The sequence below is a fragment of the Girardinichthys multiradiatus genome, chromosome 10, assembly GCF_021462225.1.
Source record: "Girardinichthys multiradiatus isolate DD_20200921_A chromosome 10, DD_fGirMul_XY1, whole genome shotgun sequence".
Taxonomy (NCBI): Eukaryota; Metazoa; Chordata; class Actinopteri; order Cyprinodontiformes; family Goodeidae; genus Girardinichthys; species Girardinichthys multiradiatus.
The window spans coordinates 35,615,665-35,679,475 of record NC_061803.1 but is presented as its reverse complement, the minus strand read 5'-3'; the positions used below and the strand labels follow the sequence as shown (position 1 = coordinate 35,679,475).

At 40.4% G+C, this 63,811-nt stretch overlaps 1 protein-coding gene across 1 annotated transcript; it reads right to left on the bottom strand.

Moving 5' to 3' along the window:
* Positions 1-3,371: 3,371 nt before the first annotated feature.
* Positions 3,372-53,785, bottom strand: itga3b (integrin, alpha 3b). Its single transcript, XM_047377726.1, has 26 exons — positions 53,486-53,785; positions 24,166-24,293; positions 21,489-21,571; positions 20,391-20,631; positions 20,177-20,275; positions 19,851-20,055; positions 18,664-18,857; positions 18,451-18,539; positions 18,224-18,360; positions 17,557-17,643; positions 17,401-17,468; positions 17,162-17,301; positions 15,868-16,014; positions 15,694-15,791; positions 15,436-15,610; positions 15,156-15,230; positions 13,646-13,725; positions 13,407-13,484; positions 12,814-12,916; positions 12,367-12,543; positions 11,355-11,501; positions 10,219-10,332; positions 10,023-10,121; positions 9,813-9,938; positions 9,461-9,617; positions 3,372-4,503 (listed from the first exon to the last, which is right to left on the bottom strand). The coding sequence occupies exons 1-25, from the start codon at positions 53,683-53,685 to the stop codon at positions 9,507-9,509; spliced, it is 3,201 nt and encodes a 1,066-aa protein (XP_047233682.1). The 5' UTR covers positions 53,686-53,785; the 3' UTR covers positions 3,372-4,503; positions 9,461-9,506.
* Between the last annotated feature and the right edge of the window lie 10,026 nt (positions 53,786-63,811).

Genomic DNA, 63,811 nt, shown 5'->3' with positions numbered 1-63,811 from the left:
CACTGGTTTATTGGTGCTTCTCGGTGTCCAGGGCTGGGTGATTTGTGTGCCAGGCTCACTCCCAGTGGCTGCTGGCTTGGGCCCCTGGCTCTGTCGTGGGGAGCGATGTGCCCTGGGGTCTCGGGTCTTTGGGTCCATGGCTGGATCTGCTCTGGCATAGGCGGCTGCCAGCTGGGCCTGTGGGGTTGTCGCTGCGGCTCTCTGGGGCTGCTGGGTGGCTCCCCTGGAGCAACCTCTGCTCTTCTCTGGGGGAGTTGCGGTAGTCCCTGTGGTGGTCCTCCCGAGGTTCCTGTGCTCTGGGGCCCTTTGGATATCTGTGGCTCAGATCTCCTGCTTGTCTATCCTGGGTCCAGGGGCCAGGACTGTGGCTCCTCACACTCGCTATTACATATTTTTATAGAGAAACCTTATATATACACAAGTGTGCTCACACTTACACTCAGAGGTGTTAAGATTCAGGTGTTAACAGATACACAGATGTTCTATATTGAGCTGCAGTTACCACTAAATACATCTCATATTCATTAGTACCGTGTACTTTTCAGGAACAAGGCAGTTATGTGTCTGCAGGTCTAGAAGCAGTCTTTTAAGGCAGTGACTCCCAACCGCACTTGCACCCTTAGTGGTACGTGAGCACATTGCAGGGGGTACGTGGAAATATTTAATATCTTTTTCCACGATGACGGGCAATCACAATTCTTGGATGTGTGATGCTTTATTAGGATCCAAGTGCAAAACACACAAAGCTTTTATCAACCATAAGAGCAAAAAAGGCACAGTAAAACAACTACAGGTGGGAAAGACTATAGTCTTTCCCAATATTTCCTTCGTACAGAGATGGGGCCTATATGGGCCCCATATGAATTGCCCAGATAGGCCCCATGTAAAGCCCAGGTAGACCCCACTTTAGACCCATATGGGCAATACAGATGGGGCCTCCATGGAACCTGTGGACAAACCCATCTGGGACCTATATATATATAACCCATATGGGGCCCATCTGAACATGCTGGCTGGGCAGGGGTGTTATTGCTATTCACCTGTATGATGCTTAAAACTCATTTAAATGATGAAAACAAAGTAAAACTGAGCCTGAATATTTTTTTAAGTGTGCTGTTGCTGATTTTTTAGGTTTAAATGTCTGTTTATTGGAGACTTATTTAAAAGAGCTCCAGATTTTGTTATAAGAAAATCAAGTTTATTATTTATGTTGATTTTGTATTTATTTAAATTACTTATTCATTTTCACGGCAGCATTTATCTTTGTTTAATTCGAGCTTAAAATAATAAAATGCCTAAGAACAAAAATGTTAGAGACTAAATAAAACAATTGTCATTTAATAATCATTTTTTATACATTCTATTTCTGCCAACACGTTTGATTGAGGGCGGCGTTTCCCCCACCATTATCCAAGGGGGCGCGCCGCCAACAAGGTAGTAAAATAGCCTATATTTTCACAGTTGATTTCATTCATTTTATGAGATCACGTGGTGTGAGATTTCTTTCCCTGCGTCGTTGCTACTCTATTTTCTATGGCCAAACTTGACAAAAGCTGGACAACACATTCCTTCCTCATGTTCTGTGCCAACAACGCCAACTCACGTGACGCTTGTGAACAGACGCTCCCCACAGCGGACAGAAAAACATGCCGCTAAAACCTGGAAAGCGTCAAGAATATTTGCGGTTTTTAAAAGCGCCGAATTTCCTTTTAATGGCAGCACTTCCTCTCCTGCGAGCGGCAGCAGGGCTAACTCCTATAATTAGACTGATCTTAATAATTAAATACATACAGGATAAATAGAGAAAGAAAGACAGTATATGAAGATTGAAAGATGGAAAGAGATAGAAACAGACAAAAGATGTGATAAAGAGAGAGACAGAAATTATACAGAAACACAGTAGGTCAAAGATGAACAAAGAACATTTTCCACATTTTTTCTTTTGAATGTTCTGTCGATGATATGTAGACAGCTTAAACTCCCTGCAGCCTGCATTACGGCGTTAGCTTCACTTGTGAAGGTAAATCTTTTGGACTTCTTGGCACTCGGACAACAATTCTGAGCGCTACTCTGCCGGACAAGACAGGGTAAAAAAAAAAAAAAAGCCAAGTTTCTGGAATATAAAAAAATTAGATCATGATAAATTATTTCAACAATTTTACCTCCTGGTTATATAAGTGTGCACAACCGTAGACTGATAAACTTTTATGCATCGTTTCAACCAATTTCACCTTCAATTTTACAGTGAGTTTACTTTACAAAATCAATTCAATCGAATCATACAGATTGCAAGTTGGGTTCATACATTCCAATTAATCCTTACTATCAAACAGTGCAGTAGGATTCAGTTTATTATACAAATTGGTTCAAAGGTTTTCTAAGGAAACTCAGCAGATTGCATCGAGTTAGTGACTTGCAGCATTCACTCTTCCTGGATGAGCATGTAGAGACTTTAACAGGAAGAAACGTCCAGCAGAATCAGAGCCAGGCTCAGAGTGAGAGACCATGACCCACTGGGGATTTGTGAGTGAATAAATGTATGAATAAAATTGCATCTCTCCTATAGTATGCTTACTTGTTTGGCTCTTTTTAGATAGATCTAAGGATGCAAAGAATCAAAATGATTTCATTGTCCAAAGGAAGCAGCCAAAAAGGGTGCAAAAAATTATTCTGAACAAAACATCCAGAACCTCTCAAAACCTTGTGGGACAATATGTCATAGCTTTATGAACCAAAAGGTTGAACCTCTGACCACAATTCATTTCCCACAGTTTGACACAAAAACAGTACCTCACAGAAAGAACACCATACCCACAGTGAAGCATGGTGGTGGTAGTGCCATGTCCTTGGTCAGCTTTTCTTCAGACGTAACAAGAGTTTCTATCAAGGTGAGAAAATTATCTAATCACAATACCAGCCAGGATTGACCCAAAACCTTTAGTTGCTTGAAAGATGAAGATGGAATATTTTTTTCTGCATCTTTGGTGGTCAGAGTGTGTCAACATCAACAAGATGGCTTCACCAGAACAAAATTACAGTTTTAGAACTAAATCTTACAGAAAATCTGTAGGGACACCTAAAGGGAACTGCGGACAACAGACGGTCCTCACGATCTGAGATCTTTGGAGAACTTTTTCCAAATAGTTCTAAGTCCACATGTTTCTAAAAGACTCCTACTGAGAAGATTCTGAAACTGAACCAAAAGGTTCTTCAACAAAGTATTAATTTAAGGATGTGCACGGTTACCCTAACCATATATTATAAATTACATTTTAAATTTTCTTCAAAAATTTGTAAATCCACATAAAATGTGTTTTTAAGTTGAATTGTACAGGATTTGGGTCATATTAAAGGTGAGAAAACTACTGAAATTATTTATCATGGTCTAATTTTATTTCAGCAACATAGATTGGCATTTTAACAGGGGTGTGTACACTTTTTATATCCACTGTACTTCCTTGTAAATCAGGTATTTGAGGATGAAGTGGTAAAACATCACTTGGTCCCAGTTAATGGCTGTCTTTGCTAAGTCCAGTTAGTCTTCAGTGCAGCAGCAGGAATTCACTGGTTTCAGTCTCTGTCAACTGTTTCATATCACCATATGAGCAAAGGCCAGAAGCGGATGCATTCATTCAAACAGTTCAACTTGTCATTATGTACAATTTCATCCATACAATCAGATAACATTTCCAGTGTTTAGATTCCCTGTATCAGATGCTTAAAAATCCACATAGCATCTATTTATTGTGTTAGCTCAACATGGTGTAATAAATAACAATCAAGAGTAATCTGCCGATATGGAAATTATGAGGGACTATTAAAATGTGAGAGTGATATAAGCAATACAAAACCAGGAATATACAACTAAAAATAACCTTGCGTCTACAGATTATCAGTCTTTCCAAATACTTGTCCAACACTGACATTCATGTAAAGAGGGACGACATCTCATAATGGAGTGGATGCTGGTCAAAATGAAAAATGTATATCTCCAAGGCATACCTGAAGACTATTTAAAACCAAAATTCACAGAGAGCAAAGTGATGCTGAGAGACTGAGCAGAAAGACAATTATTTAACACATGCAGATTCAACCCATTAATACCTAAAACACAAACAATTTGCCTCTGGATGCAACATTGGTCTAAATCCAACAAAAATACTTAACAAATTACAATCTCTCAAATGTTCAGCATATTGCACAGAAAGACTTATTTATAAAAAAAAAAATGAACCATCCACAGTGGGTCCATGCACTGTAGAAGTCCATGCAGCCCAGTCAGGCCCAGTGTTCTCTTTGTTTTTAGCCTCTGTGGCAGAGAGTGATCCGAAGGCATCAATAGTAGCAATTCTGCATCTCTGTCCAGCTGGTGATCCAGAACTTTTTCTGTGGCTCTTTAGGCTGAAATCCCAGATTGAACTGATAGCGTTCAGTTCTGCGAATTCTCACCCCACGGTGCTTTGGCATTACCCGGTAGTAGATGGCTCGCTTGAAGAACCCAAGCTAGCAAGACGGAAGAAAAACAACAAAGACATGAATAAACACAAGATGAGGACTGGAGAAATTAGCAGAAATGGTAGGAGGGATGGGATTAATGACCAAGAAGATTTGGGATTACAGGCCTGTGGAAAAACAAGTTAGTAGTGGAGACACTTTACTGAAGAAGGAAAAGAAAGTGAAGAACAGGACTCGAATAGTGAAGAGAGAAGCATATTTCATCTGCCTAAAAGAAAGTTGGAAGAATCACAGAATAGTTGGAAGAAGCTGAGGGGACAGACAACACAGTGGGAAGTAAGCCACACCAGAACTACAGTGTCTTGCAAAAGTATTGACACCCCAATAACATTTTCACATTTTGTCCTGTTAAAACCACAAACTACAATGTATGTTATTGGGATTTTATATGACAGACCATTTTAGTGTGAGATAATGGAAACGTGGAAGGAAAAAGTTAATGGTGTTCAGTTTTTTTTTACAAATTACAAATCTGGTATAACTTTATATTCAGTCCCCTTTACTCTGATATCCCTAAATAAAATCCAGTCCACCAGCACAGATATTATGAATGTACTTCACTAAGACTGAAACCAGTAGCAGAAATGCTCTCTCTGTGTCTATCTATCTATCTATCTATCTATCTATCTATCTATCTATCTATCTATCTATCTATCTATCTATCTATCTATCTATCTATCTATCTATCTATCTATCTATCTATCTATCTATCTATCTATCTATCTATCTATCTATCTATCTATCTATCTATCTATCTATCTATCTATCTATCTATCTATCTGTCTGTCTGTCTGTCTGTCTGTCTGTCTGTCTGTCTGTCTGTCTGTCTGTCTGTCTGTGTATAGAATATATATGTGTACATATACACACACATATATATATATATATATATATATATATATATATATATATATAATTGAGTGTCTGAGATGCTGTGGCCAAATGTTGGAGTTGGGAGAAATATGATCTAAACCAATCTAATGACTACAAAAATGGATCAAAAAAATAAAATCGGTAGTTTTAGTGTAATTCTTTCGTGGAAATTTAATGCAAATATTCCATGAAAAAAATTAAGAACTGCTAAAACCTGCAATGTTTTTATATCTATATTTAATTCAATTCAGTTTTATTTATACACTCACCAGCCACTTTATTAGGTACACCTTGCTAGTACAGGGTTGGACCTCCTTTTGCCTTCAGAACTGCCTTAATTCAGTCAGTCATTTTCTACCGCTTATTCCATAGTGGGTCGCGGGGGAGCTGGTGCCTATCTCCAACAGTCTATGGGCGAGAGGCGGGGTACACCCTGGACAGGTCGCCAGTCCATCGCAGGCCTTAATTAAATTCGATTCAAAAATACTTTATTAATCCCAAAGGGAAATTAAATGTTGTTGTAGCTCATTATGAGGGTTTCCTCAAAGAGCCGTTGTAGATGCGTCTGTCTTACAGAAGAGCTGAAGAAGCCTCTGACTGAAGACACTCTGTTGTTGTAGGACAGTCTCATGAAGAGGATGCTCAGGGTTCTCCATAATGTTCTTCATTTTATGAAGAATCCGTCTTTCCACAATGATCTCCAGAGGTTCCAGAGGAGTCCCCAGAACAGAGCCAGCCTTTTTTATCAGCTTGTTGAGCTTTTTTAAGTCCCTGGCTCTGATGCTGCTTCCCCAGCAGATGATGGCAGAAGAGATCACACTTTCCACAACAGACTTATAGAAGACTTATAGAAGCGGCTGAAATGAGCTTCCTCCGTAGGGTGGCCGGGCACTCCCTTAGAGATAGGGTGAGGAGCTCGGCCATCCGGGAGGGGCTCGGAGTAGAGCCGCTGCTCCTCCACATCGAGAGGAGCCAGTTGAGGTGGCTCGGGCATCTATACCGGATGCCTCCTGGAAGCCTTCCTTGGGAGGTGTTCCAGGCACGTCCCACCGGGAGGAGGCCCAGGGGACGGCTCAGGACACGCTGGAGGGACTATGTCTCTCGGCTGGCCTGGGAACGCCTTGGGCTCCCCCTGGAGGAACTGGAGGAGGTGTCTGGAGAGAGGGACGTCTGGGCGTCTCTGCTGAGTCTGCTGCCCCCGCGACCCGGTCCTGGATAAGCGGAAGACGACGAACGAACGAACTTATAGAAGATATGCAGCATCTTACTGCAAACACCAAAGGATCTAAGCTTCCTCAAGAAGTACAGTCTGCTCTGTCCCTTCTTGTAGATGGCTTCACAATTGCATCTCCACTCTAGTCTGTTAAAATCACCAGAAATTGCCACAAAAGCATTGGGGTTTTGTGTCTGTAGCTTAGCAACAACTGAGCTGATGGCATCACATGCAGTGTCGGCAACAGCAGAAGGTGGAACGTAAACTGTTGCCAAAATAACACTGGTGAACTCTCTGGATAAATAATATGGATGAAAACCTACTGCCAACAATTCAATATCTGGACTGCAGAGATGACACTTCACAGTTACATGTCCTGGATTACACCATCTGTTGTTCACAAGTACTGACAGTCCACCTCCTTTATATCTTTATTCTTTAAATCTCTGTCTGCTCGTATGGTTAAAAAGCCCGGCAGAGAGACGCTGGAGTCAGGGATATGATCCTGCAGCCATGTCTCAGTAAAACACATAATACTGCATTCCCGGTACTCTGGCTGGATCCTTTGTAGGGCTTGGAGTTCATCCAACTTGTTTCCCAACGATCTCACATTGCCCATCATAATCGACGGAAGAGATGGTTTGAACTTCCTCCTTCTCTCTCTTCTCTTAGCTCCTGCTCTGCATCCACAACATCTCCTTGTCAACTCATCAGGGATTTGGGGTTGTAGTTGAAGTATTATTTGAGCTTTTGAGATATTAATCAGATGCATCAGAAACAACCCCGTTGCCATGGCAATGCATCATAACAAATGTCCAAAAATTGAAAGTATTAAGAAAAATCCTCCAAGCTGCACAGCATCCGCCACCGGAGTGGACATTCGTCCAAAAAAAAATCATCTGTATCCACCACAAGAGGAATAGTTCCCAAAAATGAATAAATCAGAATCAAAAGTAACAGAGCTACTCCAACCTGCTGCCACCTTGAGCGGTGCAATTCTAGAATTCTTCTAATCCTTCGTGTCATAGATTCAACAAGGTACTGGAAACATTCCTCAGAGAGTTTGGTCCATATTGACATGATAGCATCACACAGATGCTGCAGATTTGTCGACTGCACATCCATGATGCGAATCTCCCGTTCCACCACATCCCAAAGCTGCTCTATTGGATTGAGATCTGGTTACTGTGGAGGCCATTTGAGTACAGTGAACTCATTGTCATGTTCAAGAAACCAGTCTGAGATGATTCGTGCTTTATAACATGGAACGTTATCCTGCTGGAAGTAGCCATCAGAAGATGGGTACACTGTGGTCATAAAGGGATGGACATGGTCAGCAACAATACTCAGGTAGGCTGTGGCGTTAACATTATGCTCAATTGGTACAAAGGGGCCCAAAGTGTGCCAAGAAAATATCCCCCACACCATTACACCACCACCAGCCTGAACCGTTGATACAAGGCAGGATGGATCCATGGTTTCATGTTGTTGACACCAAATTCTGACCCTACCATCCGAATGTCGCAGCAGAAATCGAGACTCATCAGACCAGGCAACGTTTTTCCAATCGTCTATTGTCCAATTTTGGTTAGCCTGTGTGAATTGTAGCCTCAGTTTCCTGTTGTTAGCTGACAGGAGTGGCACCCGGTGTGGTCTTCTGCTGCTGTAGCCCATCCGCCTTAAGGTTCGACGTGTTGTGCGTTCAGAGATGATCTTCTGCATGCCTTGGTTGTAACAAGTGGTTATTTGAGTTACTGTTGCCTTTCTATCAGCTCGAACCAGTCTAGCCATTCTCCTCTGACCTCTGGCATCAACAAGGCATTTCCGCACACAGAACTGCCGCTCAATGGATATATTCTCTTTTTTGGACCATTCTCTGTAAACCCTAGAAATGGTGGCGCGTGAAAATCCCAGTAGATTAGCAGTTTCTGAAACACTCAGACCAGCCCGTCTGGCACCAACAACCATCCCACGTTCAAAGTCACTTAAATCACCTTTCTTCCCCATCCTGATGCTCTGTTTGAACTGCAGCAGATCGTCTTGACCATGTCTTCATGCCTAAATGCATTGAGTTGCTGCCATGTGATTGGCTGATTAGAAATTTCTATTAACGAGGACAGGTGTACCTAATAAAGTGGTCGGTGAGTGTATAGTGCCAATTCACAACACATGTCGTCTCAAGCCACTTTACAAATTCAATTTAGTCGTACAGATCATACAGATTTGAAGTACAAAGATTCCAATTAATCCTAACTACCAAACATTGCAGTCAGATTCAGTTTATTATTCAAATTGGTTAAAAAGTTTTTCTATCTAAGGAAACCCAGCAGATTGCATCCAGTCAGTGACTTGCAGCATTCACTCCTCCCGGATGAGCAAGTAGAGACAGTGGACAGTTGCTTGCATTGACTTTGCAGCAATCCCTCATACTAAGCGTGCATGTAGCGACATTGGAGAGGAAAACTCCCTTTTAACAGGAAGAAATCTATGTATAAAACATTAGTTGTTTTTTTATCATTTTTAACCAGAGTTATTAAAAGCCACTGTGGAAGGTCCAATGAGCCACTTGCAGCTCCGGAGCCGCAGGTTGATAACCCTGGATTAGATCAAAGCATATTCATGTGTTAGAATGGCCCAGTCAAAGTCCAGACCTAAATCTAATTGAGAATCTGCAAGAATTTATCATATTTGTCCTTCTACTTTACAATTATACACAACTTTATGTTGGTACATTATATAAAAGTCCAAAAGAATACAGTGAAGTTTGGGGTTTTAATACCAAAAAGAGAAAAAAGAGCACATACTTCTGCCAGGCACTGACTGTAACAAAGAAAGATTCTTTTTGAGGGGTGTCTTTACCCAAAGGCCCCATTGGTGTGTGCTGTTGGAAAAACACATGGGGGCCTTAGTAGTCCTCAATCATCTTTTCTGTCTCAGAGGGCTGGATCTTCATCTCAGCCTTCTGGGCCTTGGCCTCATACATCTCCCTCCTGCTAGCCCGCTGGAAGAAGCCACACTGTTGGGGAAGGGGGATGTAGCAGTTGTAGGAGGGTGAACGAAGATAATAAGGTTATAATAATGGTTTAATATGGGAATTATTTATCAGTCAAATCAGTCTGCTACATGATCCATGCCTTATGTTTAGTATGAAACCATGTGGAAAGATGTGGAACTTCTCACAGCTTGTGTTATTTTACCAGTGAGACCTCACCTTCCACAGGATAACAATGATGATTCCAAGGAGCACAAGTCCTGCTACAGCTGCAGAAATGATGATCCACAAGGGAAGTCGATAGGGTGTCTCCACACTTGCCTCTGGTTCTATGTCTACTGTAAACTACAAGTAATTATTTAAAAGTTAATCATCATTATAACTTCTGCAATCAATAGTGTCATTATCATCATCATCATGAACACGTACAATCAGAGTCTGAGGCTCCATCTTGATGGTCGGTTTATCCGTAATGAGCTTCAGTGTGGCGTTACCTTTCACTGTAACTCTCAGAGCATTGGAAAAGTCCTGTAATTGCAAACACCAAAAACAACTAAACATCTTCAGAAGAACAGATAGGTTAGAGACAATACCTAATATGTGTGAATTCAGTTGGTGAGCGGACCTCCAACATTGTACTGTTCCACAAGCGGGAGCGGACATAAATCTCAGCTGAATCCGACACGTTGAGCAGAAGACAGGTGAACCTCACGCATTTAGCTGTCTCCTTAGAGCAGTCCTTCAAGACAGAGTGAAAAGCCTTTACACAAAAGAGAACTAATGTTGACATATTTTATACAGAATTTAGCATAAGAGACATTTTCAAAATGGGAAAACAAACAGATTTCCTGCTGAAGCATTAAGGAAGCCCATTCACCTCAGACACGTCGGTCCGTTCAGATCACAGGCCCTGTGTGCTTTCAGATCATACGACTGAGATTATGGAACAAAAGGGGTGGCACTTAAAACTCACAGCATTAAGCTGAGCAAAGCGTAAGATGTGTGGGGGACAGCTGAGCTCTAGGTCTCTGTCCTCAAGAAGGCTTTTTCCAATCCATTAAGTGCTTTAAATACAAGAAAAGATGAGTGCACCATCCTGGACATGTCTGTATCACTAAGGTACTAACAGAGCAGAGGCGGATCACACTGTGGATTCCTGTTGTCTTTACTTTGTGTAATATCACCATATCACACTCTTGCTTTATTCCCATACAGTTTATACTGGTTACAGGCTTCTGACTTACTTCCAAAGTGGATCTGTGCTGTAGTATTGGTGGGATGACATCAACGGTCCCATTCTGTGCGGGCACCTTTCAGTTGATAGCCAGGCATAAAAACACATGTAGATCATGGAAGGAAAAGATGATCTGAAAGTGGCTATTGCTATTCATGGGGGTTAACTCAGTTTGCTGGCCAATGAAGCACAGAAAGACGTGTCTCACAATGAATCTGTTAACTAATCGAGACAAAAAATAGCTGAAAGAACCCAATGTGTGCTCATACCATAACTTGAAAGATCACCATCTGTTTTGTTAACGTCTGGCTGAGATGCATTTTTTTGCCTTTGTCATTTAAAGACCCGTTCTAAAAGTCCAAGCTACCCATATGCCAATAAAACAATGGCCTGCCACAGAGATGTTTCCGTTATTTCTGCAGGGAATACTAAATGAGTTGTGTTTATTGAACTTTTTATATTTTCTCTATTTTTCTGAATAGATGAGGGTAAAGGGGAAGACCTCCTGCTGATACTCCCTAACTTACCAACAGGTAGGATTTCCGAGGTGTGTGCAGCATGACTGCTGCCTGTTGTTCCACAGTAAGCAGTTGAATTGTTTCTTCCCTGTCATCTTCTGCAGCCTGGCGTTTACGTCTGGCAGGCTTAGATCTGCTCTCCGACGACTGGGAGTACTTTAAAGGAGAAGGTTGGATAAAAGAGAGGAGGAAGGCAGAGACATTACATCAGAAAACTGCTGGTAATTACTGGTGTTGATAAAGACATGACCAAATTTGTCTCAAAATAGCAGTGTCATTTCCACTGTCTATATGTAGGTTGCACACATTGTTAGTTTCTAGTTGAGGATTTCTGAGGTCAGCATGTGGTGACACAGTTGTTGTTTTTCCCTCTAAGTGTATTTCAGAACAGTGGTCAGGTCTGAGACCATTTTAACACCACTTACCACTAACATTTATTCATTTTGCTGTGACTGGTTCAGTTCACTGTAGTTCTAAAAACATTATTGTGAATGTGAGTGGGCAAGGTGAATCAGGTTCATGTAAGCTAAATTTAACTGCAACTTTTAAGCTACTTCATCTATAGTTTTAGCTATCTAAAAGAAATAAATATCAAACTGCAGCAACATCAAAACTGTTTGAATTTAAAAATAAACTTTATTTTTTTCTATCACACCATCTCATTTGCCTAAGCACATTCTGTTTGAGAATGTTGACTAAAAGTTAGCATGCTAACAGGGAAAGCCATGCTTAACATGAGCCTGGTATTTAGCAAGGTGGTGTTTGCATAGAGGACATCTAGGGCTAGCTAGGCTACATCAAATCATCCAGGGGAAGAATTTGAATAATATTATAGTGTGCTCAGTGCAGGTGGAAAAGACACTATATTGCCAAATGTATTGGGTCACAGCACCAAATCAATGAATTCTCATGAAACTCATGTACATGTAGAAGTAGACAGACAAATACTTTTGGCAATATAGTGTATCAACAGACTAAGTGACTTAAAAAAATCTAAACCAACGCCCAAACAGAACCTTACAGTTAGGTTACGCTGATTGATAATGTCTCCAGCAGGGTTGCATTCCATTTCTGATTCTCCTTTAACAACAATCTTTGTCAGATACAGCAGCCACTTGCCATTGGCCACTTCATGGGGCCAATCAAACTCCACAGCAAGGGTCCCCATGTCTCTCAAAGGCGGGCCATTCATGTCCACCTGGTGGCAAAATTATTCAGGATTACAAAAAACTAAATTTAAGTCCTCAATCAGATTTAATTTGGCTTAGAAATGGAGTTAAAAGCTGCAGCATCTAACAATGGACATGCATACACCATAAGACAAAGCTACATTAAAATAGTCTTTCCCACATGATATTAAAGCTTTTTTTACTTCATAAACAGGGTGTGGATGAGGAAACTTTGGGTGAGGAGTAAACATTATTATATGTTATTATACATTAAATATACAGTTGAGGAGGTGACTCACATTCAAGGTGAACTCCACCAGACTGCCCACGTCATTGGTGTATTCCATAGCATACTCTCCCTTCACTGTCCCACCAAATTTAGTTGGCTTTGGTGGATTCCTCCTGAACCAGACAAGGGTTAGATGTTTAGACTCCAAACAGAAATATTAATGTCTAGTGTGTGTGTCTTTGTACTGTTTCGTTGCTAAGCTCCATGCAGTACAGTACCTCGCAGAAGTATTCACATCCCCTGAACCTTTTCACAATACAACCAGAAACTTCACAATATTTAACTGGGATTTTATGAAGACAAGGCTGGATGATTTATCACTAATTATTTGACTGCTGATGTGTTCCACTGGATTTTCATAAGCAGTATCAGAATAAAAAGTAGCTGAACAAAAATGCATGCCAGAGTTTTTAGATTTTTCTTTGCACAAAACCATTTACCACTTTCCTTCCACTTGACAATTACGTACCCATTTTGTTTCTCTGTAATTAAAAAACCTCAACAAAATAACTAGAGGTTTGTGGTGTGACGTGATAAAACACTTTAAAAAGTTATCAACAGCTTTAAAATGCACTGTTTACATTGTTAGGAGATCACACTCACATGGAGAGGGAGGGTTTAATGGTGTTTTCGATCAGCATGGCCACTGGCACCGGCTTCAGGTCACTCTGCTCACTAAGACTGAAGAGATCAATCAATTAATTACAATAGTGCGGCAACATAATATGCCAAAAACTCTGAATTAAAAGTAGCTACTAAAAAGACACAAACGTCTTCCAGATTACTGTTAACCTTCAGTAAAAACTAAATAGCATTTAGATGCTTCTGTATGAAGTCCTTACGTTGATAGAATCATTTCAGTCTCTATATCTTTTGTGTACAGATCAATGCCTGAAGTCTCAAACAGAAGCTGCAGCGACACCTGAAATGACAACAAATAAATTTAGATGTGCCACTACAAGAAAAAGGATTTGTCTCCTAAAACAATTCTTCTGTTTTTGCTCTTTGCCTCACTTTAATTCAGACATGTTAGAGGCTTTTCAAGGATGGATTCAATCAAATTAAAGATCGGACTTTGAGTAGGCTACTTCAAAACCTTTATTTTGTTTTTCTATTTTTATGCCTTTCAGATGTGATGTTGCTGATGTGTTTTAGGTCATTGTCCTGCATAACTCAGACATGTATGAGCTGAATTCATTCAGTTTCTAAACCAGTAAAGTACTGTAGCCCAGGAACATCACATCATCACCACCATGGCTGAGTTCTAGCATGCTTATTTCTTAAATGTTGTGTTAGTTTACACCAACGGTAACTGGACACACATCTTCCCAAAAAGTTCCACCTTTGTGTTTTAGGGTGTTTTTAAACCATTTTTCTGAGATTTGGGACAGGATTTTGGGTTATGTTTGGTCTTGTGACTCTACTATGGAGGCCACGTTTCCCCAGTCTCTCTTTCTTACTGTTAAACCATGAACTCTGACCTTAATAACTGAGGCAAGTGAGGCCTGCAGTGCTTTTTATGCTGTTCTGTGGCATTTTGTGACTGGATAAGTTGTTGATGAACTCTTGGAGTAATTTTGATAGTCAGGCCACTCCTGGGAAGGTTCACCACTGTTCTATGTTTTCTCCATTTGTGGATAACAGCTCTTGCAGTGGTTTGCTGGGGTCCCAGAATCTTATCAGTGGTTTTGCAACCCTTCTGAGAGTGACAGATATTAGTGATTTTGCTTTTTATCATCCATTTTCTATAACCGCTTCTTTCATACAGGGTTGCGGGGGAGCTGGTGCCTATCTCCAGCAGCCTACGGGTGAGAGGTGGGGTACACCCTGGACAGATTTCCAGTCCATCACAGGGCAACACAGAGACACACAGGACAAACAACCATGCACACACCCATTCGTAGTAAGGACAATTGAGAGAGACCAATTTACCTAACAGTCATGTTTTTGGACTGTGGGAGGAAGCCAGAGCACCTGGAGAGAACCCACGCATGTATGGGGAGAACATGCAAACTCCACGCAGAAAGACCCCCGGCCAGGAATGGAACCCAGGACCTTCTTGCTGCAAGGCAGCATTGCTACCAACCACCGTGCAGCTTCATTTGTTTTTCATCTCTCCTTAAATGTCTTTAAATCTGGGCATAATGTGTCAAAAAGGTTTTACAGTATTTAGGTAATTTCTTGCTTCTAGCTTGTGAAGGACGCGTTGGACTCTGCTAGGTTTTGGCATTTTTCCTTAACGAATTATCTCTTTTGTTTCATGATCTTAAATATTTAAATGTGACAAAAAAGCAAAAACTGAAGACATTTGTAAGGCAGCTGGTAATATAAAAATAAGGATTAAAAATTTACCTGTTGTCCACCTTTTAGAGGATTCCCCAGCTCACAAGTGATTGAATTATCAAAGCTGCATTCTACGTCTTTGCTCTGCGGAGATGGTGATCATAAAATGCAGATATGTTTCAGTAAACGTTTAGATGACTCAAGGTGCATACAGTTTGACACAGTCTTTATTTATGTGGTGCTATTTTTACATCCTTATAGTTCAAAGGAAAATAAAACACTTTTCAACTGTAATTATGAATCACTCATGCCAGTTTCCAAGAGATCTACTGCCCCCTAGTGGACCTACCTCAGATCTGAAACCAGAGTATTTCAGTGCACTGGGCATGATAACATTGAGCATTGCCTGGTGGGCATCCTCTGCCAGCTTTCCAGGAGCAGGAGAGTTAGTAACCAACACCAATAGCTTTATTCTTTTTATATTCCTGTCAAACTGAAGCACTTGAGCGTTTATGTTCTCCCTCCTGTACACAAATAACATAAAATGTAGCCCACTTATCAGATTTATGATGATGAGTTCAAATCTGCTTTGCAGTTCAAGTCTCACCTGGGAAAAGGGCTTCCACTATCATCAGCAAACTCAGCAGACAGCTGCAGGTTACTTGTGCATTTGTTGTCTGTGCCACACTCCTTCTGAAAGTTTATCTGCAGGACAGGAGAACATTTCAGACCTCAAAGGACAAATCCACCCCAACTCAGTGATGTTTCCACCCCTCTATACCTCGGTTCTTTGGGTGAGTTTCTGGTCTTGGCTTAGAATGGGGAAGGAATCCAAGTTCTGCAGGGAGCGCCTGGATTTAGTTTTCTGTTCCTGTAGCGACATGTTGAGGGAAAAGACCACCGGTTGCAGTTTGTCCCGCACAGGTTCCTGTCAATTAATCCATGAGTGTCATTCAGTTCTTAATGATGACATGACTAACTGACAACAGTTTGATAAAAACCAGTTTTAATTACAGCACCATGTTACAACCATAACTTTCTGTGCATTTTATTGGGATTTTATGTAACGAGCCAGAACAAAGTAGGGCAAACCTGTGACGTGGAAGAAAAATTGACATGATTTTCAAGATATTTTAAAGATAAAAATCAGCATTGTGCATCTGAAGACAGACGTCTTTGCCCATTCTTCTTAGAAATATAACCTAACCCCTCTGGCCTCCTGGTCGGGATCTGGGCTGGGGTTGTGGTTTGGGTCTTGGGGGTTGTCCGGCATGCTGGGGCACCTCCGGGGTTTGGGTGTGGAGTAGGCGGGTTGCCCGGTCCTTGCCGTGCTTTGGTGGCCTTCCTCCAATGCTTCCTTCTGTGGCTTTGGCCCCTGGATGGTGCGCCGGGCTATGGTTGGCGGCCGGGTGGGTGGGGTGGTGGAGTATGTCTTGTGCCTGGACTGGGGCAGCTGGCAGGTTGTGCTTGGCCTGGAGTGGTTGGCCTGCCTGGCCAGGTTATCCGGCTGGTGCATGTTTCCCTCTCATGAACTGACGGGGTGGAGCTGCTGGTGCTGGCCAGATGGCTGGGCAGGCTTGACGGTGTGCTGCTCTGCTTGCTGTCGTATCCAGGGTTGGGGGGTGGAATCGGGGCGGCAGGCTACAGGATGTGCAGCGTGTAGGGTGTGGGGGCTGTGTCCTCTTCTTGGATGTGAGGTCACATCCAAGAAGCGGCGATGGTAGAGCTGAGCTGGATAATGTTTCTCCCTGGGCTATTGTTGCAGTGGTGGTGACGTGGTGTGTTTGTGTGGTTGCAGGTGACGTGGTAGGAGACACTGGCCCTTGGTGCTTGCCGCTGGCCGGGGACCTCTTGCTGGGTGAGTTTGTCCCATCTTGGTGTGGGGTCGGGGGTTCTGTTGTGGTCGCGGTCTATCTATCAAGTAAAATCTCAATAAAAAACATTAAAGTTTATGGTTGTAACGTGACAAAACGTTGAAAGTTACTAAGTGACTCAACATAATCCACAATTAGAAGTCCAGAAATGTGCAATTAATGTATTCATGTAAATATATACAATCATTGTGGGAACCTTACCACAACATTTAGTTTCAGGGTGTTACAGATGGCTTTAGATGATGGCAGACTTAGAGTTCCAGAATGTGTATCATCATTACTTTGGAATCGAACTCGAGGGCTTCTTCTATCTGCGTCGGCTTTCACTGTATAATCCACAACTTCCCAAAGAAAACAAAACAAAAAAGAAAATTTTTTAATGAGTTTTAATTTGAAAGTTATTTATTTCAAGGTGCAGATTTTATGTGAGAACATCTTACCGATATTTTTCTTAAAGTCTTTGTTTCCGTTGCTTAGAGTAAACGAAAGGCACACAGTAACTGAAATGCTGCAAAGTACAGGAGAAGTCATAAAATATATGAAAACCAGACTGAGCAGGTTTGTTTCAGGATTTGATATCTTAGGAGACATGATACCATGGATTATCAAGAAGACACTGGTTAGGATCCACAATCTTGGGCTCAGCAGTGAAGTTTTTGGTCAGGTGAATGACAGGTCGAGCTCTGGAAACAATCACAGATATACACACATATGCAACCATTTCTTTGAACTGTCTGCCAGAATAATGAAAGAGATTTTAACATTTAATTTCCTCTGCATTTGGTAAAATTCAAATTTAAACTGTTTTACTGGGGCCAGACATTTTGGGTATCCTTTCACTAATTTTTAACAATAGTTTTCTGGAATTCTGGCCCATTCCTCCTAAAGGAAACTGGTTTAACAGAGACAGGTTTGTAGGCCTCTTTGCTCAAACACACCTTGCCAGATGTGCTCACAAGTTTTCTATGGGACTAAGATCAGGACTTTAGGCTCTTTGTGACTAATTTGATGGTCTGTTTATAATCATTATTCACTGGAAAGACCCATTTGTTCACAAGCTTTAATTCCCTGGCAAATGTCTTGAGATGTTTCCTCAAAGCTTTTCCCTCATGATGCAATTTGTTTTGTTAAGGGCACCAATCCCTCTTGAAAACTTTCAAACACATGCTGTAATCATAATCATAAATCAAAAAACACGACACATGGAAAAAATATTAACTTAACAACTTAACAAATGAATGACACATTTCTTTTTTGTTCTACCTCAGAAGGGCTATTTGGTCATCCAGTGAGCCAACTAAGATGTCAGGGTAACTGTTGTCATCCATATCCATGCCTGCATTGATGGAGTAACCAAAGGTCTGGAAGTTGCTATTGGCCACTGACTTACCCTCGATCACCTATAGAGGGCAACAGTGACACATGGTTTTAATCCCCATGCCTTTACTCAAGCTCCAACTGTGTACCACAGAAACTAGGACTGATGCCACCTGACTGGGCTCCTGTGAGATTCCCTTTTTACTTCCCATCCATATGTAGACCTTTCCTGTTTCGTGAAAAGGTGCCCCTACTGCAAAGTCTGCAGGAAGAAGGGAGAAACATCTCAATGAAACTTGCAAAAGCAAGCAGCCAAGAAATAAAATGGAGTGATGTATTTTTATCTCCCTAACAGGTGTAAACAAAAGTCACTTTAAGGGTCAAACCTTGGAATCCGTCCTGGTTGACGTCGCCAATGGCTGCAACTGCAATACCAAACCCTGAGAAAGGTGGACCTGTCAGAATCATGGTGCAGGAACTTTGGAACGACCCATTTTCATTTATGTAAATGTACACCGCTCCTCCCCGGTCCACTTTGCGGTCGAAGTAAAATGGGGCTCCTATGATCAGGTCATTCCAGCTAGGGTGGTCAAAAGAAAAAACGCATTAAAGATTTTAACATGTTTATAACCTTGTAAAAGTGTTCACAACCTTGAACTTTTTCACATTTTTTCATGTTACAACTACAAAGTTCAATGTACTTTATATGAGAGACCAACACAAAGTAGAACATAACTGTGCAGAAATCGATCCAAACCATACATAGATAAAAATCAGACAGGTATGGCTCACATTTGCATTCAGACCCTTTCACCATTGAAAACAATTGAGATTATCCATGTGTGTAATTTAATGTGATAAATGAAGTTGATCTCTGTAGGCCTCAGAGGTTTGTTGGAGAACATCAGACAACAAACATTAGCCACATTTAAGGAGTATGGCACAACTACAAACCTACCAAGACATGGCTGACCGCCTAAACTGACAGTCTGAGCAAAGAGCAACCAGAGGAACAGCTAAGTTAACCATGGTCATTTGCAGTTTGCTACAAGCCATGAAGAAGATTGTACACTGGTCAGATGAGATCAAAAGCCAACTTTCTGGCCTACAAACAAAACGCTACAAAATCCTGGTAAAGCATTATAATGTGGGGATGCTTTTCTTTAGTTGGGGCATTACAGTTGGTCAGAACTGATGGGAAAATGGAAGGATCTAAATACAGAACAACCCTGAAAGAAAAGCTGCTAGAGACTGCAGAAGACTTCAGACTAGGGTGAAGGTTCACCTCCCAAATCCAGACCTAAACTGAACTGAGTATCTGTGGCAAAGCTTGAAAATGAATATCCTGAGATGTTCTCCCTCCAATGTGACTTAGCTTGAGCTATTCTGAAAAACATCCATCTCCAGTTGTGGACAGATAGTAGAACATACTGTGAGGTTCTGTGGCTCTTCCAAAATACTTGCAGCTGAAATTGCAGGAAAGGTAGTTCTTCAACATATTGATTCAGGGGGCTGAATAAATTTTTTTTATGTTAATTATCCCCACAGACTCAGTATCTGTGCAGAAACATACTTATCATTGTTGAGGTCAGTGGCAGCCAGGCTGTTCCCAAAGTAAGAGCCCACTTGTTCTCCCAGGATGGTTTGTTTTATCTCGATTTTGTCTGCAGTCCATTCTCCCAGCATCACAGAGCCTGAGGACTCATCCCTGGGGGCACCCGTCACAACTGTGTAGTTTTTAAGACTCAGTAGCTTCTGTTCTTCAATAACTGAATAACCTGCAAAATTAAGTATTAAAGCACCTGTATTCATTTACTGGCAGAATGCTGCACACACCAATCCCAACTAAAACTGTGAAAGATTGCAATACTCCAAACTGATGAAAAGATGAGCACTCACCTATATAACTATGTTTTTTCTTTAGGTCCCCTATCTGTTTGTTGAAAATGTTCCAGATCTTTTCCGGATCTGGATCTCTCCAGGTTAAATGGACATTACCTTTAGAACAAAGCAAAGCCAGACAATAACCAGATCAATTTCATAAAAAAATGGGTCGGTATGGAAGAAAATCTGTGCAACAGTGGAACTTGGCTAGCAGATCACAGGTTCCCACCTTTCCAGCTAAAGCTGCCTGTTGCACCCAGGAAGACATCAGTCTCTGTTAGGCCACCGGAGATGCCCAGGTTGCACATTCCCTCTATCTCCATGTCGAATCCAGGGTTACAGCGCTCATAATTATCAGTCTGCCACTCATCCAAGGAGTCAAATGTCAAATCGTTACCCCTAACGTAGCACTTTCCAATCATCCTCCTCTGCTGCCCTGTGGCGATCTTCACATAACGATGCCCACATGCCTGCAAACAGAAAGTTGGGGTTTTAAAACTAGAAAAAATATCATTATGGTTCAAAATACCTTTAATGATACCAAGAAAATAACAACAGTTACCAGATTTTTTGCCAGATGTACCAAGCATAGAGTATTGCAATGCTGACCTTCCCCCACCCGTTGCTGCAGACTGTCAGTCTCTAAATGGTTCATAGCAAATACTGTTTGCTAAAATTATAACAATGCCACTATGCCTGCTCTGTTGAGTACATCAAACTACAGATAAATGGAATAAAATGTTAAAACGGGATGTGAGGTGCTTTGGGAATGTTTCATATTATCAAAGATTTAATATCAAAACAACCTGCTTAAATACAGAAAGAACAGCACTGTATATATGCAAATGAGTGTAATTGTTTTCTCTCTCTGATCTCTGCTTTGACTTTTATTCAATGCAGGGATGTAGTTTTTCACAGCAGTGCAGTAAAGATCTGCTCAAAAATTGTGACATGTTGCTTCCTGAATTGTCCTCAGTAGACAGATGCGTCATGGATCAGTTACATTTTTAACCATAAGTCATCTTAGACACTACCGGTTGACTAATGGGTATATAACTTTTTATAACTTTATAACTTTTTAAACTTTTTAATATTTATTTTATTTAATTTACACTACTTACCTGCACTGTTTTTCTTCTGTTTTGTTTTGTAAATTTCATTTTACCCATGTGGAGCAATGACAAATAAAGACTTCTATTCCATTCTATTCCATTCTATTCTATTTAATTCTAACAGTATCAACTCATCCGTATCACTGGAATGCTTGATGTTGGTGTGTTGTCAGTGCTGGCACTAATTAATGGAGTGAAACAGGATGTCATCTCACCAGCACTCGTCCTTCTTTAAGGTTCCTCTGACTGGCCACTGTCACACCCAGCCACATGCCCTCCACCATCTCTGACGGATTTGCTGTGAATTTATAATATGGGTTCAAAGTCAGGGTTAAACTTTCAAGTTCAACACACAGATGCTACCTGCCTTATTCTGAGTTCCCAAAAAAATCCATTACTTCCTGCTTCCCTAGGGTATAAATACAACACCACTACTCCTTAAAAGGAGAAAGACAAGAGAACATGCCAATTAATTAAGAAATATGTGAGTTTGTCTTCATGAGTCAGGAAGTGGCAACAAGTAAATAGTTACTTAAAATTCTCCATAACTGCATTCAAAGCAGTAAATAAAACATTTCAAGGAACTGGAATTGTGACAGACGAGGCTAGACAGGGATCCAGTTTTATTTTGTAACTACACACATTTGGTAAGAGTAGTTAACAAATAATTTCTAAAACTTCCTGTTAGGTAACTGCAGCAAAGGCTGTTTGGAAGTGATGCAAGCTGCTTCTGTCCTACCATCACGAATGTAAACTAAATGTTGACTGAATGCTGCTTGGGCCTGAACTGGAAACTTGTTCTCTGGTCAGACTAAGATTGACTGAGTAAGATTTGGGCAACAGACACTCCTATAAATGAATATGGGAAAAAGCACTTCATGCACAGCCCACTGTTAAGTAGGGTAGAGAATCTGTGCTGCTGCAGGCAGAAAATGTGTCATTGCTGAGTCCTTCAGTAGGATAGTGACCCAAACCACATGGCCAAATCAGAACAGGAACACAGATCCAAACTGTGATTTAAGCCACATCTATGTCCTGATGCACATTAACCACAAAAATGTGCTTTGACTGGATCAGAAGCCATCCTAACCTGCACGTTTAAATAGATGAAGAATCCTGGTTTTTTTTATTGTTCATCGTTTAGAAATGAGGGGAATGGCAGGTGTCCTCATTGATGTATTAATAATCATTATTTAAGGACAGTTTCAGAGGTTTTATATCCTGGAGAATTAATAAACCCAAGGAGCAGACAGAAAAGACAACATCACTGGAAGTTTCTTTAAAGCCGCTGAATGCTTTCTATGAACTTACACAATAAATTAATCAAATTTATACCAGATTTATAACGGAAATAAATACAGGTCATGTGTAAGTTACACATTAAAAGTAAAAGGTACTGTCATTGGGGTTAAACACATGACTAAACAGGCATATTTTTCTTTATTTCCATGTTTAACCTTACCATATTTGTCATTCTAAATTCTCAGGCATTATATTTGGAAATTCATAAATAATAGGGCTACATTTTATGTATTAGATATGTTGGCAGTAGCAAATAATTCTTTTAATTCCATTTTGTGGTATGCGATGACAGGAAAAGTTTCTTGTAAAAAACAAACTAAAATTAAAATATTTTGGAGGGAAAATAAGTTTTTAGATTAGATTAAATGGGAGTCATTATTAGCTGTCCTACAAATACATAGCTGTAGTATAAAAAGTGGTTGATTATCTTCATAATTTATCTTATTTAGAATCAGGTTTCTATTGATGGTATCTTCCATATTTTAAAGTTTGAAAATGTTTAGTTGACATCAATGTTTTAAGCATGCGCTTTTTATGAGACACCAATAAAATATATATTAAATATTAAAAAGTATTTTTTCCATTACAATTTTATTCTGGTTTTGCAGTTTTATTACTCTTAAATGTTTCAGATCATCAACTACATTTCACCATAAACAACACAACTAAATACTATTTTATTAAAAAATAATTGTTGCATATATTAGGGCAAAAAGAGCAAACATGTTATCCTCTGCATTTAATCCATCCCTTATGGAGCAGTGGGCTGCCATTGTGCAGCGCCTAGGGAGCAATTCTGGGGCTAAGGGTCTTATTCAGGGACCCAGAGTGGCCAGCTGTGGGATTTGAACCAGGGCACTTGTGGCCTCTCTGGGATGCAAATACCCTCCTCTCTAACCACTAGGTCATGACATCCACTCTTTTGGTAAAAGCCTCCAATGTGGCTAAATTAAAACTATTCTCTGAAAAATGAATGGACCAAAATTCCTCCACACTGATAGAAAAGACTCATTTACAGTTACTGAAAATGTTTGATGGGAATTTTTGCTGCTATGAGCGGAACAACCTGTTATAAGGTTTTTGGGCAATGAGTTTTTCCACATAAGGCAGGTTGTTCTGGAAAACGTTTTTCCCTCAATAAATAACATTCAGCATTTGAAAAATGCTTTTTGTATTTTCTAACTTTATCTGACATTGAAATTAGTTTGATAATCTAAAACCAAAATCCAGCAGATTTTCACAACACTGCATAGGCCTTGGATCTTTTTTTTTTAACATGTTGCACTTTCTAGTGCCAAAAGTGGGCTTTAGCAACCTTTTTCATAAGAATCATCGCAAACAATGACATGCCGAGATGTTTTGTTTTGAGAGGCATATTTATTTTCCGCAGGAAAACCAATTAAAAAGTTCAGAACAAACCAATGATGGACCTGGGTGCCTGATTTCAGGAAATACAGATAAAGTGGATCATTTGACCACTAGGTGGCCCTGCAGGGAAAAAAAAAAACATCCTAAGAACTTGATATGTTTTCCTTTTTCAGATCACACTGGAGCAAGTAATCCTGTCAAGCAGCTGTGAATCATGCTTACTTGACATGACCAGATCCATCCTGGTGCAGTCTGTGGGGTCAGTGCTGATAGGACAGGAGTACACGGCGCCTGTCTCGTTGACATTTGGAAGAGAATTGGCCTTTTCTTTAGGAGCTCCTGCAAGAAGCCTGGACAGGCAGAGACAGAGGGAGAAACTGCACCTCAGAACATGCTGTGTGATGTTGTTAGGTGACACAGTTTAGAGGCAGAAGCAGCATCAGAGATGATCTAACAGATTGTCATTAGTACTAAACAAAGGATTTTGCTGCATAAAACACACTTTTCTAAACTCACCCCCAGTTAACAAGAGGTAGTGTGACACCTGAGACTCAAAGAGTTTCTTCACAATAAAACACACAAAAGGGCCATTTCTGTGATGTGACCTTTTAAATCCCCCCCCCCCCCCCCCCCAAAAGAGAGTGAAGCAGTCAAAGCAAGTCTGGCCAACACACACACACACACACACACACACACACACACACACACACACACAAACAAACAGACACTCCCTACACCAGAACCTTTTAACACAGCAGTGAACTTTGAAGTAGAGTGATTGTTTCTCTGCCAAGGCTCACACACTGTTTATCGTAAGCACAAGATTTATTCGCTGCACTCTGCAGGTGAAAGGTGTGGGTAATGTTGTTTACGGAGTGCCAGTGAGGCAGACATGATCTGAAAGTGGGAGTAATGCTAAATGGTGTAGCTTTACCTTCTGTTCTTATTTAACAAAATAAGGTTAATTCATTACTAGTTAAATTAGTGTAAAGTAGGGAAGTAACATTCAGCTCGTGTACGTAATATTGGGTTTGATAAGATTTCATAGACCTCAAAATGTGTTTTAAAGAATCTGTAATGAGTTTAGTATAATTAAGTCAAGGTGTAACTAGTCCAAATAATGTGTTTTTATGCTTTTCTTGAACTGAGGTGAAAAAAGGTTTTATAAGTCTTGAACTATGTTTTAAAGAATCTATGTTTAGTGTAGAATCAGTAATACTAAAGTATTTCAGATTAGAGATGATCAAAAGCAATCCAGACTCAATAAAAACATTTGATTAACTTATTTTAGCACTAACAGACAGTTTTTGCACGATGCTTAGAAATTCCCCGTCTGTCGTTCTCTCATTGTTTCTTTTTTTCTACCAAAAAGCTCAAAGTCCCGGCCTCCACCTGTCAGTGGATCACCAGATTAGTGAAGGACCGGCAGCTGCAGGTGAGGCTGGGGAGCATCTTCTCCCGCACAAGAACCATCAGCACTGGTGCACCCCCAGGGTGTGTTCTCTCCCCACTCCTCTTCTCCCGCTACACAAATGACTGCACCTCAACAAAACCACTGAAGTTTGCAGATGACACCACTGTAATTAGTCTGATCCAGGACAGCGATGAGTCTGCATACAGACAGGAGGTGGATCAGCTGGTACACTGGTGTGGTCAGAACCTCCTGGAACATAACCCACTCAAGACTGTGCAGATGATGGTGGACCTTCGGAGAACACCACTCCCATACACCCCCCTCACCATCCTCAACAACACTGTGTCTGCTGTGAACCACTTCTGGTTCCTAGAAACCATCATTTCCCGAAACCTGAGATGGTCTTCACACATAGACAATGTTCGGAAGAAGGCCCAGCAGAGACTGTACTTCCTGAGGCAACTCAAGAACTTCAACCTTCCACAGGAGCTGTTGGTCATCTTCTACACTGCCATCATTCAGTCTTTCCTGTCTTCATCCATCTCAGTGTGGTTTGGCTCATCCACAAAACAGGACAGGTCCAGACTGCAACTAACAATGAGGTCTGCAGAGAGAATCATCAGGGCTGACCGTCCCTCCATCCAGGACTTATACAGGTCTAGGGTCAGGAAAAAGAGCCTGCTAAAATCTCTGCAGACCCCACACACCCTGCACATAAACTGTTTAGAGCTTTACCTTCAGGTCGCCGTTACAGAGCACTGTTCACTAAAACCAGCCGCCACAGAGACAGTTTCTTCCCCCAGGTTGTTTCCCTGATGAACTCATGACAGTCAGAGTTCCAGAACAACACCATGCATACTTGGATTGATCTCACATTATATTGCATTGTAAAGTCAATTGTGTATCCATGTACATTTAAAAATATTTTCTTTATTATTGAGAGCAACATGTACGGAGTCAAATTCCTTGTTTGTCTGTACAAACGTGGCATTAAAGCGGATTCTGATTCTGATGTTAACAAATTAAAAGTAGGAACCTCTTCAGTTCTTTGGTGGGTTAGTGCTGTCAGCCAGCCAGATGAGCAGCCATTATGATGCATTCTCGTTTTACATGGAAGTCTTTTTTTTTGAGTTCCCAGTCGGAAATACAACAAGAACACCCAATGAAGTTATGAATTCAACTGGGAAAGTCAGAGGTGGCTGAGCTACCCTGAGTTTCATATACAAATGGCTGCAGTCATATTTAATGAATTAATGTGTTCCAGTGAGGTAAACAATAGACTTCAATTTTCAAAGTACTTTTCCAAAACTCATACCTTTTTTGCATGTCGTAACAAATCTCAAAAGACATATTTTTTTAAATGGTAAAAGATAAAATCTTGTGTTAATTTAAGCCCAAGGACAAACAGTGGAGGATTTGATTTCCTACTAAACAGCAACAGAGTTTTTTTTGGGGCCCCTATCTGGCCAGGCCCTGGAGTTGCCCCCGGGGCTTGGTTTGCAAAATAAACCAACCTGGATTGCTTCTGGAGTGTAGCGACAAAGTGCCCCCATATAAACTTGATATCTTATCAGGAGAACATCACAAGAGGCTGGACAGTTTCTCTTTGAGTAATCAAATGAAAAAAATGAGTCAGATTATTTTTTGTAGTCCACTGAAATCAGTCTTACCTGTGTGCTTCCATACCTGATCTTACCTGATAGCTAAGGTTAACATGTCCAGGTAGGAAAGGTAGGTTTTACCTAGTTCTGAACTACAGGATATTTAAGTAAACACATACAGTGCAGTAATCATACAACTTCTGTTGACATTTGAAACTAAGTCTTATTCCTGTTGACAGGTGAATCCTCTCAGCTATAGATTAGGAACACAAACAGCAGCTAAGCTTCCTCAGAGGTTTAAAGCAATGAACATGACAAAAAAAAAGTTGAGAAACAGATGATTAACTTTTGCTTCTAATGCTTGGCTGTTTTATTCAGCTGGGAGGAGCACAAAATGTATCTAACACCATGTTCCAAGGTTAGGGATTTCTGTGGGAAACCCAGGAAACACAATGCTTTAGGAAACAGAAAGAGACTAGAGGTACACTTCGAGGCCATTGATGGACTTTGTTCTCACCAAAGAGAAATCCAGAAGAAATGGAGCACAGAGTGAATTTTGTTTACACTGCATAAACGGCATAAAAAGACGTAGAACTACTTTACTCTCAATGTCTGACATTAAATCAATTTAAACTGGTCCTGTTGTAAGTCAGTTAGGATTTACAAAATAATTTTATTGTTTTATTTATGTATTAAACATCAGAATAATGTGATATAGATTAATTTATATTGTCCTTCCACCTTTCCTTGCTTTTAAAGAATTTGGGAAATCCTTTATGTTAATGTCATGACTTTGTAAGCGTCTGATAGGTTAATTCACAACATTTGAGCTAAATTGAGGTACTCCTACTGGATGGGTTTAAGGCCTCAAACACAATGCTTCTAAAATCTAAAGAAATCCGCCAACAAATCTGGAAGACCATTGTGTGTCTCCACAAGTCTGGTTCATCTTTGGGTATAATTTACAGGTGGGTGAGGATGCCTTGTTCATCTGTTCAAATAGTTATAATGGGAACGTCCAAGCATCCTACTGTTCAAGAAGGAGAGAGGTTCTGTTTCCCAGGGATGAGTATGTTTTGTACAAAGAGCGTGTCAACCTCAGAAAAAAAAGCAACAGACCTTGTGAGTACGCTGGCTAAAGGTGCCGAGAGTCAGTGAAACAAGTCCTGTTAGACTCCACTTAAAGAGAAAGAAGCCATTCTTCCTCTTTAAGTGGCCATCCTGACCATTGTTGCAAATGCAAGCTCCAAATGCTGAGATGATGTATGAGAACATCATCTCAGCTGTGAAGCAGAGGAGTGGCAGTATCATGATGTGTGTTCAGTTGTCCTCCATTTTGTGAGCTAAACGAACAACAACGCAGCTCAACAGGTGACGCAGCTCTAAAGTCACAGGAGGTGAGCTATATAATGGCTCGCAGAACCCTCCCGCTTTGCTATTTCTGCTAGAGTGAGACTGGTTACCAGCAACGGTGGCACATCCCTGGAGAATCAGAAGCTCATATAGGCAGGTTTTCACTCCATTCTCCATCACCGGCCAACATCATGAAAAGCTTGACAGAGCTAGAAATCTTGCTGGGATAAGAAGACCAGGAGATTTACTTTACAAAGTTGAAGGCGTGTTGGTAACACAAAATTAAGAAAAACCCACAGCGGTTTTCCAAAAGAGACAAACTCTTCCTCTTTTGTCTTGTTCCAGTTGACAGAAGTTGACCGTTCTTGAGTGACAAACAAAGCCCCCCCTTTCTTCTACTTGCTGCTCCAAAGAAGACTACACCGAGTAATCTTGTTCCTTTTTGCTGGTACTGTAGAAATTGCCTGGCCAGGATGAAGTAGGATATGTAGGGTGATTTAGAAGTGCCATTCATTTAACCCAATGTGTTTTAAGTTGTATGTTGCGTGAAATGCTTTGTTGAAGTTTTGCGGAAGCACGGCTGTGCAGCAAGGTTTGATGCCGGAGCGTTTACTGAGTGTTAAACAACTGAACGTTGACTCTTTGAAGTTTAAAGAGGACTTTAGAACAGACTGAGGCTGCGAACTGAGCCTCGTGTTCATCTCCATTGCTTTACAGTTTAGGACCCTTTGTGTTTCGCGGAGTTTCCACCTCGGGGGGGTTTTATGACTGTATTCTGATAAAGAGCTAAGCCGCTCCCAAAGGAGCTGCCTCCCACTGTTTGTGTTTTCCATATTCCAAGTCAATGCGAAGCTTTGATCCATTCCAACTCAGTCCATAAACTGCTGGTTTGATCTCCATATACAGGTCCTTCTCAAAATATTAGCATATTGTGATAAAGTTCATTATTTTCCATAATGTAATGATGAAAATTTAACATTCATATATTTTAGATTCATTGCACACTAACTGAAATATTTCAGGTCTTTTATTGTCTTAATACGGATGATTGTGGCATACAGCTCATGAAAACCCAAAATTCCTATCTCACAAAATTAGCATATTTCATCCGACAAATAAAAGAAAAGTGTTTTTAATACAAAAAACATCAACCTTCAAATAATCATGTACAGTTATGCACTCAATACTTGGTCGGAAATCCTTTTGCAGAAATGACTGCTTCAATGCAGCGTGGCATGGAGGCAATCAGCCTGTGGCACTGCTGAGGTCTTATGGAGGCCCAGGATGCTTTGATAGCGGCCTTTAGCTCATCCAGAGTGTTGGGTCTTGAGTCTCTCAACGTTCTCTTCACAATATCCCACAGATTCTCTATGGGGTTCAGGTCAGGAGAGTTGGCAGGCCAATTGAACACAGTGATACCATGGTCAGTAAACCATTTACCAGTGGTTTTGGCACTGTGAGCAGGTGCCAGGTCGTGCTGAAAAATGAAATCTTCATCTCCATAAAGCTTTTCAGCAGATGGAAGCATGAAGGGCTCCAAAATCTCCTGATAGCTAGCTGCATTGACCCTGCCCTTGATAAAACACAGTGGACCAACACCAGCAGCTGACACGGCACCCCAGACCATCAGTGACTGTGGGTACTTGACACTGGACTTCTGGCATTTTGGCATTTCCTTCTCCCCAGTCTTCCTCCAGAATGACATGCAGAATTTGCTTTCATCCGAAAAAAGTACTTTGGACCACTGAGCAACAGTCCAGTGCTGCTTCTCTGTAGCCCAGGTCAGGCGCTTCTGCCGCTGTTTCTGGTTCAAAAGTGGCTTGACCCTGGGAATGCGGCACCTGTAGCCCATTTCCTGCACACGCCTGTGCACGGTGGCTCTGGATGTTTCTACTCCAGACTCAGTCCACTGCTTCCGCAGGTCCCCCAAGGTCTGGAATCGGCCCTTCTCCAGAATCTTCCTCAGGGTCCGGTCACCTCTTCTCGTTGTGCAGCGTTTTCTGCCACACTTTTTCCTTCCCACAGACTTCCCACTGAGGTTCCTTGATACAGCACTCTGGGAACAGCCTATTCGTTCAGAAATTTCTTTCTGTGTCTTACCCTCTTGCTTGAGGGTGTCAATAGTGGCCTTCTGGACAGCAGTCAGGTCGGCAGTCTTACCCATGATTGGGGTTTGGAGTGATGAACCAGGCTGGGAGTTTTAAAGGCCTCAGGAATCTTTTGCAGGTGTTTAGAGTTAACTCGTTGATTCAGATGATTAGGTTCATAGCTCGTTTAGAGACCCTTTTAATGATATGCTAATTTTGTGAGATAGGAATTTTGGGTTTTCATGAGCTGTATGCCAAAATCATCCGTATTAAGACCTGAAATATTTCAGTTAGTGTGCAATGAATCTAAAATATATGAATGTTAAATTTTCATCATGACATTATGGAAAATAATGAACTTTATCACAATATGCTAATATTTTGAGAAGGACCTGTAAATGTTTTACCCAAGTCATACATTTTAACAGCATTGCTTTAAATTGTATGACTTATTTTATGATTTAAGGCCAATACGTACTCTAAAAGTAGGAGAAACTATGAAGACTTTCTGGAATTTCTGCAGAATAACATTCTGCCAGCAAGAACTTTGTTCTTGATCTTGCAGCCTCGTGCAAAACAAAAAAATCTCTGATATTGCAGCGTATGTACAGGCCGTTACTGTCAGTGAGAAAAAAGGTTATGTGTCTTTTTATTCAGTGTTTTCACTTCTAGCTGTGGGCAGTCTGTATAAAATCTGCACTGGGAGTAGTTCACACATTTTACAACACTAGGTAACGTTTGTGCTGTGGTAGCAAAGTCCATCGAAGCTCAGAATAGGGCCCTAAGAGAAGCAAAGATCTCCTTTGCTAAAGCAATGCCCTCACTGAAGATATTTTGGGCTGTAATGTGGTCTGCGGTTTATTGATACAGGCCATGTGTGCAAGACATTGTTGCAAAATGGCTAGAATTGCCTCAGCAGAGCATCATGGGTAACCAGAACAGTCACGAGATAGAAAAGGTTTACATGAATGACAAAATATGTTAAAATATAAGTACCCCCTTGTGCTTTCATAGCAATTTAGAAGGATAAGTAGCAAACAGGTGTTACTGAATAAATGCACCTGATTAACTGATCACTCCTTTAATGTGTCTCCTATTCAGGAGGTTAAGCAATTGAGCAGAGCAAACAGGTGTATGTTAACACAATCCCAAGATGGAATGACAACAGCATTTGCCTAGAGTAGATGTTGTTTTGCACTGCAACTACTTTAAGCTGTTGCTGCTAAAGCTGCACTAACCCATTAAGTGTACTCAGTTTTGTTTTGGATCTATCTAGCTTAACCTTTGCATCTACTGGTACTTTTTATTAGAAGTTTGGACATATGAAATTTCTAACTGCAATGATTTTTTTTAAATTCAGAATTTACAGCAATTTGACTGCTCGGGTGTCACACGGCTCACACAGGGGATGCCTTCATGCTTAAGTTTGGTAGATGAAGTAAATTAACCATAAGGCTACCTTGGGACCAAACAAAAGTAAGTATAGTTGGACTTTGTCAAAGCAACACGCTGTTTCTGCAGTGCCCACAAACCTACCTTGCAACCAAATGATTGGAGGCATCATGGATGAGCATGCCAACCTTATCCAAGATCATTTGACTATGTGTTGCTTTGGGCCCATTCAGGTTCAGCAACATTCTCACATCAATAAAAAGGCCATCAAAAATATGATAGCAAGATTTAAAAGCAGATATTTTGTATGCCTCACTGGTTTTGTGAAAAGACAATTCTCACGAAAAGAAGATCCTTATGGAGCCAGAAACTAAATGTTATGTCATATTGCAATTGCACATATTTCAGCTGCATAGCTGATGTAAGAATATGACATTATGAGGGAAAGAAGAAATGAGGGTGCTCCTAATTATGAATTTACCACTTGATGCAGATCTGGGTCATTTAAAGTTAAATACTTAGTTATGCAGAACCTCATTGTGACTTTCACAACAGATATAAGTCCAATAAAGTTATTCAAATCAACTATCCTCTACTCTGCTTGGAAGACACTGTTCTCATCCAACGCTTTTTTCAAAGTTCTTCCATAAATTGGGCATAACTCCGACGATTAGATGTAAACAAAATCCTTCCAATACTATATTTTATAATTGTGAAATATACATTAACCATCATTAGTGGGATACATAACTTAAAATTTTCCTTTGCGATTAATAAAGTATTTTCGAATTAAATTGAATTGAATATGCCTCTATGGCTGCCGACCAGAAGTGGTCTGAGCCAAATTTGTGACAGTAATCTTGAAGCCATGTCTCCAGCAGCTCCAAAACATAAATATTGGCCTATATTCTCCACCACATTGATGGTCATCCAGAGGGATAAGTTCTGTCATCGCTCTTAGATGAAAACTTGTCTTCTCTCATGTGTTGCTTCACATCCCAAACTTTCAGCGTTGAACTCCTTTCATGAAGTCTTCATTTGACTGTAAAGCTCATTCCCTTGGGAAATACCTGAACTGCTAATCTTGCAGGTATGGACTGACCTGCTCCCATTTTATGATTCAAAATAGTTTCCCCAACAGTAGACCTTAGTCAAACTAACCACCTTTTTCAATCACAACATTTTTAGCCGCTGACAGAGATGATACCTGGGATTGGACTCAGATACTGCTAAAGGTAACACTTCATTTAGAGATGATCTACCAGGAGATCAGAATCTGCCAACTTTCTAAAATCAGCAGTTAAATACTGAAAATCATTAAATGCATTAAAACTTAGAACCCCCACAAATTTCGGCCTTCAAAAAATATGTCTGTTTTGTTTAACAATAATCAGACAAAGGACATACCCCTGTCAAGCTATTGTCACACAACTGTATATCTGCCTTATGTTTCAATGGAACAGGAAGACCCACTACCTAAAGTAAAAATGCAACAGCATCATATTCATAATTTAATCACCAGATAAGTCAGGTTGCCACAGATGTTTATTCTCACACACTATGTATGTGTGCCATTGTTGCAGTATATACACAACTGCTACTGAAATTACTCAGTAAAAATTCCTAATCTCATGGGACACATTGTAAATGTCCTGTCTGCACTACTAAAGATTCACTCACCTTGGGAAGCTGAATGCCTGAAACTGAAGAGCAACTTTCTGATCAACTCAGCTTATAACTATCTGGCTACTTGGTGGACATCATAACGCATTGTACTTTTATTTCCAGCAGGTCGGTTGAAGCTTAAGTATGGAAATAATTTTAAATACTAGACAATGCAAGAGTAACGCACCCATCATACAAAAGCAGAGAACCTTTAATTCCACACCATTGATCCCTATACCCACATACCATACAAGATGCAAACACAAAAACGACAAATATACTTAAATGTTTCACAAAATCCTTTTCATTTCCTCACTTTTAGACTAGCGTGAAATGTTTTTTTCAATACACCAACTTGCATGACGAGTTAGGAAGCAGTTTTATCGCAGCTTTACAGACATTTGTTTGGATGCATAATTGGGGCTAATCTTCTACTTTCCTCATTTTCTGTTGGATTTCTACCTTTTTTCTGTTTTTGTGTTTTGTCCATAGAACGAGAAATGTGTAGTTACTTAAAAATATGACAGAAATCAGCCAGGAAAAGTCTCATCAGTGTTATTTTGATAATGCAACAAATCTTTGACTGGAGGGTCCGTTATAATAAAATGTTAATAAACAACACAAAAAGATCTGACAACTTGTACATGTTATTGTCAGGGCTCCGTAAATTTCAGAATCTTGAAGTCTTTGAATCTTAAAAAAAAATCCTGTCAATTTTCTCCAGTCAAAAAAAAACTCCACAAGGTGAAAAAAGGGTTTTCAGGTAAATGATTCGACATCTCCGAACATGAGGGTTTGACCTCTCTTTTTATTCAGCATCAACCTTCATAAAAATGAAACAAAGCTGACTAACCAGGGGCTGACTCGTCCATGACGGATCCTTTCATTTCCTGTCGAACCACAAAGGCGTGTCCTCTCCTCCTCGCCCTGTCCTGCTCATCACCTCCTCATAAACATTCTGTCAATGGGAGAGGGGCAACCGGCAGCTGCATTCCACCTTCTCCTCTGAGAACATGTTGAAATTTGCCCCCACTAACTAACAAGTGATCCAAGCAACTGGCTAAACCAAACATTTGCCATGGCAAACACCTCCAGCTAAGCTTAGCAGCATTCCTGACATTGGCAAAGAGAAAAATCCCACAAGAGCGGAGTTTGATGAACTACTGCTGTACAGTCCTCTCAGTTTTCTTAAGCTAAACAAGCAGGGGTCAAATTATTTATATAAGAAAGTCTTGCTGGTTGGATAATTCCAACCATAACCCTAATAAAGATAAATGGATTTTGCCTGATTGAGGTTTTCGATTAACATTTGTCTAAGGATCACATGTTCTAGACTAGCAAGGAGAGGTGGAAGGTATCATGTGTATTTATTTTCTCTTTGTTCCAGTGTTAGGTTTGTTTTAAGAAATGTGGTTCTCATACAGTCACTTACACTTTTTTAAAACTCTCGTCACAGATATCACAAGTTGTAGCAATTTAAGGACATATAATCTTAGTGGAATTATATGACGACAAGACAAACACGAATGAAGAACGAGAAAGCACAACAAAACAAAGGGGGGAACTTTGAGCTTCTGGTTTATTGTTTAACTATTATTTATGAAGCTGGATCTCTTTACTTGCTGTTAGTGTGCACATGTAAATCATCCTTACATGGGAGGCTGGATACCTTTCAGATAAGGCTTAGGGCAACATGTTTCTCAAAGGGTGTGTCTCCTGTCCTCAGGGAAAAGAACACCTACATAAACTCCACACCTTTTTATTTCATTATCAGACATGACAGAGGTAACAATCAATCAAATGACGACGACTTTTCCAGTTGTCCTATTGTTTAGCTAATTTTCAGTCCCACTGAAGTCCTGTAAGACATAACGAACCATAAAAGGTTTTCTTGCATTAGCCTTTGCTACATTATCTAATAAGTAGAAAATAAATTTAGTATTGTAGGAAATAACTGTAAAAACTTAACTCACTATAGGTGCACAGTAGAAACCAAATCCATTCTGTTCACTTGGATGAATCCATTAGTAATCCATCTATGTATTCCAAAAGATATGTTTGTAATTGTTGTCTAAAGACAGCCACCTTGATGTAAGGTTTGCAATACTTGTTCATCTATAAAATCGGAATAACATACATTAAATTTAAGGTTGTAATGTAAACATGCATGTCAGCTTAATTTTGTGACTATAGACTGTTCTGAAGTTTGATTTTTTTCTGAGTTAAATGAAGCAAACAATAAAGTTGGACTTGTCTGGGCATATATGATTTTGCAGAGGTCTGTGTTGTCATGTTTCAATCAGGTAAATACCAAACCAAACCAAAGCTGCTCCACTCAGCATGTGAAACCTCCGCCCTGCAGAACACCGCCTCAATGCAGAAATGTTTCTGCTGATAATACTGCATATAAAACTCCACACAACACAAGACATGTACAGGTCCTTCTCAAAATATTAGCATATTGTGATAAAGTTCATTATTTTCCATAATGTCATGATGAAAATTTAACATTCATATATTTTAGATTCATTGCACACTGAAATATTTCAGGTCTTTTATTGTCTTAATACGGATGATTGTGGCATATAGCTCATGAAAACCCAAAATTCCTATCTCACAAAATTAGCATATTTCATCCGACCAATAAAAGAAAAGTGTAGCCCATTTCCTGCACACGCCTGTGCACGGTGGCTCTGGATGTTTCTACTCCAGACTCAGTCCACTGCTTCCGCAGGTCCCCCAAGGTCTGGAATCGGCCCTTCTCCACAATCTTCCTCAGGGTCCGGTCACCTCTTCTCATTGTGCAGCGTTTTCTGCAACACTTTTTCCTTCCCACAGACTTCCCACTGAGGTGCCTTGATACAGCACTCTGGGAACAGCCTATTCGTTCAGAAATTTCTTTCTGTGTCTTACCCTCTTGCTTGAGGGTGTCAATAGTAGCCTTCTGGACAGCAGTCAGGTTGGCAGTCTTACCCATGATTGGGGTTTTGAGTGATGAACCAGGCTGGGAGTTTTAAAGGCCTCAGGAATCTTTTGCAGATGTTTAGAGTTAACTCGTTGATTCAGATGATTAGGTTCATAGCTCGTTTAGAGACCCTTTTAATGATATGCTAATTTTGTGAGATAGGAATTTTGGGTTTTCATGAGCTGTATGCCAAAATCATCCGTATTAAGACAATAAAAGACCTGAAATATTTCAGTTAGTGTGCAATGAATCTAAAATATATGAATGTTAAATTTTCATCATTACATTATGGAAAATAATGAACTTTATCACAATATGCTAATACTTTGAGAAGGACCTGTATAGCAAGTACAGACCAGTCACAAGGCACCAACTGGCATTACCCACAGAATCAGCTCAGATTCTGAAATGACAAAAAACCGACTCATAGATTTGTGAAAAATACACCAATGACTTTATCTACGTTCTGTGCTACAGAGGACTTCAACTGATTCCAGGGAAACATTGCCATTTAGACCCACTCAACAGAAAAATGGAGGAGCTGCAACAAAATTTGCTTCAGCTTCATATCATAAATAAGATAGCAAGATATGAAGGAATATATGTGGTTCTTAGGAAATGCTTTGATAGAGGGATTTTGGGAACTGATTATGTAAATGGAGACAAAAAATACAATCCAGTCATAGAACAATGGCACACTTTTATATCTAAGGAAATACCTGTAAGGAAAGCAAGATGATACTAGTGTCATGATCTACAGAAGCTTGGGTTTTATTCTTTTGTCTTTCCGTTTTGACCATTTCCTTGTTGCTTATTATATTTCTGTGGTCTTGCCTTATTCAGTTTATTTCCCTGTGCTCTTTATTGTTAAGAAAGTGTTACAATATTAGTTTGTATCTTTGTTTAGTTCTTCAAGTTGTTTCCTTTTGGATTTCTCTTACATATTTCCTCTGTTTCCCTGCATCTCTGTATAGCTCCTCTGTAATAATTAGTATCTCTCCCTCAGCTTCTCTGCTTACCTTCTGCCTCAGCTGCTCCTCATTATTCTCTGATTACTCACACCAGTATTCTGTCATTCTCAATACTTCCCTTAGTAGATGCACTCATTGATTCTCTTTTTTTATTGCTGGATTTTCCTTTCAACTTGATTTTTCCTTGTTGCTCTGTTTCATGGGTCAATTAGGCTTAATAATTGGCCCTTTTTCTTCATATCACAGATTTGCCCACTAAATACTGTAAGAAGTATACAGTTATCAGTGTTGTGTATTGGCAACTCAGTAGATCTATAGAAGTTTGAAGTCTTGAAAATGACCAACTCATCCCTCCTGGTAGCCACTGTTTCTCTGAAAATGCAGCTATTAGTTAAATTGAGATGTAGACATTCTTGATTGGGTCTTTTCAATGTTATAAAATGAAGCAAATAACCAAAGTTTGACTTGTCCAAGTTTGTGTTGGCACATCTTGTCAAACTAAGCCACATTTCCTTGAGTTTTCCATGTAAAATAGCCAGTTTGGACAGCACCACCCGACTACAGACACTGCGCAGTATTCTCTCAGCCACCCAATACAGCAGAAGACTTGTGAGCCCATAAATCGTGTACAAAGAACAACTGGACAAAACAGTATGAACCTTAAATAAACATGGAAAAATTAATGTCCACCTCTGAGTTTTAGCATTTCATGAAGCAGGAGATGGAACTCATATTGATTCCAGGGAAGCAATGCCATTTAGACCCGCTAAGCACAAAAATTGAGATAATATTGAATGCCATGACTCAATTTGCAGATTTAATTAAGCATGAGGACAAGAGGGAGAACGGGGCTGAGATCTCTTTATCCAACTATAATGATGTAATGACCTCATCGAAAGAAAAGAAGATAGTTGTTATGACAGACATGATGTGTTACAATGGGCTTCCCTGGTAGTGCTCTGAAAATGAGAGGGCAGAACCCTATGATGAAGACAGTATGTGCCTGATCTCTGTCGTAGCTGCTCTAAACACTTAATAACATTTATAAATATAACTATACTTTCAGTAAATTTGCTCACAGCACAGAACGTGGGGGGAGCAGGTAGACAAAACATCCACAGCAGACATGACTAACAGATCAACCAGCTGATAACTAAACAGAGTGGGTCACACCACACTTACACCAAATATTGCCTTTAAATGTCTCTGGGTTTACAAACTGCTGCTAGAGGTCAGAGCCAAGTCAGACAACAAGCAGTCCCTCTAACCTCTTTCAGGTCTCCTCAAACTGCTTTCACCTTTCCATGACAGCTCACCACACACACCAGAGCAGAAACCATTGGTTCTGATGGAAAAGAGATGAAGTGCATACAACTGGTTATCAAAGGAGGATATAGCTCAGGGCAACTGTACTAAGATCAGTAACAGAAAATATCATCCTTCACTGGTGCACAGCCTTCACACAGCACTGGAACTGGCTTTTTCATCTGGGCAAACATCCTCTTTGAAGACCACCATCTGCCTTTAGTAAAACAGTAACAGGAGAGCAAACTCATTTAGACCCAGTCACAGAAATTAAACTTGGGAAGCCACCTTTACGATAAACCAGCCTTGTTTGATTAGGACAGTTTAATTTCTACCAGGGTTACAGAGTATATCACAAAGATACAATAATCATAAGTAAGTAAATATTGCAAAACACTTTTTACACTGTAATAGTAAGTATCCGTCAACATTAGCATGCCAAAAAGAAGATCAGCCAATCGTCTCAAAGCATTAGATTTCCACTTCTGATGCAGAAGATAGCGCCCAGGATGCTAAAGGTCACAGGGAAGGATCGAAGCATCGTTATGGCACACGAGACAAAGAGGAGGGAGAAAAATGTGTATTTATCACAGCTTCATGTGATGACAACTAATCTTAACATGATTTTCTAATATTGGGCAGCACTAAATAATATTTAATAGGCAAGGTACTTTAAAACACACTATGTGGAAATGCTTGCAGTAGTCAGGGGTTATAAAGTCAAAATATTAGAAAAATAAAGCCGTAACATTACAAGATTAAAATCATAGACTAATATTATGAGAATAAAGTCGTAATTTTACAAGAATAAAGTCGTCATTTTTATGACAACTCTTACAAAAAAGCCAAGTCTTCCATGCATTAAAATGAGGAATATTGAGGAATTTGTGAAGTTATATTATAGCAGGGCTCCCCAATTAAAATAGCAGGAGGTCCACTCCCTCTCTCATCCAAACACTTTGGGGTCCAAACATTTTAAACCTCTTTGTCAAGAGACAAAAATGTTTTCTTTCATATTTATTTAACATTTAATTACCATTAGAGGTTTTTTTAACAACTTATTAATTATTCATATGCCCAGGAAATCATCTACTGAACAGAAAATAGCAATCCAATTTCAGTACCAATATTAAACACATTTTGAATGGCTCAGTTGAGCTGGGTCTGTGCAACTTGGTATAATTCTGCTCTCCTCGTTGTGCTTGTGACAAGCAGGGCAATTTGCTTCACCTTTTCCTTAAGTTGTTGTCCTTCTTTTCCATCTTAAAATGTTTCTGCCGCAGCTTCCATGCACTCATTTCCCAGTCAGTGAAAGGCTTTTTGTGTTTTCCCAAAATCCACTCTATTCTGTACAGTGAACACTCGTATGCTCACTGTTGTGCTCTAAGAGACCATATGCTTCTGTCCATTCATCTTTAAACGTGATTTTCATAGTCCACGTATTTTTGATGAAACCATCTTCTTTTACACACTCATCTGTGCACCAACAAGTCATTGTATTGTCAGCAAGCGAGAGCTCCCAAGCTACTAACTCAGCAATCTGCGTTAAAGGACCCGCACAGCTTCTTCTTTGTCATTTTATGGCGGTTGGCATACAACGATGTGGTGCATTACTGCCACCAACTAGCGTGAAGTGTGGACCAGAGTATGCTGACTTACATAGCTGTCCGTCGCGCCTGTTCAAAAGTCAGACGCAGCAGCTGGCAGGAATAGAATGTTTATATCTACATAGTAAATGAGAAAATGCCTTGCGGTTAGGGTAGCAGCCCTGACAGAAGCAGCTCATTGCCTGACTTGTATCACCCCTTGCAGCCCAGGGCCAGACGCCCCGCAGGGTTATACCATATTAACACAAGATGCGGCGCAAGTGAAGTTAGACCCTGTTAGACAACATGCTTTACTTTATTCTCTTAATATTACCACTTTATTCTCATAATATTACAACTTTATTCTTGTAATATTATGGCTTTATTTCCATAATATTATCCTACGGATTTATTGACGTAATGTGACGACTTTATTCTCGGAATAAAACAAATAAGAAAAATCAGGCTTGGCCCTAGTACCCCGTTGTATAAACAAAAGAAATCAGATCACATTCTACATTTTTGTTAAATTCTTTCGTGTTAATTCCGTGATACCATTGTATTTTAAGTCAAGGTTCTCAAACTATGACAATTCTAAACGAGCCACTGCCTAGCTGGCACTAAATATCAGTATGTTGGTGTTCCTGGCGTCACTACTTCCGTTCTTCCTGTGGGGGGTAATACAAACAAAGACAGCTATGATAAAATCACAGCTATGAGATTATGAGATGACACTACGTTACTCTTCACTATATACTGGTACACAAATATGCACTGAAGGTTGTTGGTCTATTGTGTCTCTGTGTGTTTTGTTGTCATTGACTAGTGTGATCCTTACATTGTAAGGTGCTAAAATAAAGGGCTACTTTATAGCTATTTTATAGTTTTTCATCTCTAATTTAATATATTGAATCACAATCACCATAATTTCAAAGTGCACAATATCACCTTCAGAAGGGGCTGTGTAGATGCAATATTTAGTAAGCAGTAATATTTATTGGTGCTATGCAATTTAAGTTGTGCTTGCCAATAATATATCTGGCTATTTGAATGGATTCTCCCTGCTGTTTTGCTCACATCACATTCTGATGATTTTAGTGACGGCTCAGGGCAGAGGTTGCGCTGGACATTTTGTTGTTTGCCATTTTGACTAACATGGTTAAAAAAATCCTGTCATCCTCTCGCTGAACTCTGTACTCCCACATAACCTTCTTGGTGTGGCCTGCTCACTCCTTAGTTCCAGGGGGCTGATTACTGGTTTGTTCTTCATATTCCACCGAATCAGTCCCTCTTTTTTCACCTCTTTTATCAACACTATCCTTGTTTTTGGGCTTTTTGAAGAAACTTTGGACCCGCTACTGTGACATTTTTTTGAGTGAAGCCATCGAGGTAATCCATCAACTGAGACAACAGCTAAGTAATATGCTAACTCACCACCAAGTGGTCAGGGGTGTGAATTTCAATCTGGCAAAATTACATATGGCCATCACCATTTTAAAAAACTGTCAAAAACAGATAATATCCAGTTAATGCGACACCTGGTTCAGAAAGAGCAGTGGGGGCATTTAGATGAGGAAAAAGAAAGGTCTGAATAACAAAAATATGGGTTAGTCAAACTTAAGATTACACCATAGACATCAGTCACATAAGGATTAAGGTTAAATGGAAAAAACATAAATACAACAAATAATCAATAATCAAAAGTCAATATGCAGAACTACCTTCTTACATTTTAACTTACGAACAGAAGAGGAAACAATGTATCGTGCAAACAGGGATGCACAATATATATCGGCATTAACACCGTTTCTGCATACCTGCATATCTACTTTATCTCATTTTCTTTAATACATTGGGATTGGTCCCATAAGTAAAACTGGGCGATATTAAAGTGGAACCAAACCTGATGTAAAAGCATAACCTCAGAGACATTTAAAAAAATGACATAACAGTGGGCAGTGCCAAGAGACACTGAGGGGCATGGCCAAGTGTATTTCTGCATTGGATGCAGCAAGCAGGCTGCACTGAGTACATGCAGATAGAAAAATGCCAATGAAGTTTAGCTGATGGGAACTATTACTTATTTATACATGAGGTCAAAGCTGTCCTCTATTTAGCCACAAACAGAGCAAAGAAATCTTAAAATTGTTTCTATTTAATTAAAAGAGGACTCCGGCTGAATCATGTGCTGAAAAGGTTTCTCTGCAACAGGAATTGGGCAACAAGTTTGCATAAAAGGCTAAGATGATAGAAGGCAGATATAGAGACAATCTCCGAGAAACGTTTGCCAGAGATGTCTGGAACCCAGACTACAGCAACAAGTCATCTTCTAACACAACAATGACTAGAAATTCATAGCCAAAAAAGTGGTTTCAGGAGCAGTCTGTGAACGTCCTTAATTGACCCAACCAAAATCCAGGTTTAAATCCAAATAAACATCTCAGGAAGACCTAATAATGAGTGTCTACCAATGCAGCCATCCTTTCCCACCTGACTGAGCTTAAGAGGGTCTGTAGAAGTTGGACCCATGGGGTAGAGAACTGAGTTATCAAAGTAAAGAAGAATGAACAAATATTTTCTATATTATTAGTGGTGTGAGCAAGAATGGATCCCTGTGGAACACCTTTATTTACAAAAGGGGCCTTAGGAAGAAATTGCAGTGATTTCAAAGACTTCCCTCTTTCTGTGAGTCAGTTGCAGAACCAGGAAAGAGATTTACCAGTAATGCAAATACTCTCAATGAGACAAATCTGATTCAAGGCAATAAAAGCCTTCGTTAAGTCAATAAAACTGCCTCACAATGAAACTTGGAGTACAAAGTAGAAATGATGTCATTTAGGACTTTCAGGGATGCAGTTGTGCAACCATAGCCAGTCCTGAAACCTGACTTAACGGCAGATAAAATGTTTTAGGAATTGAAATAATCAGAAAGCATATTTAGCTCGTATAGACAAAACCAAACAGACTTTCTGTGATTCTTACCACAGGTGCTTAAACAAAATATTACGCAACATCTCTCTACGAAGCTGTTACTGCCGTGGCATTTTCAGTACTGTATATAGATCTGTCAGAAAAACACAATCAAATCTGTTATAGAATAAGTCCGTAAAGTAACACGAGGAGAAAGTGAAGGGATGTGAATACTTTCTTAAGGCACTGTACATAATTGAGGGCAGACCTTTGCCTAAATTCATCCATTATGCCTCATTTAAATGTGGCAAACTGCCACAGAGCTCTATAAGGAGCAGATCTGCCTCTAAGCAAAATGCCCCTGAAGCTAGAACAATATTAAAAACAATAATCTTATTCTATGTTTTTGTTATTGCTGAAGTATATTTTGATGTATCTTGAGCACCAAAAGTGTAATGCACCTTAATCTGCAAGTTTTAGGTCAGCTATCAACGTATCTGCTTTTAATGATGTTTGAGTGTTTAATGCTTACCAGCTACTTGCCACACAAATTTTACTTATGTAAACAAAAAATTCATGAACCAGACTTACACAGAGAATTGCATCCCATTATATGCATGCAAATTGGAATGCGCATTTGCACAGACAGACACATTTGAACTCCTCGCGGACACATGTTGCTCTGTTACCTCCAATCACACCAGCTAACATTATGTCAGAGAGTCAGCGTATCTGTGGCCATATGCCCATTAACATCTTGAAACCAGTTGGGAAAAACAGAGGTTTGTTGGGGCAGAAATGGGCAAACCAGGTTTTCTCTCAGAAAAGAGATTTGGGGACCCTTATCAACACATTTTTATGGCATGTTTCATTAAAAAGCACATTTCTTTTGTGACTAACAAGCAGAAGCTGACATGTGCTTTGAAGACGCCACAGTTTACAGCATACTTCACCTGAATGCACAGCGATGTAACCTGACAGGCCACAATTATTTCCTGCTTCAAATGTGAAAAATAGCCTGAACAAGAAAAGGTGTTGAAGCATATAGTTCTTTGAGCTGTAGGTAGCCATCCTTAGTCCCACAGGGCCCCTGTTCTTGATCCTTCTGTATGCTGTAGGGAGTTGAGTTAAATACAAACAGTCTTCACTACAGGGACTTTGTTCAAGGAAAGTATCTGCTTTAATATCCTCTCGGCAGAGATTAGCAGGAGGTGTGAAATCTGACTTGCAAACCTTTCAACATGCTATTACAAGATGTCACGCATATAGCCACAATCTATTAAGACAATTACTGGTGTTTTATAAACTGCCATTAATACAGCTCTATACATTTCACTTCTTTCTTTGCACTCTGGCTTGCTGTTTGTGTAAAATTGTTGTTTGTCATAGAGTATAAAAGGTGACCATGTTGTGGTAAAAAATAATGTGATTTATTGCAGGACCTCCATAGTTCTGCCACAGACACACTTCAGAGACAAAGAGCACTAGCCTGTGTATAAGGAGGAATGTTGGATTTATGCCATCGGCATATCTATCTGCATCATTCCTGCAATAAAAGGAGTCTTTTTATACAGTATATGTACTGAAGTTCCTCATGCGGAAAATGCAGAACACCTCTCTATTGCTTCAATTCGTATTGTTCTTCTATAGGTAGATACAGTGCCATGAAGAAGTATTCATACACTTAGAGCTTTTCCATATTTTGTCCATTACTAACTTCCGTATATACATTTCAGTTTTGCTCTGTATTAAGCTCCATCCATCTTAAGCTTCTTGGTCTCCGCCAAAGAAAAGCATACCCACAGGATGACGCTGCCCCCGCCGTATTTCACAGTTTGGTGTGTAAAACGTAATGTGCAGTAATAGATTTCTACTCAACATAGCATTTTGCATCTGTGTTATGGCAACACCTGCTGCTACAGGTTAGCTGTTTGTATGACTTCTAAATATGACTTATTTTCTTTAAATGATGGCTTTCATCTGACCACTAGACAGCAAGATTGCTAGTTGTCCTGTTGAGAGATTCTCCCACCTGAGCTGTACATTTCTTCAGTTCCTCCAGAGTTACTGGAGGAACTTATGTCTTGGCTAGTTTGCTGTGGTGCCATTCTCTTTCCATTTGCAGATTTGGGTTTCATCATGCTCTTTGTTCACTAATGTTCTCTAACAACCTCTGGTGGCCTTCACATTAGACCAACTGTATTCAGGAATTACTTCCTCTTTAATTCCGGCAATCTCTCAGAGGCTTGAAAAAAAGCTGAACCTGTTCCTTGTGCATGTTCTGATTAAACATCAGATTAGTGTGTATTCTGCATCATGCGAGTTTAATTATTACCTCACAGCACTGAGCGGAAGCCCCCGATGAAATAAAATGTCTGACTTTCCTAGCCTCAGGCAGACAGACATCACGCAGTGAAAGCAAACCTATGTCAGTTCTGCTTTAGTATTAATCAGACTGAGGAATCAAGATAACATTTGGTTACTTACAGAGATTCAACTTTTAGAAGTGCAGGACTTTTTCACTGTTAAATAAGTTTCTTCTTTCAAGGTTGGCCTGTTTTTTATGCACTCCAGATAATCAATCTCACTTGCCGCTTGCCTCAACTTGAAACCCGGCAGGTTGTGACTTTGCACAGAAAAGTAATACATTCCAAGCATACCATGGGGTCAAAGAAATGGAAGAGCCAATAGGTGGCCAGCTGACTGCCCAGTCCCTCCTCCCCTACACAACCGAAGATAACAAAAAAGCATCCCAAATGGAGATTCAAAGGCAGAGATAGTGGTGAGGTTGATACCCTGTTACAAATTGGCCTCAGGTAGTTTTTGGGTCGTTCAGGTGCAGCCTGACTACATAAGTAATGCTAGCTTCCTAATTAGACAACAACCCCCACTCTACCAATCATATAAGGGACATTTATATTTTCTTAAGCTTAGCCAAGAATGTTTGGTACAACTGGATTATAAAAAACATCTCAACAGGTTAAAGAAAACTTTACGACTGAATTTATGCTTTCAGTTTTGACTTTCATCCTGAACTCTTTCTGAGTAATGAGTGCATGAAAAAGTGCTTCAAACACAGTGCTTATTGTGACTAGTTTATACAGTACTGTGCAAAGGAGTCATTTCTTCATATTCCTTCTAAGCAGCCAGATTTTCCCCTAATATTTAAATGACTCCTGATCAGTGGTACTTCATGCTGAAGCTCTCTCAAACCATTTCTTTGGCTGCTCTTTCTTTAATTTTCAGCTCAATTTGAGCATTACAAGGTTATAAACTTAGCTTATGTAGGTTCTACACATAGCAGATAATTCAGTGGGTAAAACCTATTAAACTGGACCTGACTTTGACAACAGGAGTCTGTTAAGAAGACACAATGTCTTTCATTTTCATATTTTAGCACTAAGCGAACAGTTATACAGTAATAAACATCTCTGTGGCACTATTCCTCCTTATGCATGTCTACACCTGACTGTCAGGTACTGACAGTCAGGTGTAGACATGTTAGGGATGACAGTTAGGTGTAGACTGTTAGGGATGTCCCAATCCAAGAAATTTCAGAATGAACATTTGTCGGTCCAAAGCCTCACACTTCATTAAGATCAATCCCATGCTTAACAAACCCAGTAGTTTTAAAGTGCAGTACACTAACACACAACATTTCTTCAGAATTACATCGCACTTAACTCACTCATCAAAGATATTTCAGATGAAACAGTATCAGTTTTTCTGTACAGTGAGAGATATGTTGTCAACACATACTGCTACAATCTTTTCTTCCAGAGTTGTTTTCCAAAGTGTTAGGCTAGTTAGTATGTTTACTCTATGTTTTGATATGACTTGTTGATATTTCAACATGTAACATATTTCAAAGCAGTTTCACCTACTTGGGTAAAGGCTAAACAAGTTTGAAAAGTTGTTCTCCTACTTCATAAACTTAGCACTTTGCTTTGAACATCAAGAAACTTAATGACTAGAGTTTCAGCTGCTTTCAGTACACCAAAAGATGTGTTTTAAAAACTGGCTGGGCAAGTTGCAGCCAAGCATGTTGCTGGTGATGTGGCTGCAAAATCACAGACACTACTATAATGAAAGGTATTGAAACTTGCATTTAGATCAGCTTTCGTCATCCACTTTCTTAATTTTAAGGGACAAATTCTATGGTATTCTGCACTGCTCATGTGCAGACACTAAATAGAAAATATTTAAAAATTAAACAGAAAAGTATTGATCTAAACAACTTTAAAGGGATACAAAACGTCTGGCTTTCCCAATGCTATGAAATTAAGGTTGGTTTGAAACTATTTCACAGCACAGTGCACACATTCCTAAAGTAAAGTATATTAAAAAAAAGTAAAATAATTGCTACAAATGTAGCAAACAGCATCTGCATAACATTATTTTTGGCCTTAGTCACCTGACTACCCAAACACAGCACAGGATAGAGCCAAACAGTATGACAAAAGGGCAATATGTCATAATATTGTTGAATGCTGGCATGGTAATATGATTGTCAGTCATTTTGTCCCTTCGCTGTTTTGTACATTCTGAGTTTTGGACAAGGAGATGGGGTTATGTAAATCCACTCCTGTGTGGTTTAAATATTCCTACCAAATATTTATACCTATCCCTGCAATTCTCTACATTACTGAAAATGTGCAGACTTTGGCAATGCTATTTAATTTATCCATTATCAAATTTTCCTCTACAGTGAAGATTAATTTTTTATATATCACGCAGCCCTTAACACAAAAACATTTTTACTGAACCAAAATCCAAATAAATGTACATGTTGTAACTGAAAAGTTATTATTCGGGCACAAAGGCTCCAAGCTAACGAGTATAATTATGGATTCTATATTATTTAGAAAACATTTTTGTATGTTTTCTCTTTTGGCGCTGCAGATAAAAAGTACCAGTTGGTGATGATTGCCACAAATGGACACAGTGTTCCCTTGCTCAGACGCTGGTCACCAGGGCCCCACTCTGGAGCCAGGCCTGAAGGTGGGGCACGCTGGCGAGCGCCTGGGGGCCAGGCTTTCAACCATGGAGCCCGACCGGGTATAGCCCGAAGAGGAAACGTGGGTTCCCCTTCTGATGGGCTCTCCACTTGTGGTAGGGGTCAAAAGGGTCAGGTGCAATGTGTTATGGTTGGCATTCGAAGGCGGAGGTGGTCTGATCCTCGGCTACAGAAGCTGGCTCTTGGGACGTGGAATGTCACCTCTCTGGTTGGGAAGGAGCCTGAGTTGGTGTGCGAGGTAGAGTAGTTCCGGCTAGAAACAGTCGGGCTCACCTCGACGCACGGCTCTGTCTCAGGAGCCAGTCTCCTTGAGAGGGGTTGGACACTTTTCCACTCTGGAGTCGCCCCTGGTGAGAGGCGCCGAGCTGGGGTGGGCATACTTTTTGTCCCCCATCTTGGCGCTTATACGTTGGGGTTCACCCCGGTGAACGAGAGGGTAGCCTACAAGTGGGGGGACGGGTTCTGACTGTTGTTGGCGCTTATGAACCAAGCAGCAGCTCAGACTACCCACCCTTTTTGGAGTCCTTGGAGGGGGTGTTGGAGAGTGCCCCTTTATGGACTCCCTTGTTCTGCTGGTGTACTTCAACGCTCACGTTGGCAATGACATTGAGACTTGGAGGGGAGCGGTTGGGAGGAATGGCTCTCCCGTTCTGAACCCGATTGGTGTTTTGTTATTGTCCATAACTAACACCATGTTCAAGCATAAGGGTGTCCAAATGTGCTCTTGGCACCAGGACACCCTAGGCTGCAGTTTGATGATCGACTTGTTCCATTGTCATCCGATCTGCAGCCACATGTCTTGGACACTTGGGTGAAGAGGAGAGCGGAGCTTTCCACTGACCACTACCTGGTAGTGAGCTGGCTCCGATGGTGGAGGAGGATGCCGGTCAGCCCTGGCAGACCCAAATGAATCTTGAGGGTCCACAGGGAACGCCTGGTGGAGTCTTCCGTGAGGCGGAGCTTCAACTCCCACCTCCGGGAGAGCTTCAAACTTCTGGGGGAGATGGAGGGCATTGAGTCCGAGTGGGCCATGTTCCATGCCTCCATTGCCAAGGCGGCTTACCGGAGCTGTGGTTGCAATGTTGTTGGCGCCTGTTGTAGCGGCAATCCTCAAACCAGCTGGTGGACACCGGCGGGGAGGGATGCTGTCTGTTCAAGTTCTATGGGGTCTTTTTGGCCTGTGGGACTCAGGAAGCAGCTGATGGGTACCGGCAGTCCAAGTGGCATGTGGCTCGGGTGGTTGCTGAGGCAGAAACTTGGGCGTGGGAGGAGTTTGGAGCGGTCATGGAAAGCGACTTCTGTGCAGCTTCGAAGCGATTCTGGTCCACCATCCGGCATCTTGGGGAGGGTGTGCTGTTGACTTCAACTCTGGACGTTGTGGGTCGGTGGGCAGAGTACTTTGAAGACCTCCTCGATCCCACGGCACGTCTTCCACTAAGGAAGCAGAGCCCGGGGACCCTGGGGCGGGCTCTCCAATCTGTGGGGATGAGGTCACCGAGGTGATTAAAAAGCTCCTCGGTGGTGAGGCCCTGGGGGTGGATGAGATTCGCCCTGAGTTCCTTAAGGCTCTGGATGTTGTAGGGTTTTGTTGGCTAACGTGACTCTCCAGCATTGCTTGGACATCGGGGGCAGTTCCACTGGATTGGCAGACCGGGGTGGTGGTCCCCCTATTCAAAAAGGGGGACTGTAAAGTGTGTTCCAACTATAGGGGAGTCACACTCTTAACCCTGGTAAGGTCTATTCGGGAGTTCTGGAGAGGGGGGTCGGTCGGATAGTCGAACCTTGGATTCAGGAAGAGCAGTGTAGTTTTCGTCCTGGCTGTGGAACACTGGACCAGCTCTACACCCTCAACAGGGTCCTGGAGGGTGCATAAGAGTTTGCCCAACCAGTTTACATGTGTTTTGTGGACTTGGAGAAGGCGTTTGACCGAGTCCCTCGGGGAATCCTGTAAGGGGTACTCCGGGAGTATGCGGTACCAGGCCCTTTGATACAGGCTGTTAGGTCCCTGTATGACCGGTGTCAGAGCTTGGTCCACATTACCGGCAGTAAGTTGCCACGGTTGCCCTTTGTCACCGATTCTGCTCATAACTTTTATGGACAGAATTTCTAGGCGCAGCCAAGGTGTTGAGGGTTCCGTTTTAGTGGCATTAGGATTGCGTCTCTGCTTTTTGCGGATGATGTGGTCCTATTGGCTTCATTAGCTCATGATCTACAGCACTCATTGAAGCAGTTCGCAGCCGAGTGTGAAGTGGCCGGGATGAGATTCAGTGCCTCCACGTCCGAGGCCATGGTGTTGCGCTGGACAAGGGTAGAGTGCCTTCTCCGGGTCGGGGGGGAAGTCCTGCCTCAAGTGGAGGAGTTCAAGCTGCCCCTGCGACCCGACCCCGGATAAGTGGAAGACAATGGACGGATGGATGGATGCTCCAAAAATTATGTACAAAATACACCAATTTCCTCAGTTTATGTGTATTGGTTTAAATAGAAACCTACAGCACTACAGTCAGTCAAAATATCAGTGTTACAATGCTACCTTCAGTTAATATAAAGAGTTCATTTGAGGTCAATATTTTTATCTGCATTCATTTCCTAATGTTTTAAATTTTATTTGGCCTCCATGCCACTACAGTCTTATTGTTACCTTATGTCACCCTCATCAGGTTGCAGACAGTGAATGGGAATGACCCCTGTGGGACAAAGCTTGGATGGCACATCATATGTCAGCTGCACAGAGCTATCCATTCTTCTAACAGAGCAAATCTCTGTAGCACACATTCAGTATGGTACTCTGCAGAAATTAAACTAATACGTTTCGTATTGAGACTGGTGGCTGCTGACAAGACAGAGGAAGCGGTTTGCAAATTTCTCCCTGCTTCAAAGCGTGTGATCACGGATGCAGAAGGATAGAGTTGAGTGAAATCTAACACCAAACTGCAGAGTTTAAAAGAATTTTCATTCATGTAGAAAAAGTTTATGTCCATGAATTGTAACTGAAGGCAATGATGGCATGAATTGTAACAGGGGCAATTGTATTTTTGTTTTGTACTTGTACTTGCACTTGCACTTGTACTCGTCATCTTCCGCTTCATACGGGACTGGGTCGTGGGGGCAGCCAGACGTTCCCGGGCCACCTGAGAGACATAGTCCCTCCAGCGTGTCCTGGGCCTTCCCCTGGGCCTCCTTCCAGTAGGACGTACCTGGAGCACCTTCCGAGGTTGTTGAACCAGCCCAAGCATCCAGAGATCAGGCAGTTGAGGTCTCCACCTTTGTCCGATGCCCGATCCTCCTTGCACCGGTCCCTCGTGGTTCCCCCTGCGGGTGGTGGGCCCACTGGGGAATGGCCTCTTGTCTCTCATTCGGGCTTGGCCCAGTTGGGTCCCACGAGGAGCACCCCAGTCACCAGACGCTCTCCGACGAGTCCCGACCCCAGGCCTGGCTCCAGGGCGGGACCCCGGCTCCGCCGTACCGGGCAACATCACGTGGCTCAATTTTTTGGACCTCATGAAGGTGTCTTGAACCGCTCTTTGTCTGACCCGTCACCTAGAGCCTGTTTGCCATGTGAGACCGTACCAGGGGCATTTAAGCCCCAGACAATATAGCCTCTAGTATCATTCGAGCACTCAAACCCCTCCACCACATTAAGGTGGCGATTCAAGGAGGGTTTTTTTTTGTTTTTTTGTTATGTGCCTTCAGATGTCATCATTGTGAATCAGTCAGTCATTTTCTACCGCTTATTACATAGTGGGTTGTGGGGGAGCTGGTGCCTATCTCCAGCAGTCTATGGGCGAGAGGCAGGGTACACCCTGGACAGGTCGCCAGTCCATCGCAGGGCAACATACAAACAACCATGCACACACTCATTCATACACCTAAGGGCAATTTAGAGTGACCAATTAACCTAACAGGCATGTCTTTGGACTGTGGGAGGAAGCCGGAGTACCTGGTGAGAACCCACGCATGCACGGGGAGAACATGCAAACTCCATGCAGAATTGAACCCAGGACCTTCTTGCTGCAAGGCAACAGTGCTACCAACTGCGCCACCGTGCATCCCCATTGTTAATTCAATGCTGTATAAATAACCTGAACTAAACAGCATGGAACTGCTGGCAGAACTTATAAGTAAACTTAGCAAGTGCTTAATGGCCCCAAAGATCACTTACATTTACCATAAGAAGGCCAATTATAGGAAAGTATGATGTATATTTTTGTAGGATGTTAAATATTAGTCATTAAAAATATTTCCCTTTGAATCAAACATATTAATTAATGTTCAGTAATGGTTAAATTCATACAACATTGACTATTTTAATTTGGTAACATATGCCATATACACATTTTGATTAAAATGTAACTGAAGTAAATGATTCCGTCAACTGTTATCATCTACAAAAGAACGGTAAGGCTGACGTATTGTATGGGTTGTATTAGGAATGAATACATCACCTTGGTAAAAGGAAAGAACTATCATGAGAGTTGTGGATGAGAAAAGTTTTAGTCTGGAGCAAGAATTTGGGTTTCTTTCCAGCTTTAGCTATTTTAGCAGCAGTGCTAAAGCTAAAGTTTAGCAAGTTGAGCTTGACCCTGAGGCAGGCATAGTCAAAGAACAGAGGGTTTTAGGGAAAAGGTTTTACATGCCAACTGGACAACATATATTTACTATTTCTGTAAAGTTTCATGCCTTAATCAAAAAAATTTTCTTTTTAAAATTGGAAGACTGACTAGAGGAGCAAAATACTTTTATGAATTGGGAATTTAGTTGATAATATAGAACAAACAGTTTAAAATTTGACACGTCCTGAAATATCTCTTAGTTGTTAAACTGTTACATCACTTTTATTTTACAGATCCTAGCAGTTTTTCAATTTTCAATAAGGAAAATCTGTAGTCTCATTGAAATGTTTCATTTCAATTAAACTTTAAAGCCCCCCTCCCCACGCTTGGACCGGCCCTGGTTGCTTGGCCCTGGTTGCTTTTTAAATCAGGTCCAAAACGGACCTGATTTAAAGGAAATCAACCCACTTTCTCCATCTGTTATTGTTTTGATCCAGATAAGGATGTGATCCCAAGCGACTATAGTCAGGAAAGTCATTGTTAAACAGTCTTCCAGGTTCAGCGTGCGCAATGGCTTTAGTTATAGGCAGGTGAGTGCCCACCATACCCTCTCCTCTCGTGCATTTAATGGTTGTTTTCGGTAGGACCGGATCTCTATTAGTGCAGGCACAGGACAGCCTGTAAGACCATTTAGGTGAAATTAAACATGCACATTCGACAACTTACAGATATTTGTTGGAGCCCTTCGTCTGATTGTGCAGAGCTACTGATAATCCAAAGAAGCTCCCCTTGGTTTTCCCCTCTTTAATCACAGGAAACCGCTCGTCTATGTTAAATCCAATGCAGGTCTGCGCCCCGTGGTACGCGACCAAAACAATGTAGAATAATAATCGTGGAAACATGTTTAAGCTTCTCTTCTTCCTCATGTGCAGTCAGTCGTGGTCCGACGTCAGTCTGTCCCGCAGTGAGGACCAACAGGTAGGCTGAGCCGCATATAGCCTTCCAAATCAGCGCTGAGGTGTCTGCCTCCCCCTGGCTCTGCCTCCCTCTCCTGCTCTCTCCTTTCCCTCTGTCAACCTATCTGAATCAAGTGCACACTCAGTGACACAGTGAGTGGAGTCTGTCGAGTTACACAAGTTTTTATTTCTCTTTATTGTCGCCTGCAGTCTTACTTATACACACCAAAAACTTACCAAACCCCCAAAACAGTTAATAACAATAATAATAATTTCGACTTTATTGTTCACACTGGAGAAATTATCCTCTGCATTTAATCCATCCCTTGCTAGGGTTACTTCTCCCAGCAATTCCATGCTGTTTAGTTCAGTTTATTTGCTAATTTACATTACATAAAAACCCCAAAAAACAAAAATACGATTTATGTACAGTCAGTTCAATCCAGTCATATAGACAGATTCAAAGGCAATTATTTATATTCCAAATGGATCCTATAAATGCACATTGTGCCTGGGGAGCATTTAGGGGATAAGGGTCTTGCTCAGAGAGCCAGAGTGGTAGGCTGTGGGATTTGAACCAAGGTACTTGTGGCCTCTCCAGGACACAAATGCCCTGCTTTCTAACCAATAGGCCACCACTCCCCTTCAATGGATCACAGCTCAGCCTTACCTTTGAATATACCCCTCAGGTCCATTCACTTGAACTACCTCAAAAAAGTAAACAAAAAAAGTTAAAATAAAAATTTTAGGCAGCTGGCTAAAAGTTGGAAAAGATATTTGGACATATGTATAGCAGCAGGCTTTTGGAAAACCTTTTCGAGGTAGATGTAAGTTGATCAGCAACCAAGACTGCTGATATAGCATTCAACTCAGGGAGGCACGGACCAGTGGTGGGCTACGATGGCCGACAGGTGCAGCAAACAGCAAAACGCATCCTAACATATAAATGATGCAAACTCCAAAATATGCAAACAAAAAAATAAAATAACACAGCAGAAAAACGTTGCAAAAGGGAAAATAGATAGCTACATGAAAAATGCTCAAATACCAAAAACAGTACGAAAAAAAAAAACACTCTAAGCCCACTAGGAGTCGCTGATACAAATGCTGCTGTTCAAATGACATGAAGAAAAATGTACCTTTTCTTTCTTCCCTCCAACTTTCTTCTGGGCGTCCCGTTAATGTCTTTACTGAGCGTCTGGTCCCATATGACTTGGTGGTTGACTCCTTTAGTGGTCTGGTGCACTTCCATTTTATGGAGCTAGCTTGCAGCTTTTTTTTATTAATTTGCTGTTGTTTTTGGTATTTGTAGCATTTTACCTTTACCTTTTACTTTAGTTTTTATTTTGTGATTGCAGCATTTTTCTGTTATGTTTGTTTTTTGTGTTTGTGTGTTTTGGAGCTTGCATCAGTCACATTTAGCCCATTGCTGCTCGTTTGCAACCATCGACCACCTTAGTGGGTGGTGGGTTAGCATGCAATAATAAAAACAACAATAACAAAAACTGCAGTACCCACCCAAAGAGGGCAGCACTAAGACGGTTTTAGGACAATTATTGCAGAATCAAATTAATTTACATGAAAATGGAAAAAAATGTTTACAGTGACATAAAGATAGCACCCTTAAGGCCCAATTTATACAGTTTATCTGCAAAAAAAGTTGATTCAGGGTTTAGTTTCACTTTAAACTGCAGTTTTTCTAGCTTGCCACTAACTTTTAACACAAACAGAACAAATATGTTGTGAGACTGTTGGAGCCTTAATTTATATTTGTGTCCTTAATTTCTGACCTCATGAAGTGCTAACACAAGATGGTACACAAGAGGTAAGAACAAGTGCTGGTTCTGTTTTAGCTTTATTTATCATTTGTCAGATATATTATGATGCTAAGGCTAAACTACAAATTTTCTGACTTCCTGCTATAGCTCGCTGTACTGCAGTACTAATGGTAGCTTATATGTAAACAGTAACAAGCTAAGATTTATTTATTAATAAATAAAATAATCAATTAATAATTTAATAATAACAGCTTACTAAAGCTTTGTTAGGCATATGAAAAGGGTCTGGTGGACTATCTAGTCACCACAAACATCCTTACTAATGCTTGGTGCCACATATTAAGTATTTTTTAATTGAACGAATATTAGCAAAAACAATTTATATCTAAATTACATTTAATAAAACAAATTTTGTCAACTATTTACCCCTGCCTTTCTCATCTTTGATGTCCAATTAGGTGTAAAACGTTGATTTAACTCGATGGATCAAAAAATCTTGATTGTTCGAACCTCAAAAATAACCACTTGTCAGCTGGACTGTCACTGGTTGTTTTTAGGAATGCCCCTTCTAATAAAATAAGATATTAGCAATCGATTTGGAACCTAACTTGAACACTCAGAGTAATGAACAGTCTGCATGCAACACAGTGCTAATCAAACTTCTGGTGTCTCCTGACTCACTAGGGCCACAACCCCAATTTTGGAGATTGTGGATTTAATTTACAGAACGATTTTTATAGTTTAAGTGTTGTGAAGATCACACTCGCACAGATTTAGCTCAGTCACAGTTAACAAGTAAATCTAGTCTAAGAGTGAAGTTTGTATCTACCTCAGTTTGGACCTTTTTAGCCATATCATAACTGGAAGCTTGTTTTTTTTACAACAAACTAAGAGACTGTTATATATTTTTAATTCTGATATATTTTTTGATCACAGTGGTTTTGGGGTGTTATGGTATTTGGAATTTTAAGTTCTAAGAGGGAAGGGGAGTGCTTTATAACATCTATACTAACATACTCATGGACCCTCCTCACATGAGCACTCTTGTGACAGGAACCCTCTATTCTGCTTTGATGCCATTTGCTGAAATTTGTGGCTTCCAATAAGCAGTTCATTAAACCCTTAATCCCCTTCCAGAGCTCCTGGAGTAAGTCTGAGTTTTTCAGTTTTTATTCCTGCTTGTAAATCTCTCGCTCACTCTTGCTCTCCTTATATTATTGGGAACTTTTTTATCAGGTTTGGATCTTCTCTTCACCTGTATTGGTCTACAAAGCAACTTGTGATCTTTCATCATGTCTGATTCATTGTATCGTTCTTGGCTAAAATCTGGGACCACTGGCCATTCTTTAATTGATCAGATGGACTCCAACTCACTTTTGTTTTCTTAATGCACCCAATAATTTAAAGGGAGGCTCTGTAAAAATCTTATAAGCAGTTAATATCTTCATGTGGTGGATAACTCCTCTTCAATTCAAATAAATCCAGATAAGCCAGTCACAATGGGTCAAGCTGATATCTAAGCTAAGATGGGCCAAGAACATTCTTTTAAAAACACCTTCATTCTAAAAAGCAATGTAGCCGTTTAAGCTGACTCTGTTTTATGAACTTTTAACCTGACATTGGATAGTTATTTACAGAGAAGCCAATGAAAATTTATATGAAAAATTGAGGAAGAAAGAAGTTTGCCTCCAACAATCTCCCTTTGTGGAACACGTACTGAGAAGGGACATTTAAAATGTTTTGGAGTAACGGTCTGATGTATTGATGTAAAAATTTATAAGTACATTAAGTACATTCCCACTACTATATTTGTTTTGTTTTTTTCACAGTTTTATTTTTATATCAGGTAGCTTTGATCAGAATTGCTTTACATGTTCGGTTTTCACCACAGGTTTGACACAGGAAGATTGTTGGTGGTGCGTCATCTCCAACCTCAATTTCCTGTATAGATATTGAGGGGCTTTCATATAAACAACCTACAAATGCAAACAATGATGATTTAAAGGGTGAAAAAATTGTGTTCTTCTAAACTACTATGATATTTTTGAGATTGGAGTTTTAAGATTTATCAAATACATTAAAAGACCTTATATGAAACATACATCACAGTGTTAACAACAGGTAAAGCGACATTACAAAAATCGGAACATTCAGTCTGCTTAATATTCATGTTGAAAACAATCCCTCATATCTTGTTACGATTAGAAGTTGGAATTTCTGAGTTCCCACTTGGAAAAATTAGGCTCTGTGCACACGATAACAATCCATTGAAAATGGGATTGTTTTTCCGTTAATGTTAAACATATCAGCATGACAACATTTTAATTACAATCTCTTTGCACATTACACTAGTAGAAACGTTAGAAATGATGTAATATCCCTGCCACACCACAAGTAGGTTGTATGTTCTTTCAAACTAGACAATATGTGCATGCGTACAAAAATTCACTGCTTAGCAAACGAGGTAGAAAATGTTGGAGAACCGTTGTTATATTCAAAAGGGTCAACAGTACAAACTTCGCAATCCACCAGTGTTATGTTAAAATCTTCTTCTTCTGTGGGTTTAAAATGGTCAGCATTTGTTAAGCTCTTCGCTTGTGCATTAATTTCTACTGATTGCAGTCATACTGCACATGTGCTAATGTGTTAATGCTGACCTTATAAATGATACACTCGCCCCTGTCTTTCAGTGTTTGACCCTGTTTCTCTCCTACTGGCTGAGCTTCTGCTGTGACTAACTGTATGTGCTCTCTTTCATACTCTAGACTTGAAAACTGGCTCAGAGTTCATCTGCTTAGCTGTCCTTCTCTCCTAGATGAAGCCACTAAAGGAGCTACAGCCATTAATGTTTCACTTTTCCTTCCCATAGAAAATACTCTTAGATCAGCGCTTCTGTGATCTTTTTGTGTCTCTAGTCTGTTCTCTCAAACCCCCAGTCGGTCGTGGCAGATGTCCGGTCACACTGAACCTGGTTCTGGTTCTGCTGGAGGTTTCTTCCTGTTAAAAGGGAGTTTTCCTCTCCATTGTCGCTACATGCATGCTCAGTATTGCTGCAAAGTCAACACCAGTGAGTGTCCACTGTCTCTACATGCTCATCCAGGAGGAGTGAATGCTACAAGTCTCTGACTCGATGCAATCTGCTGGGTTTCCTCAGATAGAAAAACTTTTAACCAATTTGAATAATAAACTGAATCCTACTGCACTGTTTGATAGTTAGGATTAATTAGAATGTATGTACCCAACTCAAATCTGTAGGATTTGATTGAATTGACTTTGTAAAGTGCCTTGAGTCGACATGTGTTATGAATTGGCACTATGTTAATAAAATTGAAATGAACTGAATTGAATTGAATTGAATTGAATTGAATGTGCCAGGTCTTCCCATTCAGGAAGATTCCGTTTTTCCCATGTATACAACAATGGAGACCAGGAAGTTTGAAACCCGGTTTCAAATAAAGTCATTTTCAGGGAAAAACATAAAAAGTTGAAATGCAACAAGACTTTTTCATTTTCACCAAAAACTGTTTTCTTGTGCACATGGCCTTAATTGAAACACCCCATAAACTTATAAGGTCTGAGATTTCTTTCCTAGTCTGACCTCAAAATTAAATATGGCTGCCTTGTGTATGAAAACATTGCAATATCTGCAGTAATAAAGTCTTTATATCAGGCACATACTTAGCAATGTCAAACCTTTGTAGGTAAAAGTGTTGCTACAGTGCTTGAATGCATAAAATGACCTAAAACACATTGTATTTATTTTGTAATGCTGATAACAGTTTGCAGGTCTAAAACCTGTATCTGTCGCCTCCGGAACTCATCTGATCCCAAATGTGGGCAAACAACATGCCAGTGTGTACAGTGTCAACATCCTGTTGCAGCCTTACATCTGGCCCGGCTCCTGACACTAAACAGATCCATGCTGCCATTCAAACAAGAAGTTTGACTCCCTCAACTCTGCGTTAGAAAAATGTCCTTAGTTCTGAGAGGAATTTAAGACAAGGAAACACCAACAAATAACAATTCGGACCACCTCACTACTCCCTACTTCATTTTGTTTTAATTTCTGTCATACATTTATTTTTTAAAAGGCCTCTAGAGCGCCAAATCCTTAACCTCCCTGAATATCAGACCCACCTTTTTACCCACAGATAAGAACAATGGATATATTATAATCCTTTGTATTGTTAAGACAGCTTCACTTTTGCAAAAATATTTTTTTTATTGGAACCTGTATTGGACCTGTTGCTGCACACTGCCAGTCAGCTGGCCACCAGATAACGCAGTGTTTTCATTCATCCAATAGTGAGCAAAATAAAACAAAACACACGCATCACTCTAGGTTCCTTCCTACGTTCCAACTGTTACAGTAAAGGGAAAATAGATCATTCCCGCCTTTCTGTATTCCTCAGACTCTGTGCAGGCAATGAACAAAGATCCAACTGCAGCTCCAGAATCCCCCCAGCTCTAAGTCTCTTCACCCACACAGCACACATGGAATGTGCATTGCAATTTATCTCGCAGTTTCCTGTTGTTTCCTCGCCAATGTGACCACCAGACCCTCCCCCACTGTCATAATTATTCCCCCAACAAAATAAAATAACTCCAAAAAACTAAATGCACTCGTTCCCCCACTTCTCACAACGATCTAGTTTGTCTTTTTGTCTCATAAAATCCATTTAATTGAAACAGATTGTGGCAGCATATAGAAACAATATGTCTCCAAGCCAGCTTTGTAGTTTGTCGTGTAAATCGAATGGCTCCACAGAGTCCTCTGAGGGCATCCTTTGAAACAGTGCTGGGGGTTGACAGGGTGGGTGAGTGGATGATTGTGGAGCTCTTGATGAGAATGCGTGATAATAAAACATGACCTGAGTTCTCTAGAATGCAGCTGGAAAAATATCAGATGTTTAATTCAAGGACATCTAAATGCAGCCTTGTTGCTGTCATGGAGTTTTTACAGTCAGTTTATTGAATATTTACCAATATGAGCAGAGCACAGTGTGGCCTTGTGAGCCTGAAACAGACTGAAAAAAGGAAACAGTTGCCTGAATATAACTGGAGCAGCCTTCATTGAGGTTCAATGAATATTAATCCACATTAACAACACTGATGAATGTAACAAGACAAGGACATTGGTTGGATATGAAACACAGCACGCTCTCACAGTGAGTCCTGACTGCCTGTTGCCATGGTTGGAGGAGTTGCTATGAAGCCAGCATGTTCTGATGGCTGCTTGTGTCTGAGCAGAGAGGACGGACTGGGCGGTTTAAACTCCAGCCAGGTCTTACGCTGGGCTAAAATCACTTTTCAAAAACAACAAAAGCTTATCTTCTTTGTTTTGTCAGCTAACATACAGTGATTTAAGAACATGTACACAAGCAGCGCATTTACAGAGTAAAGTTGTTCTTCTTCTAAGTATTTCCACATTTACAGAAGGCCAAGTGAGCTTGTGGCTCCAACAAGAAGACAAAAGACAATAAATCTAGAAAACTCTGCTTGGAAATGAATTCTACAGATAGTCATTATCTACTAGTTTTAAGGGAAGGTTTCTACTCAGTCCTTTATAAGAGTGCAATAATAACATTGTCAAGAGCTACCAACAAGGTTTTCATACAGCTAAATATTTTTGTTTTGTTTATATAGCACAGATTCACAACAAATCTAAGCTCAAGACATTTTACAAGACTAACAGAACCAATTAATGTCTATTTAGTCCAAAGCCTTCTAGTTTAAATTCATATTTATAAAATTTGAATATACAGAACAGCGACATTCAGATCCAATTCATACACCCCAATTCAAACCCAATTACAAAATGAGTTGATAGTTTATAATAGAAGGTTAGCTTTCTTCAGTACCTCCGCCGATTGAATTGAGTCATAGATTTTAAACGTTTCTCATCCGCGTCAAGTGTCAACAACTGCGTCTAGATAAGAGGCTCGACTACAGACAGAAATACTAAGCCAGTGATGCATTCATGGAAAAGCAAGAGCAATGATACGTCTAGTGTCAGGAGTACTTTCTATAGATAAGAAAGAAAGAGCACACAAGGCAGCAATAGCTCTATCAGTGGCTCTGTTTATAAGAGAAACACAACTAGACACCGAAGCTATGGGTAACGAGAAAAATCAGTAAAAGTTTTGTTAAAATCTTCATTAAGATAGTTTTGGCATAAATGGAGATATTCAGACATGCCACCATAAAACAAGTATGAATGGCAAGCAATTATTTTAAATATTGATGCTTCAACTTGTTTACATTTTGTAAAACAAGTAATCTGAGCATTGTTTTTTATGTTATTCTCTCATTTTTCAGGTGGTAGTGTGGAGGCTGAGAGGTTTCTGTGTACATCAGCATCAGCATATTTGTGTTTTCTACGTGTTCGTCTTCATGTGGCTGAAAGTGCTGCAGAGGTTTTGGACATTCACACGGCTTTGGTGCCTTCCAGATCTCCAGATCTCAGTGCTCCAGCAGAGGAATGTATAGCCTGGGGAGCTAGGTGGGGCCAGGGACACATTCCCCATTGTCATGCTGTACCTGTTTTTCTTAGCTTAGCTTTCAAATAAAGTCATTTCAGCCAACATGACATGTTGCAGAAACTAAAAGCCACAGTATTGCAATGTCATGCTGTTAATACAGTGGGGAGCATAACATATGAGCAGATGCCACATGTTATTAATTGAAGCTAAACAAAAGAAAATACATTTAACAATAATTTTACATGTACACGCATGAGAGCTTGACAACCTTACATTCACAAGCTACTATACTGGAGAACAAACAAAGAATCTCATGATTCCCAGCTTTAGGTACAGTACCCTGTAGCCTGGTACAGGATAATTTGGTTACCTCCAGATATTCCCATCTAGTGGTGGTTCTCGCAAGCCCTGGGAAAGTCCTTCCGTTTGTCGGCTTAAGTCATGTTATTTATTCTTTGATGGGTGCTCTTGCCACCCCTCAGCCAGTGCCACCTGAGGTGGTGAGCCTTAACACCTGTATAAACAACCCACAGTTCCCAGGTAAACTGTTTCCCTTCCAGTCCCAATGTTTCACTCACAAACTAATTGTATAAATTCTAAATTAACAGCAACAACAGAACAAATATGTATATTTGTCAATTAATGAAATTATGAATACAAGCAAGATCAATGATTTCATGGCAAAATAGTCTAGTCTCACCCCAAACCTGCAACATATTGTCACTTTGACAACTGTTGTGCAAGAATGATTTCAGAACAGTCACTTCCAAGGTACGCCAAAGTTAAGGTTTTTAAAACAACACAACTTGACAGCGTGTAAACAACTTTAGAACAGTTTATGGCCCTTTCAATGCTAGAGAAAGTGTCAAAGAGACCTACGTTTTCTCCAGCTGAAGGGAGCATAGAGTAAAACACTGCCCCCCTTTCTGTTGCTACACACTGTCAGTCAGCTGGCTGAAAGACGCACGAGTCCTCAGACAAAATAAAAGTTACCTGTCAGTTGTGCTGACACTCCAGTGAGCCCAACTGTGTATTACACAGTGTACACGCTATGTCAGAAAATACACTGCATGCTATGGTTAGCTAATAATAGAGAAGCTGGTATCTGATTTGTAATTCTTATTGGTGCTAAATTGAAATGGATCTTTGCAGTTTGATCCAAATTAACTAGACTGGTCCCACTTAAACTGGATTATTCTATACAGAACATAAAACGCGATCTGAAATTCATTAAACTTTTTAATGTTCTTTTTAATAAAAAACATTAAAAGGTAAACATTTAATGCGTTTTTTTTTTTAGCAACAAAACAACAGTAGACTGCCACAGGCATTAAAACTGCACTATATTGACTGAATTATTTTAAACTAATCACAAATTATTTAAAACATGGTGTGGATCCATGAAACCAATTTATGAAAAGAAACAACTTGCAATAAACACTAACGAGCCACTTGATTAGGTACACCTGTTCAATTGCTTGTTATCACTGTAGTGAATCAGCTATTCGAATGGCAGCTATTCAGTGTATTTAAACATCTGGACACAGTGAAAACAATTTTCTAAAGTTCAAACCGAGCATCAGAATGGGAAAGAAATGGATTTTAAATGACTTTGAACTTGACATGCTTGTTGGTGCCAGACAGGGTGGTAGAGAATTTCAGAAACTACTGATCTGCTAAGATTTTCACACACAACCATATCTTGGGTTTACAGTGAATGGTCTGAAAAAGAGATGATATCCAGTGACCAGTGTTTAATTCCCGACCTTCTCTCCCTACTCATTTCCTTTTTCTTGCAGTCGGTGCCATTCTTGCTTTGCAGCATGAAGGTTTTGT

Coding starts and splice junctions, on each gene's coding strand:
- itga3b (XM_047377726.1), bottom strand. CDS start 53,685: ATGAGGAAGAAGAGAAGCTTAAACATGTTTCCACGATTATTATTCTAC. Junction 20,632..21,488: donor TTAAAGAAGGACGAGTGCTG/GTGAGATGACAT, acceptor TTCTGTTTGCAG/GCATGTGGGCATCGTTATGT. Junction 20,276..20,390: donor AGGCAGCTTTAGCTGGAAAG/GTGGGAACCTGT, acceptor TTTGTTCTAAAG/GTAATGTCCATTTAACCTGG.